General features: G+C 42.7%; 1 protein-coding gene and 1 long non-coding RNA gene across 2 annotated transcripts; both read left to right on the top strand.

Annotated features, from left to right (window-relative positions):
* Positions 1-21,349: 21,349 nt before the first annotated feature.
* Positions 21,350-39,215, top strand: LOC143818407 (uncharacterized). The gene is made up of 3 exons (XR_013224520.1): positions 21,350-21,428; positions 38,775-38,860; positions 38,937-39,215. It is a non-coding gene; the product is annotated as an uncharacterized LOC143818407 (long non-coding RNA).
* Positions 39,216-40,465: 1,250 nt separating this feature from the next.
* LOC143818406 (uncharacterized) lies at positions 40,466-41,906 on the top strand. The gene is made up of 3 exons (XM_077299724.1): positions 40,466-40,593; positions 40,692-40,836; positions 41,558-41,906. Exons 1-3 carry the CDS (start codon positions 40,508-40,510, stop codon positions 41,747-41,749), a joined length of 423 nt encoding a protein of 140 aa, XP_077155839.1. The 5' UTR covers positions 40,466-40,507; the 3' UTR covers positions 41,750-41,906.
* The last annotated feature ends 30,183 nt before the right edge of the window (positions 41,907-72,089 follow it).

Below are 72,089 nucleotides of genomic sequence, written 5' to 3'. Positions count from 1 at the left end.
AATCACAAGCCGTGACGTCATCTAAGGCCCTGAACGCGCTCATTCTTAAGAAGGAAGGCTGCCGGAAAGAAGCAGGGCGCGTCCGAGGGTGAGTATATACCTAATAGGAATATACTCACCCTCGGCTTCTTTCCGGCAGCCTTCCTTCCTAAGAATGAGCGCGTTCAGGGCCTTAGATGACGTCACGGCTTGTGATTGGTCGAGGCCGCCCATGTGACCGCTATGCGACCAATCACAAGCCGTGACGTAATTCTCAGGTCCTAAATTCCTAGAATTAGGAATTTAGGACCTGAGAATTACGTCACGGCTTGTGATTGGTCGCGTGGCGGTCACATGGGCGGCCGCGACCAATCAGAAGCCGTGACGTCATGGAAGGCCCTGAACGCGCTCATTTTAACCCCTTCACCCCCAAGGGTGGTTTGCACGTTAATGACCGGGCCAATTTTTACAATTCTGACCACTGTCCCTTTATGAGGTTATAACTCTGGAACGCTTCAACGGATCTTGGCGATTCTGACATTGTTTTCTCGTGACATATTGTCCTTCATGATAGTGTTAAAATTTCTTTGATATTACCTGCGTTTATTTGCAAAAAAAAATGGAAATTTGGCGAAAATTTTGAAAATTTTGCAATTTTCCAACTTTGAATTTTTATGCCCTTAAATCACAGAGATATGTCACACAAAATACTTAATAAGTAACATTTCCCACATGTCTACTTTACATCAGCACAATTTTGGAACCAAAATTTTTTTTTTGTTAGGGAGTTATAAGGGTTAAAAGTTGACCAGCAATTTCTCATTTTTACAACACCATTTTTTTTAGGGACCACATCTCATTTGAAGTCATTTTGAGGGGTCTATATGATAGAAAATACCCAAGTGTGACACCATTCTAAAAACTGCACCCCTCAAGGTGCTCAAAACCACATTCAAGAAGTTTATTAACCCTTCTGGTGCTTCACAGGAATTTTTGGAATGTTTAAATAAAAATGAACATTTAACTTTTTTTCACAAAAAATTTACTTCAGCTCCAATTTGTTTTATTTTACCAAGGGTAACAGGAGAAAATGGACCACAAAAGTTGTTGCACAATTTGTCCTGAGTACGCCGATACCCCATATGTGGGGGTAAACCACTGTTTGGGCGCATGACAGAGCTCGGAAGCGAACGAGCGCCATTTGACTTTTCAATGCAAAATTGACTGGAATTGAGATGGGATGCCATGTTGCGTTTGGGGAGCCCCTGATGTGCATAAACATTGAAACCCCCCACAAGTGACACCATTTTGGAAAGTAGACCCCCTAAGGAACTTATCTAGAGGTGTTGTGAGCACTTTGACCCACCAAGTGCTTCACAGAAGTTTATAATGCAGAACCGTAAAAATAAAAAATCATATTTTTTCACAAAAATTATTTTTCGCCCCCAATTTTTTATTTTTCCAAGGGTAAGAGAAGAAATTGGACCCCAAAAGTTGTTGTACAATTTGTCCTGAGTACGCTGATACCCCATATGTGGGGATAAACCACTGTTTGGGCGCATGGGAGACCTCGGAAGGGAAGGAGCGCCGTTTGACTTTTCAATGCAAAATTGACAGGAATTGAGATGGGACGTCATGTTGCGTTTGTAGAGCCCCTGATGTGCGTAAACATTGAAACCCCCCACAAGTGACACCATTTTGGAAAGTAGACCCCCTAAGGAACTTATCTAGAGGTGTGGTGAGCACTTTGACCCACCAAGTGCTTCACAGAAGTTTATAATGCAGAACCGTAAAAATAAAAAATCATATTTTTTCACAAAAATTATCTTTTCACCCCCAATTTTATATTTTCCCAAGGGTAAGAGAAGAAATTGGACCCCAATAGTTGTTGTACAATTTGTCCTGAGTACGCTGATACCCCATATGTGGGGGTAAACCACTGTTTGGGCGCATGGGAGAGCTCGGAAGGGAAGTAGCACCGTTTGACTTTTCAATGCAAAATTGACAGGAATTGAGATGGGACGCCATGTTGCGTTTGGAGAGCCACTGATGCGCCTAAACATTGAAACCCCCCACAAGTAACACCATTTTGGAAAGTAGACCCCCTAAGGAACTTATCTAGATGTGTTTTGAGCGCTTTGACCCACCAAGGGCTTCACAGAAGTTAATAATGCAGAGCCGTAAAAATAAAACAAAAATTTTTTCCCACAAAAATTATTTTTCAGCCCCCAGTTTTGTATTTTCCCGAGGGTAACAGGAGAAATTGGACCCCAAAATTTGTTGTCCAATTTGTCTTGAGTGCGCTGATACCCCATATGTGGGGGGAACCACCGTTTGTATGCATGGGAGGGCTCGGAAGTGAAGGAGCGCCATTTGGAATGCAGACTTAGATGGAATGGTCTGCAGGCGTCACATTGCGTTTGCAGAGCCCCTAATGTACCTAAACAGTAGAAACCCCCCACAAGTGACACCATGTTGGAAAGAAGACCCCATAAGGAACTTATCTAGATGTGTGGTGAGTGCTTTGACCCACCAAGGGCTTCACAGAAGTTTATAATGCAGAGCCGTAAAAATAAAACAAAACTTTTTTCCCACAAAAATTATTTTTCAACCCACAGTTTTGTATTTTCCCAGGGGTAACAGGAGAAATTGGACCCCAAAGGTTGTTGTCCTATTTGTCCTGAGTATGCTGATACCCCATATGTTGGGGTAAACCCCTGTTTGGGCACATGGGAGAGCTCGGAAGGGAAAGAGCACTGTTTTACTTTTTCAACGCAGAATTGGCTGGAATTGAGATCGGACGCCATGTCGCGTTTGGAGAGCCCCTGATGTGCCGAAACAGTGGAAACCCCCCAATTATAACTGAAACCCTAATCCAAGCACACCCCTAACCCTAATCCCAACAGTCACATCGCGTTGCTGCAGGGGGCTCAGGGAAGCCCGCAGGGAGCCCCCTCCCTGCGCGATGCTTCCCTGCACCGCCGGCACATCGCGATCATGTTTGATCGCGGTGTGCCGGGGGTTAATGTGCCGGGAGCGGTCCGTGACCACTCCTGGCACATAGTGCCGGAAGTCAGCTGCGATAGGCAGCTGACACCCGGCCGCGATCGGCCGCGCTCCCCCCGTGAGCGCCGCCGATCGCGCTGGACGTACTATCCCGTCGGCGGTCATACGGGCCCACCCCACCTCGACGGGATAGTACATCGGATGTCAGGAAGGGGTTAAGCAAAGAGAGTTTCCTCTCCTTCAGACCCTGGGAACCATAGTATCCCATTGCACTGCATTGGGTTTCGTGTTTCGGCCGACCCCAGCCCCAACTTTTTTATAGGATCGGCCGATTTCACTCGACCCGACTTTTGAGAAAGTCGGGTTTCGTGAAACCCGACCCGATCCTATAAAAATAAAAGTCACTCAACCCTAGTGGGCACTTATTGTTATAGGGGAACTCAGGTTACTGTGACTATCAGAGGGGCACACGGGGTATTATTACTTTCTAGGGGCAAAATATGGGCACTGTTTTCGAGGGCACTTGCACTATATTATAGATGGGTGCTTTAGAATTTAGAGGGCACAGAGAACCACACAGCAGGGGCAGTAATAGGGACACATACGGCAGCAGCAGCTCAGTATTGGGGTATCAGGTGCAGTAATAAGGACACATATGGCAGCAGCAGCTCAGCATTGGGGTATCAGGTGCAGTAATAGGGACACGTCCGGCAGCAGTGTCTCAGTATTGGAGTATCAGGTGCAGTAATAGGGACACATACAGCAGCAGCGGCTCAGTATTGGGGGTATCAGCAGGATGAGGAGTTTGTGCAGGTTGGGAATACATGGTGATGGGGCTGGAATGTGAGAAGTGAAATGTGTCTTTGTTGTATTCTCTACAGGTGAGTCGTTGCTGGAAGAAACTGTCATGTCGGTCTGGGCCAGATGGAAAAGACGGGAAAAATGAATGATTCCATCAGAAAGGATGTCAGCGGTAAGACATTATCTGTAACTGTGCAGTGATCTGTTATATGTTCTGTAGGGCTGGTGTCTACCACTGACCATATGGCGGTAATATCCATGTTGGTTGTTATTTATAGATTATCTTCAGTAACAGCGCGGTCATCTGCTGAGGTTCTCCTTCAGTATTAGGTGGTGTCACCGAGTTGTAATCAAGGTTACCTGGTTAGGGGCCCTCTCAGAAGCTTCACCTCCCTGGACCAAAACCCTAGCTACACCTTTGCACCACCAAGATGCAACACTGAGTGAATAAGCACTTTGCTTGTTCATCAAGTGGATGGCAGCCTGTTTTCCTCTGAAAGACCATCATAAAATGAGCAAACTTAAAGTAACTGTTATGACTGCCAAGCATATTCACATAGGTAATGTACAAGCCGGGAAGACAGATACCTGAACCTGACAGGTTCCTCTTTATACTAGGAAAAAACCATCTCTGACCTGGTCTGCTCCTGCCTGACCACGAAGGTTGGCACCCTAAGGTAACGTAATGGCACCCCCACTCGACAGCGGCTTTCTCTGATTGTCCTTAGCAGCTGCTAGGATTGCCAAAGTAGCAGTTCCCTAATGAGAACAGGAATCACACACAAAATTTCTGCAACCAACACAAGCTACAGAAAAGTGAATCAATCCAACAGTCTATCACCAGCAGGAAATACCAGTAGGGGAGATATTTAAACTGCACCCGAAAAGTGATAGGACAGTAAGCACACCTTCTTCCTAAACTGACAGAAACAAAGACAACAGAATTAAAATACCCAAGGAAATGGAGTATATGTTGTGGCCCAGAAGAAAGAAACGGCGACCACAGAACACCTCATACTCCTTGTTCTCTTCTAAGTCTACCACAGTACTGATCTGAGGACCGGGTGTCCTATCAAACTTTTTAAGAACCGAGACATGGAAGATATTGTTAATCCTCCATTTAATTGGTAGTTGGAGCTTAACCGTCACCAGATAAATGATCTCGATTATTTTATACAGTTAAGCAAATTTAGGAGCAAATTTTATGGATGGAAATTTAAGACTGAGATTTTTAGAGGATATCCAGACAATATCTAACACCTTAAAGAAAGGAGCCCTTCTATGTCTGCAGTTGGCATTTCTCTTGGTCCGATCACAGGTTATTAAAATACCTCTTTAATTATTTTTCCAAACCTTGACCAAATAAGAATATCTTCCCTTCTCTGGAACCTCAGACTGCAAACCCAAAATAATCTCCAAAAACCATATGGAAACACCACAACAAAAATAGACGAGGCACAAGTAGCAGTAAAGGTGCAGTTTCTGAGTGCAAACTCAGCCAGGGGAAGAAAATGCTCCCAATCCTCTTGATTTAGATGAAACAAAACATCTTAAATATTGTTCCAATTCCCAGTTCATTATCTTGGTCTAACCATTAGGGTACTGTCACACCGTGCAATTTTCGTCGCTACGACGGCACGATCCGTGACGTCGCAGCGTCGTATGAGTATCGCTCCAGCGTCGAAGACTGCGGTCACACTTTGCAATCACGGCGCTGGAGCGATGCCGAGGTTCGCTGGTAACCAGGGTAAACATCGGGTTACTAAGCGCAGGGCCACGCTTAGTAACCCGATGTTTACCCTGGTTACCAGCGAACGCATCGCTGGATCGCTGTCACACACAACGATCCAGCGATGACAGCGGGAGATCCAGCGACGAAAGAAAGTTTCAAACGATCTACTACGACGTACGATTCTCAGCAGGGTGTCTGATCGCTGCTGCGTGTCAGACACTGCGATATCATAACGATATCGTTAGAACGTCACGAATCGTACCGTCGTAGCGATGGAAATTTCACTGTGTGACGGTACCCTAAGTCTCAGGATGATAACCCAAGGAGAAAGAAAGCTTAATTCTTAACCTAGAGCAAAAGCTAAACCACAAACTGAACTTCTCTATTGGATTGAATGTTTTTTATGAACACCATGTAGCTAAATGATGTGAAAGAAAAGCAAAGTAGCTAAACCTTTAGCAGTAGGCAATTTTGGTTGAGAAACCATCTTGCTAAAACAGTCTACCTCCACCCACGCCACAATATTACCAGCAGAATTAGGTAAATCCATTGACAAGTGTGTACAAGGTCAAAACTTAATTTTCGTTAGGCAAAAGAAACCCTTCTGGGGCCTGACAATAGACTTTAGACATGGCACAAGATTTTCACTTATGGACATCCTCATCTACATCTTTTTGAGCACTTTTTGAGCAATAGTACAATTATATGACCTATGTGGGGGCATAACTTCATATTCAGTCTCAGAAAAAGCATCCTCAAAATCCAGAATATGGACTTATGTACATACTCATCTACATCTTTTTGAGCACTCTGCCACCAAAAGAACCTGGAGACAGCTCTCCAAGAAGCAGAGGAACCATTATATTCAGCAAACACCGAGTCATGTACCTCATTAAGAAGATCAGTGTGAAGCGAGGAAGGCACAAAAAACTTGCTGGGTGGCAAACCCTCTGATGCCCCATCCTGAGTCTCCATAATGCACTACCTGAGATTGATGCCCAAAGCAAACAGCACCACCCCTTCACTAAGAATTTTAATTGGATTTTTGTCCCTCAGTTCTGGAAAGAAATGGAGTGACAAAGCATCCACCTTAACATTCTTAGTACCAGGAAGATATGTAACAGAGAAATCAAACTGAGTGAGAAAGAGTGCCCACCTGACTTGTCTAATATTCAGGCACTTAGCAGCGTCAACATACAGTTAATTTTTGTGATCAGCAAAGACCATTACTGTATGCCTAGCACTCTACAATCAATGTCTCCATTCATTGCAAACTCTCTTACCTGTGAAAAGTTCCTGATCGTTTATATCATAGTTGGACTTCATCCTTGTAAAAAGCACAAGGATGAAAGTACTCATCATTCTTCTGTGAAAGAACAGCACTTAACTCTACAGAAGAGGTGTCTACCTCAACCACAAAAGGCAAATCAACTTTCGGTTGACTGAGGACCGAAGCTTTTGAAAAGACTAACTTGAGAGCAGCAAAAGCGTCAACAGCCTCAGAACACCAAAAGGTAAAGTCAGAAACTTTCTTAGTCATATCAGTAAGAGGTAAGACTATGACTGATAAGTTTTTAATGAACTTCTAATATATAATTGCCTAGAATACTACTTCCTGCAATTTGTGCCAACTTCCGTGGCTTTGTCCGGAGCTAATGTCCGGAGATAATGTCCGGAGCTAATGTCCGGAGCTAATGTCCGGAGATAAGTGACGTCACCAGTGTCCTACACCCAGGCAGAGCACAGGGGCCCCAGGCAGCATATGGGGCCCCAGGCAGAGCACAGTGGCCCCAGGCAGAGCACAGGGGCCCCAGGCAGCATATGGGGCCCCAGGCAGAGCACAGTGGCCCCAGGCAGAGCACAGGGGCCCCAGGCAGAACATGGGGCCCCAGGCAGAGCACAGGGGCCCAGGCAGAGCACAGGGGCCCCAGGCAGCATATGGGGCCCCAGGCAGAGCACAGGGGCCCCAGGCAGAGCACAGGGGCCCCAGGCAGCATATGGGGCCCCAGGCAGAGCACAGGGGCCCCAGGCAGAGCACAGTGGCCCCAGGCAGAGCACAGGGGCCCCAGGCAGAACATGGGGCCCCAGGCAGAGCACAGGGGCCCCAGGCAGAGCACGGGGCCCCAGGCAGCATATGGGGCCCCAGGCAGAGCACAGGGGCCCCAGGCAGCATATGGGGCCCCAGGCAGAGCACAGTGGCCACAGGCAGCATATGGGGCCCCAGGCAGAGCACAGTGGCCCCAGGCAGAGCACAGGGGCCCCAGGCAGCATATGGGGCCCCAGGCAGAGCACAGTGGTCCCAGGCAGAGCACAGGGCCCCAGGCAGCTTAAGGGGCCCCAGGCAGAGCACAGTGGCCCCAGGCAGAGCACAGTGGCCCCAGGCAGAGCACAGGGGCCCCAGGCAGAGCACAGGGGCCCCAGGCAGAGCACAGGGGCCCCAGGCAGCATATGGGGCCCCAGGCAGAGCACAGGGGCCCCAGGCAGCATATGGGGCCCCAGGCAGAGCACAGGGGCCCCAGGCAGCATATGGGGCCCCAGGCAGAGCACAGTGGCCACAGGCAGAGCACACACCAAATCGGAGGCCGAGGGGCCCCGCCAACCAAATCGGAGGCCGAGGGGCCCCGCCAACCAAAACGGAGGCCGAGGAGCCCCGCCCACCAAATCGAAGGCCGAGCGGCCCCGCCCACCAAAGCAGAGGCCGAGGGGCCCGGCCCCGCCCACCAAAGTGGAGGCCGAGGGGCCCCGACCACCACATCGGAGGCCGAGGGGCCTCGCCCACCAAAGCGGAGGCCGAGGGTCCCCGCACACCAAATCGGAGGCAGAGGGACCCCGCCCACCAAATCGGAGGCCGAGGGGCCCCGCCCACCAAAGCGGAGGCCGAGGGGCCCCGCCAACCAAATCGGAGGCCGAGGGGCCCCGCCAACCAAATCGGAGGCCGAGGGGCTCCGCCAACCAAATCGGAGGCCGAGGAGCCCCGCCCAACAAATCAAAGGCCGAGCGGCCCCGCCCACCAAAGCGGAGGCCGAGGGGCCCCGACCACCACATCGGAGGCCGAGGGTCCCCGCCCACCAAATCGGAGGCCGAGGGTCCCCGCCAACCAAATCGGAGGCCGAGGGTCCCCGTCCACCAAATCGGAGGCCGAGGGTCCCCGCCCACCAAATTGGAGGCCGAGGGGCCCCGCCCACCAAATCAGAGGCCGAGGGGCCCCGCCCACCAAATCGGAGGCCGAGGGTCCCTGCCCACCAAATCGGAGGCCGAGGGTCCCCGCCCACCAAATCGGAGGCCGAGGGTCCACACCAACCAAATCGGAGGCCGAGGGGCCCCGCCCACCAAATCGAAGGCCGAGGGGCCCCGCCCACCAAAGCAGAGGCCGAGGGTCCTCGCACACCAAATCGGAGGCAGAAGGACCCCGCCCACCAAATCGGAGGATGAGGGGCCCCGCCCACCAAAGCGGAGGCCGAGGGTCCCCGACCACCAAATCGGAGGCCGAGGGTCCCCGCCCACCAAATCGGAGGCCGAGGGTCCCCGCCCACCAAATCGGAGGCCGAGGGGCTCCGCCAACCAAATCGGAGGCCGAGGGGCCCCGCCCACCAAATCAGAGGCCGAGGGGCCCCGCCCACCAAATCAGAGGCCGAGCGTCCCCGCCCACCAAATCGGAGGATAAGGGGCCCCGCCTACCAAATCGGAGGCCGAGGGGCCCCACCAACCAAATCGGAGGCCGAGGAGCCCCGCCCACCAAATCGAAGGCCGAGCGGCCCCGCCCACCAAAGCGGAGGCAGAGGGACCCCGCCCACCAAATCGGAGGCCGTGGGGCCCCGCCAACCAAATTGGAGGCCGAGGGTCCCCGCCCACCAAATTATTCTTACATTTGAATAAATAAAGTATATATGGATTCTAGACTCCCGATTCTTTAGAATCGGGCTGCCATCTAGTATAATAATAATTAGCAAAACCTAAGAACCTCTGTAAAGATTTAAGATTAGCAGTTTGTACCCCAACTTAATGGTATCCATTTGAAAACCTTCAGCAGAAAGCAAGTGACCCAAAAACTGATTCTACTGCACCTCAAACTGACACTTGTTTAGTTTGCCAAACAAATTATTGTCACAAAGACCCTGAATCACCTGTTGAACATGCTCATGATGCTCCTCATGAAAAGCTGATTAGAAGAAAATATCATTCAAGTATATCACCACAAATCTACCCACAAAAGAAGAAAAATATAATTTATGAAGGTCTGTAATACAGCAAGAGCATTAGTCAAAATGAATGGCATCACCAAAAGCTCAAAGTGACCTTCAGAGCATTAACCCCTTCACCCCCAAGGGTGGTTTGCACGTTAATGACCGGGCCAATTTTTACAATTCTGACCACTGTCCCTTTATGAGGTTATAACTCTGGAACGCTTCAATGGATCCCAGTGATTCTGACACTGTTTTCTCGTGACATATTGTACTTCATGATAGTGGTAAAAATTCTGTGATAGTACCTGCGTTTATTTGTGAAAAAAATGGAAATTTGGCAAAAATTTTGAAAATTTCGCAATTTTCCAACTTTGAATTTTTATGCAATTAAATCACAGAGATATGTCACACAAAATACTTAATAAGTAACATTTCCCACATGTCTACTTTACATCAGCACAATTTTGGAACCAAAGTTTTTTTTTGTTATGGAGTTATAAGGGTTAAAAGTTGACCAGCAATTTCTCATTTTTACAACACCATTTTTTTTTAGGGACCACATCTCATTTGAAGTCATTTTGAGGGGTCTATATAATAGAAAATACCCAAGTGTGAAACCATTCTAAAAACTGCACCCCTCAAGGTGCTCAAAACCATATTCAAGAAGTTTATTAACCCTTCTGGTGCTTCACAGGAATTTTTGGAATGTTTAAATAAAAATGAACATTTAACTTTTTTTCACAAAAAATGTACTTCAGCTCCAATTTGTTTTATTTTACCAAGGGTAACAGGAGAAAATGGACCCCAAAAGTTGTTGTACAATTTGTCCTGAGTACGCCGATACCCCATATGTGGGGGTAAACCACTGTTTGGGCGCATGACAGAGCTCGGAAGCGAAGGAGCGCCATTTCACTTTTCAATGCAAAATTGACTGGAATTGAGATGGGACGCCATGTTGCGTTTGGGGAGCCCCTGATGTGCCTAAACATTGAAACCCCCCACAAGTGACAACATTTTGGAAAGTAGACCGCCTAAGGAACTTATCTAGAGGTGTGGTGAGCACTTTGACCCACCAAGTGCTTCACAGAAGTTTATAATGCAGAACCGTAAAAATAAAAAATCATATTTTTTCACAAAAATTATCTTTTCACCCCCCAATTTTTTATTTTCCCAAGGGTAAGAGAAGAAATTGGACCCCAAAAGTTGTTGTACAATTTGTCCTGAGTACGCTGATACCCCATATGTGGGGGTAAACCACTGTTTGGGCGCATGGGAGACCTCGGAAGGGAAGGAGCGCCGTTTGACTTTTCAATGCAAAATTGACAGGAATTGAGATGGGATGCCATGTTGCGTTTGGAGAGCCACTGATGTGCCTAAACATTGAAACCCCCCACAAGTGACACCATTTTGGAAAGTAGACCCCCTAAGGAACTGATCTAGATGTGTTTTGAGCGCTTTGACCCACCAAGGGCTTCACAGAAGTTTATAATGCAGAGCCGTAAAAATAAAACAAAAATTTTTTCCCACAAAAATTATTTTTTTAGCCCCCAGTTTTGTATTTTCCCGAGGGTAGCAGGAGAAATTGGACCCCAAAATTTGTTGTCCAAGTTGTCCTGAGTGCGATGATACACCATATGTGGGGAGAACCACTGTTTGGGCGCATGGGAGGGCTCGGAAAGGAAGGAGCGTCATTTGGAATGCAGACTTAGATGGAATGGTCTGCAGGTGTCACATTGCGTTTGCAGAGCCCCTAATGTACCTAAACAGTAGAAACCCCCCACAAGTGACACCATGTTGGAAAGAAGACCCCCTAAGGAACTTATCTAGATGTGTGGTGGGCGCTTTGACCCACCAAGGGCTTCACAGAAGTTTATAATGCAGAGCCGTAAAAATAAAACAAAAAATTTTTCCCACAAAAATTATTTTTTAGCCCCCAGTTTTGTATTTTCCCGAGGGTAGCAGGAGAAATTGGACCCCAAAAGTTGTTGTCCAATTTGTCCTGAGTGCGCTGATACCCCATATGTGGGGGGGAACCACCGTTTGGACGCATGGAAGGGCTCGGAAGGGAAGGAGCGCCATTTAGAATGCAGACTTAGATGGAATGGTCTTCAGGCGTCACATTGCGTTTGCAGAGCCCCTAATGTACCTAAACAGTAGAAGCCCCGCACAAGTGACCCCATTTTGGAAACTAGACCCCCCAAGGAACTTATCTAGATGTGTTGTAAGAACTTTGAACCCCCAAGTGTTTCACTACAGTTTATAACGCAGAGCCGTGAAAATAAAAAATCCTTTTTTTTCCCACAAAAATTATTTTTTAGCCCCCAGTTTTGTATTTTCCCAGGGGTAACAGGAGAAATTGGACCCCAAAGGTTGTTGTCCTATTTGTCCTGAGTACGCTGATACCCCATATGTTGGGGTAAACCCCTATTTGGGCACACGGGAGAGCTCGAAAGGGAAGGAGCACTGTTTTACTTTTTCAACGCAGAATTGGCTGGAATTGAGATCGGACGCCATGTCGCGTTTGGAGAGCCCCTGATGTGCCGAAACAGTGGAAAACCCCCAATTATAACTGAAACCCTAATCCAAACACACCCCTAAACCCTAATCCCAACAGTAACCCTAACCACACCTCTAACCCTGACACACCCCTAACCCTAATCCCAACCCTATTCCCAACCGTAAATGTAATCTAAACCCTAACCGTAAGTTTAGCCCCAACCCTAACCCTAACTTTAGCCCCAACCCTAACTGTAGCCTTAACCCTAGCCCCAACCCTAACCCTAACCCTAGCCCTAATGGGAAAATGGAAATAAATACTTTTTTTTTATTTTTCCCTATCTAAGGGGGTGATGAAGGGGGGTTTGATTTACTTTTATAGCGAGTTTTTTAGCGGATTTTTATGATTGGCAGCCGTCACACACTGAAAGACGCTTTTTATTGCAAAAAATATTTTTTGCGTTACCACATTTTGAGAGCTATAAATTTTCCATATTTTGGTCCACAGAGTCATGTGAGGTCTTGTTTTTTGCGGGACGAGTTGACGTTTTTATTGGTCACCTTATTGGGCACGTCACATTTTTTGATCGCTTTTTATTCCGATTTTTGTGAGGCAGAATGACCAAAAACCAGCTATTCATGAATTTCTTTTGGGGGAGGCGTTTATACCGTTCCACGTTTGGTAAAATTGATAAAGCAGTTTTATTCTTCGGGTCAGTATGATTACAGCGATACCTCATTTATATTATTTTTTTATGATTTGGCGCTTTTATACGATAAAAACTATTTTATGGAAAAAATAATTATTTTTGCATCGCTTTATTCTCAGGACTATAACTTTTTTATTTTTTTGCTGATCATGCTGTATGGCAGCTCGTTATTTGCGGGACAAGATGACGCTTTCAGCGGTACCATGGTTATTTATATCTGTCTTTTTGATCGCGTGTTATTCCACTTTTTGTTTGGCGGTATGATAATAAAGCGTTGTTTTTTGCCTCGTTTTTTTTTTTTTTCTTACGGTGTTTACTGAAGGGGTTAACTAGTGGGCCAGTTTTATAGGTTGGGTCGTTACGGACGCGGCGATACTAAATATGTGTACTTCTATTGTTTTTTTTTATTATTATTTAGATAAATAAATGTATTTATGGGAATAATATTTTTTTTTTTTTCATTATTTTGGAATATTTTTTTTTTTTTTTTTTTACACATTTGGAAAAAATTTTTTTTACTTTTTTACTTTGCCCCAGGGGGGACAATACAGATCGGTGATCTGCCAGTTTGCATAGCACTCTGACAGATCACCGATCTGAGAGAAGTGCAGGCTGCTTCACAGTGCCTGCTCTGAGCAGGCTTCTGTGAAGCCACCTCCCTCCCTGCAGGACCCGGATCCACGGCCATCTTGGATCCGGGTCTGGAGCAGGCAGGGAGGGAGGTAAGACCCTCGCAGCAACGCGATCACATCGCGTTGCTGCGGGGGGCTCAGGGAAGCCCGCAGGGAGCCCCCTCCCTGCGCGATGCTTCCCTGCACCGCCGGCACATCGCGATCATGTTTGATCGCGGTGTGCCGGGGGTTAATGTGCCGGGCTCCTGGCACATAGTGCTGGATGTCAGCTGCGATAGGCAGCTGACACCCGGCCGCGATCGGCCGCGCTCCCCCCGTGAGCGCGGCCGATCGTGCTGGACGTAATATTCCGTCCTTGGGAATTAGGGCCCACCCCACATGGACGGAATATTACGTCCAATGGCAGAAAGGGGTTAAAGGCAGTCATCCACTCATCACTGTGAAGAGTATGTAGAAGGTTATATGCCTTTTCAGATCCTGTTTACAAAATCACTTTGCCCCTGCTAGTTGATTAAACAGATCAGGTATAAAAGATAATGGGTGTGGGTTACATACAGTTATCTTATTAATCTAAAATCCAAACAAGGACACAAAGCTCCATCTTTTTTCTTGACAAAAAAAAAATCCCACAATGACTGGTGAGAAGGACGGTCTTACAGTATGTGAACCTTGGAGAGACTTTTTTGCAGGTACATTTTCAAAGCATCTCTTTCCAGAAGAGAGAGTATTAATAGATGGGATTTAGGCAATTTTGCCCTTGGGGTAAATTCGATAGCACAATCATATGACCTATGTGGGGGAATAACTTCATATTTAGTCTCAGAAAAAACATCCTCAAAATCCGGAATAAAATCTAGAACAAGAAATATCATGGAAGTCCAGGGATTCAGAGAAACAATTGGAAAAATAAAATTCCTCCAAGACTTAACCTTGCAGCTCTCCCTTATTATGTAATAATTTTGTTTTACCAACCATGCAAAACGAAAACAACTTTAGCTGGTAATGAAGGAAAGACTATGAAAGACAGATTCTGTCTGCAACACTCCCACTCTCATGCACACATTCTCATCCATGACTTTGGACTTTGTCTGAAACTCATCCTTTTAGAACAGATAACAACATACACATCCAATAGGTTCCAGAAACTAGTTAATGGGGAGTCATATTGAATATTTATACTATCCATCCTGTCACCTGAACGTCTCAATTAATGTATAGACAATACCATTCAGTGAGGATTTGCTTGGATACTATTACTGTAAACTGTACAAATTTTTTAATTTTTATACTCAAATTTTTCTAGTGACTAATATCTTACATTGTTTTCATTTGAAAATAATTTTTGAGTGTGTTTTGTGGTGAACCTAGGAATTTTAAATGTTATTAACAGTGTATGTAAATGTTTTACCCATGTGAATTAATGTGATTGGAGGCTAGCCAATCATTAAGATTGTGGTGTCTTTATGGATAGTATAAATAATGGCATGTATCACTCAGTTTGTACTAGTCTGATGAAAGAGCTGGACCTGCTCCGTAACACGTAGCTTAATAAATATAATTTTAATAAAAAAAGAAAACTCTCCCTAGATCCTTGGCAGCACTTTTGAAAGCCCATTTTTTACTCATCTTTATAAAGTGATTATTTCAATCTGGACCTTTTGAGGTACAGATGACACAGCTGCATCCATGAATGATTAATCATGTAAACATCAGGATTGTGCTTAGAGCTGAACAAGGAATCCAGGTGAGTAGTATTCACTCACCTTAACCTTATAGTATCTGCTGATTCAGTCAAGGAGGGCTTTCTATTTCTTTTCATATGACTTTTGATAACAGGAGAATTATCAATTGCTGATACTTGAATAGGATGACCAAGAGGTAATACTGTGTACCCACACTCGATTAAAAAATCACTGTCAGTGGGATCTAAGGCAGAACATCAAGTCAACAAATGCAGAGATACTTGAAATTCCAGATTTGGTAACCAACAATAGTAGTAGAAAATAACCAGTAGTATGAATGAGAGATAACTTGTTAGGATCAGTGTCCTTACATCTTAATATTTTTCTTCATATCCTCTTTACCTTTAATAAATTCATTGTTGAATTTGAAACCCTGTATCATAACATGGTCCATTCAACCGCAGTATACAAAGATACGAGCAGATGCTTCATGAATGACTCTCTGCAGTCCCCAATTTGCATGGGTTCACCTGCCTCAATAGGATGAGAGTGAGTAAACACAAAGACAGCCTCAAATGTGTCCTTATCTTTAATACATCAGTCCAGGTGCACCGCCAGAGACATGGTCTCATCCAGGAACAACAGAGCGGTACTAAAAGCCATTATATCATGTATTTTGCTGGAAGCCCTGGTAGGATTGACTATGGAAAGCTAGGTTATTCCAGAAGGTCTCCACTACATAGCATTTGGAGTGAGAGTAGTAGGCCTCCACTTTACGATGTCCCTGAACCAATCTACAGATCATTGATTCAGCAACCACAATTTTATCTGGGTCAACATAAGAGTCACAGAGCAGAGAAAAAAGCATCAACAGAGGAAAACACTGGAGAATCCTCTGCCAAAGATAATGCCTAAGCCTGATGATCTCCACGAAGCAGCTACAAAACATTACCCACACATTGACTCTCTCTGACCTGCATGAGGTAGGATGGAGACAAAAATTTAATTTACATATAGAAAAAAAATGGCAAACTTACTTTGGCCCCTCTCAAAACAGTCCATTAATCTTACCTTAGGTGCAGATAACTGATTAGGGGGGGAGTAGACCATGCGGAGTGGTGTTACATGCAAGCTGTTGTTGCTACTTGATGTTTGCCACTTCCAAAGTCAAAGTATGCAATTGCTCAGTCAGGGTGTCAATGATGACTTCTCATCACAGAAGAAATAGAGTAGGCTGGTGATAATGTTATGACTGCCAAAGAACATTATTATTATTATTATTATTATTATTATTATTATTTATTTATATAGCACCATTACTTCCATGGTGCTGTACATGAGAAGGGGTTACATCAAAATACAAATATCACTTACAGTAAATAAACTAACAATGACAGACTGGTACAGAGGGAAGAGGACCCTGCCCTTGCGGGCTTACATTCTACAGGTTTGTGAGGAAGGAGACAGTAGGTCGGGGGTTACAGTAGCTTCGATGGTGTTGAGGTGGCCATGTGGTCATTATAGGTTGTAAGCTTTCTTGAAGAGATAGGTTTTCAGGTTTCTTTTGAAGGATCCAAATGTGGTGGATAAGCGGATGTGTTGGGGCACAGAATTCCAGAGGATGGGGCATATTCGGGAGAAGTCTTTGAGGCGATTGGGTGAGGAACGAATAAAAGTGGAGGAGAGAAGGAGGTCTTGGGAGGACCGGAGATTGTGTAAGGGAAGATATTGAGAGATTAGTTTGGAAATATACGGAGGAGAAAGGTTATGGATGGCTTTGTAGGTCAGTGTTAGTAGTTTAAACTGGATACGCAGGGAAATTGGTAGCCAGTGAAGGGATTTGCAAAGAGGGGAAGCAGGAGTGTAGCGAGGAGAGAGATTTATTAGTCGGGCAGCAGAGTTATGGATAGACTGGAGAGGTGCGAGAGTGTTAGAAGGTAGGCCACAGAGGAGGATGCTGCAGTGGTCGAGGCGGGAGATGATTTGGGCATGCACATGCATTTTGGTAGAGTGAGGGTTGATGAAAGGACGAATTCTGGAAATATTTTTGAGCTGAAGGCGACAGGATGTGGCAGGAGCTTGGATGTGCAGTTTGAAGGACAGGGCATTCACAATGGAAGTGTACAAACCAAGAATACAAATGCCTAAACCTGACAGGTTCCTCTTCAGATTAGGAAAAAACCTTTTCTGACCCTGGTCTATCCATGCCCGACTTCTGAGATTGGCACCCTAAGATAATATAATCGCACCCCCACTCGACGGCGCTATACTCTGATTGTTGTATCGCTAGATCGCTAGAGAAGCAGTTCCCTAAATAGTAAAGGGATCCACACACAAAACTACTGGAACCATCACAACCTACAGCAAAGTGAATGAATCCAATAAAGTCTATCAACAGCAGAAACACTAGCAGGGAAGGTATTTAAAGCTGCATCTGAAAGGTGATAGGACAGACGTAAGTGAGTAAATGAAAAACACCTGTTAACCAAAACCAACAGAAAAAAAGATAACAGAACTTAAACACCCTATGAAAAGGTGCATCTGTTGTGGCTCAGTGTAAAGAGACACCGATCAAAGAACACAGAATCAAGGGTTTGAATGCAGAAGAATGACAGCAACCTGTCATATCAAGCAATGCTATTTTGCTGCAGATGTTCTGTCAATCTACAGGCTATGACCTGGCACTGCCTAACAGCCATCTCTGTAGTGCATCAGTGTATCTGGGCTTCCATGGGGTGGCCATATGGCTTTAGAATGCTATTAACCTCCAGAAAAACAGTTTATCTGCAGGTGAATAGCGTTTGGGGAAATGACTGTTTCCCTTTAAGAATGTTCTTTCATGATAATCAATCAGTGTAAATGTAGTTTAAGAAATTTTATTGTTAGTTGATTACCATACCTTTGGCATAAAGGACACACACAAAGCCTGTGTTAGGGTCTATGCAAACAATGCAGAATAAATAATTAAAAATTACAATTAAGTCTAAACATGCCAATTAAATACATGACATGTTCTCTTTAAGCCACCTATACTGAAGTTTCTCAATTGCAGTTCTGATTTCCAAAATTGTTAGAGTTGAGGTCTATATATTGCTAATTCTATTGGTCTAATTCAGTAGCAACCAAAAGTAATTGTCACTAAGCAAACATACATTGGAGATTAAAAGAACATCAATCTTTTGGTTGGAAGTAAATCTGTATTTACCCTGACATATAATCAAGTTTGAGTTTTGTTTCATGATTATCTTTTAATGTAAACAGGCTGCCGATCAGCAGAAAAATTTGAAAAACGCTTGTTCATCGGGTGAAATGGTCTTTTGCAGAGCGCAAAAAAAATCATAATTTTCAGTAGTGCATTATCCTGTGTAAACAAGGCTAGCACTTCTCAGAACCATGGCAGCCTGTACGCACTCAATGATCTATGGGATCGCTCAGTGTGCATCGCTTACTTAGGTCTGCTCGTGTAAATGGTCAATTAAACACCTGCAGACTAGTAAAGGTTTACCAATCGACAGTTGTTAAGCACCACCGGTCTGTCCATATAAACTGTCCCTAAGATCCTTCTTGCCAAGAACAATTAGAATTTTTGAGTTTTCTGGGAACACAGGTTTGCTTTGGATGAGTTATAAATGAATGTTCCAAGAATACACCCTTATTTTCTTTTTTTTTTTTTTAATAAAATCTCATTAGCAGGTTTCCTAAAGTCATACTGTATTATTATTCATCAGCTGCTTATTAATTAATTGTGCGCTCTTCCACAATTAGTATTGTAGTAGCAGTAGTGTAAGGACTGGCATGCTAGGGGCCAGAAACTACGTAACATTCTCATCTCTGTCACTTCTTAGAATAGTGTGACCAGCTGCAAAATCTCCAGGGAAAAATGACTCTGAGTCTACATTACAAATTATGAGGATTGTGAGATTTCTAAACAAACAGATATCAAATAAATTGTCCATATCATATTCTGGCCCCAAAACACTTTCAGAAGAATAACAAGATCAAACTAGTCTAAGGAGCTCCACAATGTATTCTCATTTAAAAAGGATAGGAAGTGGTAATGATTTCTAAATATAAAAAATGAGGTCACTGTCATCGTCTTAGAAGTAAGTTGACTATAAATTGAGGATATGAGTGTACTTAAATAGAAAATTATTCCAGTAATAGTAAAATTAATCTGAATTCTATGCAATCGTATAGCGTTAGGGAACAGAATTGTCACTATATAATGAGGATGATATAAAAGATAAAAGATAAATTATGCAATAGAGAAATTGAATGTACTAATGCAAGGAATACTTTGTCATATGAAGGACACAATATAGCACAGTGCTCAAGTATGGTACCACTTTTCCGGTAACTATTTTCTCTGCCATGTGGAGTTTTAGAAGTGACTAAAGCACTGAATTGTTAGATAGGAAATGAACAAAACTCTGTCTCCATTTTATTCAAGATCACAGTCCCTTTGATTACAATGATAGGACAAATGAAATAGTTTGAATCATAATAGGAAATATTGCATCCCTTTAATGTTTTGGAAAACAGATAAGCCATAGTGCTGACATTTGCTTTTTTTCTTTCCCCACTCTTCCTCTTACTTTTCTGTTTCTCCGAACCTTCCTGTAACACTAATGATTATGCGCTTGTAACTGGTGCGGTAAAAAATGGCAAAGGGATATTTTATAGCTGCAATGTCAAGAGGAAGAAATAAAAAAATGCTTATTAAGAAGAGCTAACAATTTCTTCTAAAGTAACCTGTTGTCAAAGTTTGTACAGTTACACACTAACACAAACGACAGTTGACTTTAGCATGCAGATTTGCTTCAGCATTTATTCTCCGCTTGTGCCGCCAGTTTCACAGATAAAGAGACTGAATGCATTTTCTTAAAACAAATAAACCAAAATCATGCTCGATGACAAGAAATGCTATTTTTTTAGGCAATCTCATATATTCAGATCTGTACAAGTCCAAGGAGAATCTTCAATTAAGTAGTTAACTTCAAACAAGTTGGCTAGCCAACGGACGTTTTCAAAAATATCTTAGGGGCTATGCACATGTCATGCTTTCTCAAGCAGATAAGCTCCGTAACCCACCTGAAAAAGTGCTGAATAAATGGTAAATCAAATGAATACATGCACTGAAAAATACAACCACTTGCTGTGCATATGTTCAATCTTGGCTTCTTCTAATTGCTTCAGGTTTCCAAAGGTACAAAGTGGTTAAAAAAAGTCTCCCAACCATTTTTCAAGTGGCATCTACTAGCATGTTGCTTACTAGTTTATTTTGCAATAGTTAAGAAAGAATCCTAAAAAGGGCACCGGCCAGTCCTGAATGGTTTTCCTTCAGAAAAACTCACCAATTTCACATGCATCTAAAATGCCATATGAACGTACCATAGGTATGCTTTAAATTGGGAGTGAGAAAGTGGGAGCAACCTGCGACCTGCTGTGCTTTTCTTGAGGCCCCAGCATTGTTTGGCACTCCAATATTTGGAATCTCTCTTAATTTATTTTCTATGGGATATTAAATGAGGAAGGGACTCCTATTCTCTGGATTACTAACAGGGTTTTATTAGCAATGTATAAAACTAAAGAAGCGATGTAACATACCGAATCCTGACTATGTACAATATACACACTGTTAGGGTACGTTCACACAGGACTTTTTTGCTGCGTATTTTTGCTGCGTTTTTTATGCTAATTTTCAGCTGCTTTTTACAGTACCAGCAAAGCCTATGAGATTTCAGAAATCTCATGCACACACATTGGGTTTTTGTTTGATCAGTATTTTCTGCTTTGCTGCGTTTTTTGGACATAAGGCATGTCACTTCTTTCAGCGTTTTTGCTGCGTTTTTGCAGCGTTTTTTCACCCATTGACTTGAATGGGTGATGGAAAAAACGCTGCAAAAACGAAGCAAAAACGCATGTAGCATTATTTGCTGCATTTTTTGTGCAGAAAAATCATGGCCAGCAGGAAGTGATCTCACAGCCAAGAGCTTAGGGGTGTGGTTAGTGAGGTGTGAAGAGCCATTGTGAGGTAGTTCCTGGTAGTGAGGTGTGAAGAGCCATTGTGAGCCATTGTGAGGTGTGAAGAGCCATTGTGGGGTGTTCTGATTGTGATCTATTGTGAGGGAGTTTCTGGTAGTGAGGTGTTAGCCATGTCTTGGTATAGGAGGATGAGCATTAATGTTTCCCAACTAATCATGGCGGTAATATTTTTTTTTAATTTGTGATATATCTATATCCGATTGTTTGAAATGGTACACTTTGCGATGCTCATGTGCTGTTATGTACATGTTCATGTGTTCTGCATGTGTATGTTTGTATCTTCCTTGTCATGAATGTTGGCTTCATTTCATCTTGCATTTGGTAATTACTTTTTCATTTATTTTTCCAAGGTGGAAGCAATGCCTGTAATTTGGGATGTAGCTTGCCCAAACTACAGTGATCGACAAAAAAAGGCCGATGCATGGCATGTAATTCGCCGTAAATTGTTCCCCCGCTGGGATGAAGGCGATGCTAAGCTCCACTGGGGTCACTCAACTTTATTATCTTGCACAAATAGACAAAAAAAACGCACCAAAACCGCACAAAAAACGCATCTATTATAAGCAGCTGAAAATTGGCATAAAAAACGCAGCAAAAATACGCAGCAAAAATACGCAGCAAAAAAGTCCTGTGTGAACTTACCCTTTAAAAAACGCACCAAGTACGCACCAAAAAACGCACCTAAATTAGCATAAAAAACACAGCAAAAATACGCAGCAAAAAAGTCCTGTGTGAACTTACCCTTAGGATTCTGCTGTTTCTTACTCATTGCAATTGCCATGTAACTGTAGAAATGCCAATTCAATATTTGCAATCACATTCCATCCCATGCATCTTCCTTTTTTCTCAATGACCTCAATTAAGAGAGGAGGCAGAGACAGGTTTCACCATGGTGTGCCCTTATAAGTATGCAGATTGCATGTTTGTAATTGTTAGGAAATGCAGCAAAAATGCAGCAAAAACACAGGTATCAGGTTTTGCTGCATCTTTAGTTAAAAAAGCAGTTACAGCAGTATGTGAAACCTATTTATTTATGGGATTATTTCCTAGTTTAAAGCCATAATGTCTTGGGGTTCTAGAACGGCAGTCAGGATTAGTACAGTTTACTTAAATTAGTGATGCCTGCAAAGTAAACATTGCTTGAGCAATTCAATAGCCCACTGACCAATGTGTAATGTAAACATTGGCTGACCAAGGTAGGAAATTGAATATCTGATCATCTCAGGGGCTGGCCAAAGTGTATAAATAAAAAATGTCCTAAAAACTCTATGCACTGACAATGTCTTAGGTAAACTACCAATTCACCTCCCCCCACTCTTACATTTGTAATTGTGTTATTTTTTCATGTACACAAATTTACTTTTTTGTTCAGAATAGTTAATATTTTTTCAGACGTAAAAATGTTTTTCCACTAAATAATTTGATCAAATTGCCCTTTTTTTTAAAAAAAAAAAAAAGATGGTTTCACATTTGTCTTGCTTTGTTGACCTGTGTTCATGCTTCTGTGGTGGATGCAAAGCTGACCTTTGACATCCTGAAAAATGCAGCAAAAGTGCAACAAAACCTGCTTTTTGTAAGTAGCTTTTTTACTGAGAAGAGAGCAGGTTTTGCCTGTAGAAAAAAATGCAGAAAAAATGCAACATGTGAACACAGTCTTAGTGTGGATATTGATTTGCAACAGTTGTATTTGCCATTCATAAACTGTAGCCATAGAATGAGCAAAGTATATTCTCAAACTGGGTCACTGTGAGCAATGGGGTACCGCAGGGTCAGTGTTGGGACCTATTCTCTTCAACATATTTATTAACAATCTAGTGGAAGGCTTGCACAGTAAAATATCAATATTTGCAGATGATACAAAACTATGTAAATCAGTCAATACAAGAGAAGATAGTATTCTGGTACAGATGTATCTGGATAAGTTGGAAATTTGGGCCGAGAGGGCAGATGTGGTTTAACAATGATAAATGCAAGGTTATACACATGGGAAGAAGGAATCAATATCACCATTACACACTGAATGGGAAACCACTGGGTAAATCTGACAATCTGAGCTAATGATAAACTTACCTGGAGTAGCCAGTGCCAGGCAGCAGCTGCCAAGGCCAACAGGATCATGGGGTGCATTAAAAGAGGTCTGGATACACATGAGAGCATTATACTGCCTCTGCACAAATCCCTGGTTAGACCGCACATGGAGAACTGTGTACAGTTTTAGGCACCGGTGCTAAGGAAGGATATAAGGGAACTAGAGCGAGTACAATGGAGGGCAGCAAAACTAGTAATGGGGATGGGGGAACTACAATACCCAGAGAGATTAGCAAAATTATGGTTATTTAGTCTAGAAAAAAGATGACTGAGGGGCAATCTAATAACCATGTATGTTGTGATTTTGCTTTTTGCTCCCTCTAGTGGTCATTAGTGATTTGACTCTGGAGCTTCTGTCTTTTCCTATATCCTCACCTGGGCCGTTAGTTCAGGGGCGTTGCTATATAAGCTCCCTGGACCTTCAGTTCAATGCCTGGCATTGTTGAAATCAGAGCTAATCTGTTGTGCTCTTGTCCTATGATCCTGGTTCCTGTATTTCTAGCTAAGTCTGCTTCCTTGCTTTTTGCTTTTGTTTTGTTTGGTATTTTTGTCCAGCTTGTTCCAATCTGTATCCTGACCTTTGCTGGAAGCTCTAGGGGGCTGGTGTTCTCCCCCCGGACCGTTAGACGGTTCGGGGGTTCTTGAATCTCCAGCGTGGATTTTTATAGGGTTTTTGTTGACCAGATAAGTTATCTTGCTATATTCTGCTATTAGTAAGCTGGCCTCTCTTTTCTGAACCTGGTTCATTTCTGTGTTTGTCATTTCCTCTTACCTCACCGTTATTATTTGTGGGGGGCTTGTATCTTGCTTTGGGGTCCCTTTCTCTGGAGGCAAGAGAGGTCTTTGTTTTCTTCTCCTAGGGGTAGTTAGATTCTCCGGCTGGCGCGAGTCATCTAGCGATCACCGTAGGCATGATCCCCGGCTACTTCTAGTGTTGGCGTTAGGAGTAGCTATTTGGTCAACCCAGTTACCACAGCCCTATGAGCTGGATTTTTGAATCTCGCAGACTTACACGTTCCTCTGAGACCCTGTCCACTGGGGTCATAACAGTATGCCAGGCCAGTATTAAATGTTTAATGCATTGCAGAAGTGGGATTATAAGAAAGAAAATTTTGAGTTTTTTTTTCCCTCTCTCATTTTTTTTTTTTTTCTTTTCCCCTTTACCTCAGAGTGGCTTAAGCTTGCTGCAGACATGAATGTCCAGACCTTGATTACAAGTGTGGACCAGCTTGCCGCTCGTGTGCAGGGTATACAAGAAATCCTAGGTCTGAACCCAAGATTCCGATTCCTGAACTGTTTTCAGGAGACCGATTTAAGTTTAGGAATTTCAGGAATAATTGTAAATTGTTTTTGTCCCTGAAACCTTGTTCGTCTGGAGACTCTGCTCAACAAGTAAAAATTGTTATTTCATTCTTACGGGGTGACCCTCAAGATTGGGCTTTTTCGTTGGCGCCCGGAGATCCGGCATTGGCTGATATTGATGCGTTTTTTCTGGCGCTCGGTTTACTTTATGAGGAACCCAATCTTGAGATTCAGGCAGAGAAAGCCTTGCTGGCTATGTCTCAGGGCCAGGACGAGGCTGAGGTGTATTGCCAAAAATTTCGGAAATGGTCCGTGCTGACACATTGGAACGAGTGTGCACTGGCCGCTAATTTTAGAAATGGCCTTTCTGAGGCCATTAAGAATGTTATGGTGGGTTTTCCCATTCCCACAGGTCTGAATGATACCATGTCCCTGGCTATTCAAATTGACCGGCGGTTGCGGGAGCGCAAAACCGCAAATTCCCTCATGTTGTTGTCTGAACAGACACCTGATGTGATGCAATGTGATAGAAAAACCGCAAATTCCCTCATGGTGTTGTCTGAACGGACACCTGATTTGATGCAATGTGATAGAATCTTGACTAGAAATGAGAGGAAAATTCATAGACGCCGGAATGGCTTGTGCTACTACTGTGGTGATTCTACACATGTTATCTCAGCATGCTCTAAACGTATATCTAAGGTTGTTAGTCCTGTCACCGTTGGTAATTTGCATCCTAAGATTATTCTGTCTGTAACTTTGATTTGCTCACTGTCATCTTATCCTGTCATGGCGTTTGTAGATTCAGGTGCTGCCTTGAGTCTTATGGATCTCTCATTTGCTAAGCGCTGTGGTTTTATTCTTGAACCATTAGAAAATCCTATCCCTTTTAGGGGTATTGATGCTACGTCATTAGCAGAAAATAAACCGCAGTATTGGACACAGGTTACCATGTGCATGACTCCTGAACACCGCGAGGTGATACGTTTTCTCGTTCTACATAAAATGCATGATTTGGTTGTTTTGGGGCTGCCATGGTTACAGACCCATAATCCAGTCCTTGACTGGAAGGCTATGTCAGTGTCTAGTTGGGGCTGTCGTGGTATTCATGAGGATTCCCTGCCTGTGTCTATTGCTTCTTCTACGCCTTCGGAAGTTCCGGAGTATTTGTCTGACTATCAGGATGTCTTTAGCGAGTCCAGGTCCAGTGCATTGCCTCCTCATAGGGAATGTGACTGTGCAATAGATTTGATTCCAGGCAGTAAATTTCCTAAGGGAAGACTTTTTAATCTGTCGATACCTGAACATACCGCTATGCGTTCATATATCAAGGAGTCTCTGGAGAAAGGACACATCCGTCCGTCTTCTTCCCCTCTTGGTGCGGGATTCTTTTTTGTGGCTAAAAAGGACGGATCTTTGAGGCCTTGTATTGACTATCGGCTTTTAAATAAGATCACTGTCAAATTTCAGTATCCTTTGCCGCTGTTGTCTGACTTGTTTGCCCGGATTAAAGGTGCCAAGTGGTTTACCAAGATAGACCTTCGTGGTGCGTACAACCTTGTGCGCATTAAGCAAGGGGATGAATGGAAAACCGCATTCAATACGCCCGAAGGTCATTTTGAGTACTTGGTGATGCCTTTTGGGCTCTCTAATGCCCCTTCAGTTTTTCAGTCCTTTATGCATGACATTTTCCGGAACTATCTGGATAAATTTTTGATCGTTTATCTGGATGATATTCTGGTTTTTTCTGATAATTGGGACTCGCATGTGGAGCAGGTCAGGATGGTCTTTAAAATTTTGCGTGAAAATTCTTTGTTTGTCAAGGGCTCAAAGTGTCTTTTTGGTGTACAGAAGGTTCCCTTTTTGGGGTTCATTTTTTCCCCTTCTGCTGTGGAGATGGACCCAGTCAAGGTCCGAGCTATTCTTGATTGGACTCAGCCCTCGTCAGTTAAGAGTCTTCAGAAGTTCTTGGGTTTCGCTAACTTCTACCGTCGTTTTATCGCTAACTTTTCTAGCATTGTGAAACCTTTGACGGATATGACCAAGAAGGGCTCCGATGTGGTTAATTGGGCTCCTGCTGCCGTGGAGGCTTTCCAGGAGTTGAAACATCGGTTTACTTTGGCGCCTGTTTTGTGCCAGCCTGATGTCTCGCTTCCCTTTCAGGTTGAGGTGGATGCTTCAGAGATTGGAGCAGGGGCCGTTTTGTCGCAGAGAGGCCCTGGTTGCTCTGTTATGAGACCTTGCGCCTTTTTCTCTAGGAAGTTTTCGCCTGCGGAGCGAAATTATGATGTGGGCAATCGGGAGTTGTTGGCCATGAAATGGGCATTTGAGGAGTGGCGTCATTGGCTCGAGGGTGCTAAGCATCGTGTGGTGGTCTTGACTGATCACAAAAATCTGATGTATCTCGAGTCTGCTAAACGCCTGAATCCTAGACAGGCCCGCTGGTCATTGTTTTTCTCCCGTTTTGACTTTGTTGTCTCGTATTTACCAGGTTCAAAAAATGTGAAGGCCGATGCTCTTTCCAGGAGCTTTGTGCCTGATGCTCCTGGAGTCGCTGAACCTGTTGGTATTCTTAAGGATGGTATTATCTTGTCAGCTATTTCTCCTGATCTGCGACGTGTGTTGCAGAGATTTCAGGCTGATAGGCCTGATTCTTGTCCACCTGACAGACTGTTTGTGCCTGATAAGTGGACCAGCAGAGTCATTTCCGAGGTTCATTCCTCGGTGTTGGCAGGTCACCCAGGAATTTTTGGCACCAGAGATCTGGTGGCCAGATCCTTTTGGTGGCCTTCCTTGTCTAGGGATGTGCGGTCATTTGTACAGTCCTGTGGGACTTGTGCTCGAGCTAAGCCTTGCTGTTCTCGTGCCAGCGGGTTGCTCTTGCCCTTGCCTGTCCCTAAGAGACCTTGGACACATATCTCCATGGATTTCATTTCTGATCTTCCGGTGTCTCAAGGCATGTCTGTTATCTGGGTGATATGTGATCGCTTCTCTAAGATGGTCCATTTGGTTCCTTTGCCTAAGCTGCCTTCCTCTTCCGATCTGGTTCCTGTGTTTTTCCAGAACGTGGTTCGTTTGCACGGCATCCCTGAGAATATTGTGTCAGACAGAGGATCCCAGTTCGTTTCCAGATTCTGGCGATCCTTTTGTAGTAGGATGGGCATTGACTTGTCGTTTTCGTCTGCTTTCCATCCTCAGACTAATGGACAGACGGAGCGAACTAATCAGACTTTGGAGGCTTATTTGAGGTGTTTTGTCTCTGCTGATCAGGACGATTGGGTGACCTTCTTGCCGTTGGCTGAGTTTGCCCTTAATAATCGGGCTAGTTCCGCCACCTTGGTTTCGCCATTTTTTGCAACTCTGGTTTCCACCCTCGTTTTTCTTCGGGTCATGTGGAACCTTCTGACTGCCCTGGGGTGGATTCTGTGGTGGATAGGTTGCAGCGGATCTGGAATCTTGTGGTGGACAACTTGAAGTTGTCACAGGAGAGGGCTCAGCGCTTTGCCAACCGCCGCCGCGGTGTGGGTCCCCGACTACGTGTTGGGGATTTGGTGTGGCTTTCTTCCCGCTTTGTTCCTATGAAGGTTTCCTCTCCCAAATTTAAACCTCGTTTAATTGGTCCTTACAAGATATTGGAAATCCTTAATCCTGTATCTTTTCGCCTGGATCTTCCTGTGTCGTTTGCTATCCACAACGTGTTTCATAGGTCCTTGTTGTGGCGGTACGTTGTGCCTGTGGTTCCTTCTGCTGAGCCTCCTGCTCCGGTGTTGGTTGAGGGCGAGTTGGAGTACGTGGTGGAGAAGATCTTGGATTCTCGTCTCTCCAGGCGGAGGCTTCAGTACCTGGTCAAGTGGAAGGGCTATGGTCAGGAAGATAATTCCTGGGTGGTCGCCTCTGATGTTCATGCGGCCGATTTAGTTCGTGCCTTTCACGCCGCTCGTCCTGATCACCCTGGTGGTCGTGGTGAGGGTTCGGTGACCCCTCACTAAGGGGGGGGTACTGTTGTGATTTTGCTTTTTGCTCCCTCTAGTGGTCATTAGTGATTTGACTCTGGAGCTTCTGTCTTTTCCTATATCCTCACCTGGGCCGTTAGTTCAGGGGCGTTGCTATATAAGCTCCCTGGACCTTCAGTTCAATGCCTGGCATCGTTGAAATCAGAGCTAATCTGTTGTGCTCTTGTCCTATGATCCTGGTTCCTGTATTTCTAGCTAAGTCTGCTTCCTTGCTTTTTGCTTTTGTTTTGTTTGGTATTTTTGTCCAGCTTGTTCCAATCTGTATCCTGACCTTTGCTGGAAGCTCTAGGGGGCTGGTGTTCTCCCCCCGGACCGTTAGACGGTTCGGGGGTTTTTGAATCTCCAGCGTGGATTTTTATAGGGTTTTTGTTGACCAGATAAGTTATCTTGCTATATTCTGCTATTAGTAAGCTGGCCTCTCTTGTTGTGAATTTGGATTCTGGGCTCCCCCGGTGGCCGCTTGTGGAATTGGACTTGTCATCCTCTTTCCTGTTTCACCTGGTTCCATCAGTAGTGGGTGTCGCTATTTAAGCTCATTTCTCTGGTGGTTTCTTGCCGGTCAACAATGTTATCTGATGCCTCTCAGTGCTTGTTCCTGCTTCTAGACTACTACTAGATAAGTTGGACTTTTGTCCATGTTTTGTTTTGCCTATTTGTTCCAGTTCACAGCTGAAGTTTTGTTACTGTGTCTGGAAAGCTCTCGTTGATCAGGGATTGCTACTCTGGCGTTATGAGTTAATGCCAGAGTTTAAGGTAATCTCTGGATGGTGTTTTGTTAGTGTTTTTCTGCTGACCATGAAAGTATACTATCTGTCTTCTGCTATCTAGTAAGCGGACCTCAAATTTGCTAAGACTATTTTCCTGCTGCGTTTGTTGTTTCATCTGAACTCACCGTCATTATATGTGGGGGGCTACTGTCTTCTTGGGAATATTTCTCTAGAGGTGAGCCAGGTCTTATATTTCCCTCTGCTAGCTATTTAGGTCTTAGGCCAGAGCTGGGCATCTAGCGATAAATAGGAAATGCTACCTGGCTATTTCTAGTTGCGCGGCAGGCTTAGTTCATGGTCAGTATAGTTCCATCTTCCGAGAGCTTGTCCCTCTATAGGCTTGCTATGATCTCTACCTGCAGAGATCATGACAGTTTGACCGGCCAATAAAGTGTTAAAGACCCAGGTTGAGAAAGGAGAGTTATAAGAAGTCTGCTGGAATTTTTTTTTTTTTTTTTTTTTTTTCCTCCAGTCTGCCTTGCTGCAGTCTTTTTTCTCTCTCTCCTCCTAATCTCTGTATGGCTCTGTGTGCACCTGACAATAATGGATCTCCAGAGTGTAACTGCGGGTTTGAATAATCTCATCACGAAAGTACAAAATTTACAAGATTTTGTGGTACATGCTCCGGTATCTGAGCCGAGAATTCCTTTGCCGGAGTTCTTCACAGGGAATAGAGCTAGCTTCCAGAATTTCCGAAATAATTGTAAGCTTTATTTGTCCCTGAAGTCTCGTTCAGCTGGAGACCCTGCTCAGCAGGTTAGGATTGTGATTTCCTTGCTCAGGGGTGACCCTCAAGATTGGGCCTTCTCATTGCCAGCAGGGGATCCTGCGTTACGCGATGTGGATGCGTTTTTTCTGGCCTTGGGCTTGCTTTATGAGGAACCTCATTTGGAACTTCAGGCAGAAAAAACTTTGATGGCACTATCTCAGGGGCAAGACGAAGCTGAAGTTTTCTGCCAAAAATTCCGTAAATGGTCTGTGCTTACTCAGTGGAATGAGTGCGCCTTGGCGGCAACTTTCAGAGAAGGTCTCTCTGATGCCGTTAAGGATGTTATGGTGGGGTTCCCTGTGCCTGCAGGTCTGAATGAGTCCATGACAATGGCTATTCAGATTGATAGGCGTCTGCGGGAGCGCAAACCGGTGCACCATCTGGCGGTGTCTATGGAAAAGACGCCAGAAAGTATGCAGTGTGATAGAATTCTGTCCAGGAGCGAGCGACAGAATTTTAGACGGAAGAATGGATTGTGTTTCTATTGTGGGGATTCTACTCATGTTATATCAGCATGCTCTAGGCGTACAAAGAAGCTTGATAAGTCTGTTTCCATTGGCACCATTCAGTCTAAGTTTATTTTGTCTGTAACCCTGATTTGCTCTTTGTCATCCATTGCCACGGACGCCTATGTTGACTCTGGCGCCGCTCTGAGTCTTATGGATTGGTCCTTTGCCAATCGTTGTGGTTTTGATTTAGAGCCTTTGGAGACTCTTATTCCTCTGAAGGGGATTGACTCCACCCCATTGGCTAATAATAAACCACAATACTGGACACAAGTAACCATGCGTATCAATCCGGATCACCAGGAGATTATTCGTTTCCTGGTGCTGTATAATTTACATGACGATTTGGTACTGGGATTGCCATGGTTGCAGTCTCACAACCCAGTCTTGGACTGGAGAGCAATGTCTGTGTTGAGCTGGGGATGTAAGGGTATTCATGGGGACTTACCTTTGGTTTCTATTTCGTCGTCCATTCCCTCTGAAGTCCCTGAGTTCCTCTCTGATTATCAAGATGTCTTTGACGAACCCAAGCTTGGGTCGTTACCTCCGCACCGTGAGTGCGATTGTGCCATAGATTTGATACCGGGTTGTAAATATCCCAAGGGTCGTTTGTTTAATCTGTCTGTGCCGGAACATGCTGCTATGCGGGAATATATAAAGGAGTCTTTGGAAAAGGGACATATTCGTCCATCTTCTTCTCCCTTGGGAGCTGGGTTTTTCTTTGTCTCAAAAAAAGACGGCTCTTTGAGACCATGTATTGATTATCGGCTTCTGAATAAGATCACTGTTAAGTATCAATACCCATTGCCATTGCTTACTGATTTGTTTGCTCGTATAGAGGGTGCTAAGTGGTTCTCTAAAATTGATCTTCGTGGGGCGTATAATTTGGTGCGGATCAGGCAGGGGGATGAGTGGAAGACCGCATTTAATACGCCCGAGGGCCACTTTGAGTATTTGGTCATGCCTTTCGGTCTTTCTAATGCCCCTTCAGTTTTCCAGTCTTTTATGCATGATATTTTCCGCGATTTTCTGGATAAATTTATGATAATATATCTGGATGATATTCTGATTTTTTCTGATGACTGGGACTCTCATGTCCAGCAGGTCAGGAGAGTTTTTCAGGTTCTGCGGTCTAATTCTTTATGTGTGAAGGGGTCTAAGTGCGTTTTTGGGGTCCAGAAAATTTCCTTTTTGGGGTATATTTTTTCTCCCTCTTCCATTGAGATGGATCCCGTCAAGGTGCAAGCTATTTGTGACTGGACTCAGCCCTCCTCTCTTAAGGGTCTTCAGAGATTTTTGGGCTTTGCCAACTTTTACCGCCGATTTATTGCTGGTTTTTCGGATGTCGTTAAACCACTGACTGATTTGACCAGACAAGGCGCTGATGTTGCTAATTGGTCCCCTCATGCTGTAGAGGCCTTTCAGGAGCTTAAGCGCCGTTTTGCCTCTGCCCCTGTGTTGCGTCAGCCTGATGTGAATCTGCCTTTTCAGGTTGAGGTTGACGCTTCGGAGATCGGAGCTGGGGCAGTGTTGTCGCAGAAAGGTTCCGACTGCTCCGTCATTAGGCCTTGTGCCTTCTTTTCTCGCAAATTTTCGCCCGCAGAGCGGAATTATGATGTTGGGAATCGGGAGCTTTTGGCCATGAAGTGGGCGTTTGAGGAGTGGCGCCATTGGCTCGAGGGGGCTAGGCATCAGGTGGTGGTATTGACTGACCACAAAAATTTGATTTATCTTGAGACTGCCAGACGCCTGAATCCTAGACAGGCGCGCTGGTCTTTATTTTTTTCTCGCTTTAATTTTGTGGTGTCATACCTACCGGGTTCTAAGAATGTTAAGGCAGATGCCCTTTCTAGGAGTTTTGACCCGGACTCTCCTGGTAATTCTGAACCCACAGGTATCCTTAGGGAGGGAGTAATTTTGTCGGCCGTTTCTCCTGATCTGCGGCGGTCCTTGCAAGAGTTTCAGGCGGATAGACCGGATCGTTGTCCGCCTGATAGACTGTTTGTTCCGGATGATTGGACCAGCAGAGTCATCTCTGAGGTACATTCTTCTGCATTGGCAGGTCATCCCGGAATTTTTGGTACCAGGGATTTGGTGGCAAGATCCTTCTGGTGGCCTTCCCTGTCACGAGATGTGCGAGTCTTTGTGCAGTCATGTGACGTTTGTGCTCGGGCCAAGTCTTGTAGTTCTCGGGCTAGCGGACTGCTGTTGCCCTTGCCTATTCCTAAGAGGCCTTGGACACACATCTCGATGGATTTTATTTCAGATCTGCCTGTTTCCCAGAAGATGTCTGTCATCTGGGTGGTCTGTGACCGTTTCTCTAAAATGGTCCATTTGGTTCCTCTGCCCAAGTTGCCTTCTTCTTCTGAGTTGGTTCCTCTGTTTTTTCAGAATGTTGTCCGATTGCACGGTATTCCTGAGAATATTGTTTCTGACAGAGGTACCCAATTTGTGTCTAGATTTTGGCGGGCATTCTGTGCTAGGATGGGCATAGATTTGTCTTTTTCATCTGCTTTTCACCCTCAGACTAATGGCCAGACCGAGCGGACTAATCAGACCCTGGAGACATATCTGAGGTGTTTTGTCTCTGCTGACCAGGATGATTGGGTTGCTTTTTTGCCATTGGCAGAGTTCGCCCTCAATAATCGGGCCAGCTCTTCCACCTTGGTGTCCCCGTTTTTCTGTAATTCGGGGTTTCACCCTCGATTTTCCTCCGGTCAGGTGGAATCCTCGGATTGTCCTGGAGTGGATGCGGTGGTGGAGAGATTGCATCACATCTGGGGGCAGGTTATGGACAATTTGAAGTTGTCCCAGGAGAAGACTCAGCGTTTTGCCAACCGTCATCGTCGTGTTGGTTCTCGGCTTTGTGTTGGAGATTTGGTGTGGTTGTCTTCTCGTTTTGTCCCTATGAGGGTCTCTTCTCCTAAGTTTAAACCTCGGTTCATCGGCCCTTATAGAATATTGGAGATTCTTAATCCTGTTTCTTTCCGTTTGGACCTCCCTGCGTCCTTTTCCATTCATAACGTTTTTCATCGGTCGTTATTGCGCAGGTATGAGTTACCTGTGGTACCTTCAGTTGAGCCTCCTGCTCCGGTGTTGGTTGAGGGTGAGTTGGAGTACGTTGTGGAGAAAATTTTGGACTCTCGTGTTTCCAGACGGAGACTCCAGTATCTGGTCAACTGGAAGGGTTACGGCCAGGAGGATAATTCTTGGGTCAATGCATCTGATGTTCATGCTTCTGATCTTGTTCGTGCCTTCCATAGGGCTCATCCTGGTCGCCCTGGTGGATCTGGTGAGGGTTCGGTGCCCCCTCCTTGAGGGGGGGGTACTGTTGTGAATTTGGATTCTGGGCTCCCCCGGTGGCCGCTTGTGGAATTGGACTTGTCATCCTCTTTCCTGTTTCACCTGGTTCCATCAGTAGTGGGTGTCGCTATTTAAGCTCATTTCTCTGGTGGTTTCTTGCCGGTCAACAATGTTATCTGATGCCTCTCAGTGCTTGTTCCTGCTTCTAGACTACTACTAGATAAGTTGGACTTTTGTCCATGTTTTGTTTTGCCTATTTGTTCCAGTTCACAGCTGAAGTTTTGTTACTGTGTCTGGAAAGCTCTCGTTGATCAGGGATTGCTACTCTGGCGTTATGAGTTAATGCCAGAGTTTAAGGTAATCTCTGGATGGTGTTTTGTTAGTGTTTTTCTGCTGACCATGAAAGTATACTATCTGTCTTCTGCTATCTAGTAAGCGGACCTCAAATTTGCTAAGACTATTTTCCTGCTGCGTTTGTTGTTTCATCTGAACTCACCGTCATTATATGTGGGGGGCTACTGTCTTCTTGGGAATATTTCTCTAGAGGTGAGCCAGGTCTTATATTTCCCTCTGCTAGCTATTTAGGTCTTAGGCCAGAGCTGGGCATCTAGCGATAAATAGGAAATGCTACCTGGCTATTTCTAGTTGCGCGGCAGGCTTAGTTCATGGTCAGTATAGTTCCATCTTCCGAGAGCTTGTCCCTCTATAGGCTTGCTATGATCTCTACCTGCAGAGATCATGACACTCTCTTTGCTGAACCTGGTTCATTTCTGTGTTTGTCATTTCCTCTTACCTCACCGTTATTATTTGTGGGGGGCTTGTATCTTGCTTTGGGGTCCCTTTCTCTGGAGGCAAGAGAGGTCTTTGTTTTCTTCTCCTAGGGGTAGTTAGATTCTCCGGCTGGCGCGAGTCATCTAGCGATCACCGTAGGCATGATCCCCGGCTACTTCTAGTGTTGGCGTTAGGAGTAGCTATTTGGTCAACCCAGTTACCACAGCCCTATGAGCTGGATTTTTGAATCTCGCAGACTTACACGTTCCTCTGAGACCCTGTCCACTGGGGTCATAACACATGTATAAGTATACAGTACAGACCAAAAGTTTGGACACACCTTGTCATTTAAAGATTTTTCTGTATTTTCACGACTATAAAAATTGTATACTCATACTGAAGGCATCAACACTATGAATTAAAACATGTGGAATTGTATACTTAACAAAAAAGTATCTCTGGGAACTCCTTCAAGATTGTTGGAAGACCATTCCCGGTGACTACCTCTTGAAGCTCATCAAGAGAATGCCAAAAGTGTGCAAAGCAGTCATCAAAGCAAAAGGTGGCTACTTTGAAGAACCTAGAAATATAAGACATATTTTGAGTTGTGTCACACTTTTTTGTTAAGTATATAATTCCACGTGGTGGTTCTATGTGTTAATTCATAGATTTGATGCCTTCAGTGTGAATGTACAATTTTCATAGTCATGAAAATACAGAAAAATCTTTAAATGAGAAGGTGTGTCCAAACTTTTGGTCTGTACTATATTAAGGGGACAATACAAATATCTCTCCGAGGATCTGTTTATGCCAAGGAAGGTGATGGTCCATTCTCTGCATCTGGAGGAGTGAAGGTTTTTCCACCAACATACAAGAGGATTTTTTACTGTTAGGGCAGTCAGAATCTGGAATTTCTTGCATGAGGAGGCGGTGAAGGCGACCTCAGTTGAAGGGTTCAAGAGTGGCCTGGATGTCTTCCTGGAGCGTAACAATATTGTATCTTACAGTTATTAGGTTCTTTAGAAGGTTGTAGATCTGGGGATTTATTTTGACAGAATATAGGCTGAACTGGATGGACAAATGTCTTTTTTCAGCCTTGCTAACTATGTAATACCGCAAAACTCATTGTCATTCTTTTGAACAAAAGATATAACATGATGCATATTTGCAAACAAGGCCTATAATAGTAACAATAAAATATTAGATAAAACAATAAAAAAATTCAAATATAGATTTAAATTTTATGTAACAATTATTTTTTTTTAACTTGTATGCATGGGGCTAAAAATATTTTTGCTTTTAGATTTCATTAATATTATTGCACTGTTTTCCTTTTACAGGCTTGTTAATTCCCAGTACATTCATTTTTTATATGATATGTAGTCATAAATCAGCTAAAAAAAGCTGTAAGAAAGGTAGACAAATGTAGATAAAAGAAAGTTATAAATTTCCCACCAGGCCAAAGCCAAAACAACCAATCAGAACAATCAGAGGAAAAGTATCATAGAAACACGTCACCACTTCTGTATTTATCACCCACTCCTGTTTTTTTCTCACAAATACTGATGTGAAATACTGACCAAAAACTGAATGTGTGAATGCTGCCTAAGGCCGGATTCACACATCCTGATATTTCTGGTCCCGGAAAAAATGGTACTGGAGATATCCGTGTCTGTGTGTCCATGTGTGTAATACTTCCCCGATGGATGGCTGCCGGGTAAGAAATGCTACATTAAGCGCTGTTCCCCAGCCGCAAGTGCTGATGATGGCTCTCATCATTCTTCCCTACTCTGCCAGTGAAAAATGGGTTGGACCACATGCCACTTTTTTAAATTCTTTATTTAAATAATTAAAAAAACAGCGTGGGGACTCCTCTATTCTTGATAACCAACCTTGCAGAAGCTGACAGCTAAGGGTTGCACCCCCCAGCTGTGAATTTTGTCTAGTTGGATCAAGAAAATAGGGGGAAACCCACGCCGGGTTTTTCATTCATTTATTTTTTTATATCGCAGGCAACTGCTAAGGAATACACTGATCATCCACTCCTGCTGTCACTGTTATTAGCGGCAGCAGGTGTCTGATGATGGAAGTAATAGTCTCAAAAGCCCCGACCTGCTGTCATTGTTCTGACTTTAAAGGGACTCTGTCAACTGAATTTGGCGGGCCCTCTGTCCGGTTCAATGGGCGGTGTTTTCTCAGCTTTTATTCACCCCTTCCTTTCCCGCTGGGCACAATATTTTCTGGAATTTTTGTCAGTTTCCTCCATAGTTCACGCAAGCGCAAACCAATCTTGCCTTGTGCACGCGCAGTATGCTTTGCCCAACTGCGGGCAAAGCCGAAAAGCATTAGTGCGCATGCGCCGGCGCACTATGTCCTGGAACACAGCTAAATACTTCTGGGACATAGTGCACCGGTGCATGCACACTAATGCTTTTCGGCTTTGCCCGCAGATGGGCAAAGCATACTGCGCGTGCGCAAGGCAAGATTGCTTTGCATTCACGTGAACTACAGAGGAAACCGATGGAAATTCCAGAAAATATTGCACCCAGCGGGAAAGGAAATGGTGAATAAAAGCTGAGAAAACACCACCCATCGGACCGGACAGAGGGCCCGCCAAATTCAGGTGACAGAGTCCCTTTAATATAACTTTCAACATTCTCCCCTGCTCGTAATGATCGCTAGCAGAGCAGGGGAGAATGATGAGAGCCGTCTTCAGCACCTGCCACCGGGGAACAGCGCTTACTGTAGCGCATCTTCCCTGGCGGCCGTCTGTGTGGTACTGATGTGGCACATGGGTGGCAAACATTTTTTCCAGGACCCGAAATATCAGGATGTGTGAAACCGGCCTAATACAGAGTCTATAGAAACATTTTCTTGAAAGACCATTGTTTTATATATGCTGGCAGGAAATTACGCATGAGCACATTTTTGTCTATGGGTCCATTCCATTTTAGGGTTAATTATTGCATTCATATGACATTAAGCCACTTGCATAAATGTAATAAAGTTGATCACAGTTTTCTACAGCCATTAAAATAAATTAAGAATATTGCTATCACATTTCATGAATGTTAGCAGGAACTTAATCACATTTAAGGAATTATTGATACAATCAAAATCTCTTTTATGAAGGAATGTGATAAGAAAGGAAGGTCTTACATCTCTGAGTTAAATATTATGCATAGCCTTAAAATTTATTTGCCCTCCAGATTCTCATATTTATGATATCTGCTAACTTCATGTAATGTGCATTTACAATTTATAACATAACCCGAGCTAGAAAAATACTCCCAAAAAACTTTAAATAAACTATAATGTTTATCTGACATTGGATTGTTTTTGTTCTACTAAATAATGCATATCAGAGGAAGTTATTTTTATAACTACATAATGTTAGTAATGGCTTTCTTGGATTCGTTTTTTTCTGGCTTTAGAGCTATGGGGGCTGAATCTGACAGCAAGGAGGTAGTAGAGGATAGCGGCGCTGTTACGTTTGAAAGAGGCGGACTGCAGCAGGTGGAACCCTATATCACTACTAGGGTATAAAAAACTAAAAAGGTAGAAATATGTACACACACAGTGTACACACACCCGTGCTACGTCCTACGTTGCATTTAAGTAATATCACTACACAGGGTCTTCTGGAGTCTTCAGCACGCGCTGTCCCGGCCGGTGACAGGTGTGCTGAAGACTCTGGAAGACCCCGTGCATACAGCCTCCGTAAAGGAAAAAAGCAGGAACCCGCCAGCTAAGTAGCTTTGCCTTGTACATTATCGTTTTGCTGACTGTCGTCTCAGCGCTGTCTGGGACTCCTGCATTCCACATCAACCTATGTGGCTGCAGCATATAGTTATCAAGCAGCGCATGATCTGAGGACTTTGTACCAGCTCATATTAGGAACAGGTATTCAGGAACCTTTTACTCTGTGATTGTGAGAGACTGTGACACAAATTAAGGAATATATATAGGGTTTTTTTTTTTCTTTCAGATCGATATCCTCAGTGCATTAGTCTACATTACAGACACCTTGAGTACGAGCGATCCAGCTCTTGAGTATAGAACAACGCCATCAATGTGTGTATATATTCATGCGCTCAGACAGACCATTTTTACATATAACTAACCAAATACCCTTACTTTTCTTTTATAGTAAACACATTTATACTATCTTTGATTTGACCTGTGCCACTATCAAAACCGCTCATCTCACTCTATCAAGCAGGTAAATTTCACATTAGTAGTGATATTACTTAAATGCAACATAGGACGTAGCGCGGGTGTGTGTACACTGTGTGTGTACATATTTCTACCTTTTGAATCTGACAGCAGGGGTCTTCTTGGTTGTTGGGTCTTTCCCCTAACAAGTTTGTTGGAGCAGCATTCTACTATGCATCTGTACTGACAAGTAGCTGATTTCACAGGGGGTTTTGCCTAGGGGATGCTGCAGGATGTACAGAGGAGGTAGACCAGCCAGAAGGTCAAGCTGAAGCCTCAAAGTGAAATGTGAGCGGGACCCGAGACCTGGCTGGGAGCACGGTGTCAGGAGAGATGATGGAGGTAGAAGAGGACTAAGGGCATCTTTGTTGCCCGAAACGCATCCAGGTGCTGGTTGCTCTCCGTCACCTTCATGCTGGTCATATTCTAGCTGTCTGTCGGAACAAATCCATGAAAACACCGTCCTTTTCCCTGGTGCCGGCCATAAAGATTTTCTTCGAGGTGGTCAAGCGGGATGTATTGGCGATGCCAACTCGGGTAAGTGGTCCTTCCAATTTAACATCAGAGGAGAGAAGAGCTCTAACTGCCCTTAAGAATAACAGTGGGTTTACCATCAAAGAGGCAGATAAAGGGGGTAACGTGGTGCTGTGGTCCACACAGTTGTATGAGAATGAAGCCAAAAGACAACTTAGCAATACCCAGTACTATCAAAAGCTTCCTTCCGACCCTACATCCGTATTCCTCTCTAAATATGACCGACTTCTCTGCTTGCCATTATCACCCCACAAGAGAAACAGTATTTGTGGGTGGCAAATCCAGTGACTGCAACTTTTTACATGTTGCCGAAGATCCACAAAAACAGTATAACACCTCCTGGTAGACCGATTGTCTCAAGTGTCGGCAGCATGTGTGAAAAGGCGGGTGAGTACCTGGATTTTTTCCTTCAACCTATTGCCTCTTCCCTACCTTCATATGTCCGGGACTCCTCACATTTTATTGAGCTTTGTGATCAGATTAAACTCCCAGAGGATTTCCTGCTAATAACATGTGATGTTGAGTCCCTATACTCCAATATTGGGCACACAGAGGGTATAGAGGCGGTGGCTTATTTCTTGGACAATAATAGTTCCACAAATAGGGGACATGATTCCTTTTTACTTGACCTTTTGACATTTGTCCTCCACCATAACTTCTTCCTTTTTGACAGGGTCTATTATCTACAGCGATCAGGCGTGGCGATGGGTGCGAAGTGTGCACCAGCCTATGCTAATACCTTTTTAGGCTGGTGGGAGGAGAAATTTGTCTATCCTTTACCCTCCTTCGCAGCCCAAGTACACGCCTGGTTTCACTTTATAGACGATGTCTTCATTCTTTGGAAAGGTACAGAGGGGGAATGTATAGAATTTTTTAAGGTTCTAAATTCTAACCCCTTTAATATTTTCCTTACCTATACTATCTCTGACAGAGAAATCACATTTTTGGATTTAAAAATCTTTCCTTACGAGAATGGCCTGGCGACAAATTTATTTCGCAAACCCACGGCGACTAATGCGCTTCTGGAATTCTCCAGTTTTCATCCTTGGCACACCAAGGTGGGTGTGCCTACTGGGCAGTTTTTGTGTGTAAGACGTAACTGTACCCGTGATTCTGATTTCTCAACTCAGGCTCGGGATTTGTCTTCCCGTTTTAGGGATAGGGGTTACCCCAGATGCATCATTTCCACAGCCTACCAAAGAGCGAGAAGACATGACCAAAAGTCCCTTTTATCATCTGGAAGACGAGGCCAGGAGACGCAGACCAGATTCATTACCGATTTCAACAACAGCTGGAAGCAGGTCAGTGATATTTTTTCAAAGCATTGGCCCATTCTGAGAGCAGACCACCAATCTATGGAAGTCACGAGTGAGAGACCGCTTATAACAGCCAGGTGGGCACCAAACTTGAGGGATATACTCACAAGGAGCCACTTTAAAAGGTCTACGGTGAGACTAAACAGAGGTATCATTTTGAGGGGCTCTTTTCCATGTGGGGGTTGCAATGTCTGCCCCCACATGGTTCCAACTCGTGACCTGTTCGTCCATCCTACATTGTCTAGTAGACATCCCTTAAAGGCATACATTAACTGTAGGTCCAGAGACGTAGTCTATGCCCTTATTTGCCCATGTAAAAGGGTGTACATGGGGCAAACCTCGTAGGAATTGCGAAAGCGGACTCAAAAGCACATTTCTACGATACATCTAGCTGCCGCAGACCTTAAGAAGGGTAGAACACTTACCCCAGTGGCCGAGCATTTCCTAAATCAACATCGGGGTGTTTCTGCTAATGTTAGGATGGTGGGCTTACAAAAATTTGCCCCCAATGAGAGAGGAGGAGACAGTCGTAAACTCCTTTTACAATTGGAGTCCAGATGGATTTTTGAGCTACAATTCGTGGCCCCCTCTGGCCTCAAGGAAGAACTCCTCTTCACGGGGTTTCTCGGCAATTGAATCCCTTATCTACATCTAGGGCCTCATTTATCTCGCACTAATGCTATTTGTTCTTGTTCTCTCCCTTTAGCCTCCTCTGACAGATACATCTGCCTATTTGGATCTGCATTTGGATACGTGTGGAGTCACATGCTCTCCTGTACATGACCTTCGGATATTATGGTTTTCCTTGATCGTCCCTAGCAACTTGGGGCTCAGCGTTTCTCGACATCTATGGGCCTATTACTTGCTAGTATGTGACTATGGGTTGTGTCCCTATTGATATTCATCTTCAAGCAGAACCTACGGAACCGAAAATGGACTTTTATTCAGTCTATGAAGAATGGATTTTTCTTTTGGATTTTGTTTCTTATGGACACCATCAGGCACAGTTCTTGGACATACAAGAAACGTACTAGATATGTACCACCACCAGTGGGCCGGGCACCTTGATGTGCTTTTTTTGCATACCTGGCATTTTGAATTTAACTATACATAAATATAAAGGGGTGAATGTATTGTTCATGTGGTTAGTCTTATAATATATACCAGGGGCCTTCTATATTGTTTCTCCTGTATACGTATTTGTATATTTTTATTATTCACATTTATATGACACATGTTTTGTATATTTATCTGTGCATGTTTGTGTTGTCGTATTAACCACACACCTTTTTTCCTGGGTCCTATAGGTTGTCCTACGTTCTTCGGCTCTCTTGGGAGTTCTTTCTGTTGTTTTTGCTTCTGCGGTAGCTGCATTGTGTGCCACTTCATATTTAGTTTCCCATCTCCTCCATCTAATTTGCTTCTCTTACCCAGCGCTTGCGCAACATGGCTCATTACCTGAGCCGTGTGTGCGCATGTGCAGCTTCTTCTCCATGGAGATCTCCTTCACTTCCGCCCAGCTCCCTCACATTTCCGGTCGGCGGTCGCATTGCGGTTCACGTGTTTCTGCTCCAACGTAACTCAGCAACAGGCAATTTAGGTAATTAGGTTTACATTATATAATGCTAGTAGTTCACCACACAAACCTACTTCCCCTGACGAAGCCGCTGCGGCGGCGATACGCGTGGGGCTGGTTTCTTACACCCCATTCTTATTCTCAGCTGACCATCCCTGGCATGTAGGATCTAGGTGACTTTCATAACCCTACTTCTCTGTAGCTTTAAGTTGCGTTCTACCTCAATGGACTAGATATGACATCATGCGGTCCTTTCTACATATCTAGCAGTATTACTCTGGCTACTTGCGGGTTCATTCACCTCTTGCCATAGAATAGTGGGATCCACTACATATTATTGTGGACTTTTTCCACTAATATTTTGCTTATTATATTGGGTCCTGACCCTGATATGGGGATTTATATGCTGGTCTAGCTGAGTTTATCAGTATATTGTTATTATACATACTGAGTTAAATTGGGGTGTTGTGTGCTTATACAGTATGTGCATTTTTAAATGTTTTTATATTGTTTGTTGTGGTGTTCAAATAAATGGTTTTCATATTTTTGCATACAATTAGGTTGTGCGAGCCTATTTTAGTCCAATCTTTCTTCTTTTTTGTCTTGGTCATGTTCTAGCAGCATTTTAAATGTTTAAATAAAATTTTGCATTTTTATCCTGGAGCTGGATCTACACCGTTTCTGTGTACATATTTCTACCTTTTGAATCTGACAGTAGGGGTCTTCTTGGTTGTTGGGTCTTTCCCCTAACAAGTTTGTTGGAGCAGCATTCTACTATGCATCTGTACTGACAAGTTGCTGATTTCACAGGGCTGAAGTCTCAAAGTGAAATGTGAGCGGGACCCGAGACCTGGCTGGGAGCGCGGTGTCAGGAGAGATGATGGAGGTAGAGCCAACAATCAACCAGGAGGGCAGTACAGAGAGGGAGAGAACAGAACGCTGTCTGAGATGAGCCAGAGGGTAAAACGCCAAACAGGAACATGAAATCCGGGGGACAAGACATGAGCATGGTCAGAGATGAGCCAGGGGTCAGAAGCCAGATGGGAGCATAGTCAGGGACGAGCCGAGGGGTCAGGAAACCAGAGAGGACTGAACAGTACCAAAATGGAAGACGGAAGCACAAGTTAGGGAACAAACCAGTCATACACAATAACGATCACACATACAGAGGAACAACGATTATAGCAGAGTAAACTGGGTCAGCTGCTCAAGCCTAGTGAACGGAAGTATCACCAACACCGAACCCAGGAAGTACCATCACTAAATAGCTACCCCTGAATCAGAAAGAGGCTAATTAAATTAACCCTAGACTGACCAGGATTGAAAAGGAACAACATCGTCCTGGATCATGACAACATTCCAATGCTCTACCCAGCATTAGAGTGGTTGTTCAGGGCTGTAATATTAATGGCCTATCTTTAAGATTGGTGGTCAAGATCAGATTACTAGGAGCCGGGCATCTGACACCTTAAAGATTAGCTATTTCCTGTTCCTGTATTGGCCTGAAAAAATTCAATATATGGAGCCAGATCACCACATGCACTGTTTATTGACCATTCTGGGATACTGCAGCTAAGCTGCAATTTGCTGAGCAAAAGTAACAGAGAAACCTGCTATACAATTTAGAAAGTTGTGGTGGGCTGGCTTTGCACATTTATTTCCAATCATCTACTAACAGTATACTGTTTGTGGTCCAGGAGTTGGACCCCCATCAATCTAATATTATCCTAAGGGCAATCCCTTTAAAACTATGTTACTAGTTTTCATGCACTGCATTCCCTCCTGGGATGCTTGTTAACTGCATTAATTCTAAGCCAATGCTTTGGTGCTACATTCTCCATAAACGGGTTTCCTGTGCACACATTAAATATACAGGAGCTAGGGAGCAGATAAAGTGCAATAGGATTTTAACCGTTTTTAAATTACATTTTTATAAAGGTTATGCTAACCTGATACGGTTGGGTTTACAGATAAGTTTCCAAGGCATATAAGATGCTCAAATCTACAAGTCACCCAACCAGAATTGAATTTCTGCCCTGCTGCTGAAATGCTGAATAGCGCTAGGATACACAAAACTGTGTTAATTGTGTTTTTATTTATTGATTTATAATCAAGTATCTTTAATGGAGTGGTTTTCAAATATTAGCTCCGAAGAAGCATATGATATTTCAAAGTTCACCTTTTACCGTTAAACTAAAAAATATTTTGTTTTGTAAAGAAACATAACATCTCACCAATATACAGAGGGATTTATATAGAACAGAGGCTATTTTGACTTGACATGTTTGAAGAACAAAAAATTATTAATACTGTTAAAAATAATTATTGAAATTTTCTTTAAAATTTCTTAAGTAAAAAATATATTTGTATTAATTGGATTTGAACTTTTGTTTTTTTAAGTTTTGATGTCAACAAGTGAAATTGTTGAGAGAGCAATGTGAAATGAATGTGACAAAAAAGTGATTATAAAGACAATGGTAAACTGATATTGCCTGTTGTAATTTTTCAGTTATTTAAAGAGGTGCTTTATTATATCCACTGATCATTGTTGATGTAGGCAACCAGACCTGTGATGATTACCTGATTATTAAGGAGGCTTCAATTTGAGACTGGATTGTCTAATGTGCAGCTAAATTGTCCTGTTTGCAAGGTCCAAATATGTGCTCGTATCAGCCTATGCTGAATCAATTAGACTATGTTTACACTAGGTTTTTTTAGTCAAGACATTTTTTTAGGGGAAACTTTCTGAATTCCTCCTCAAAACTGTTACAAAAATTCTTGGAAAACTCTTCTAATACATTTCTGTGCCAAATCCATTTTTGCTATTTATATGAGGAGTTGATTTAGCTTTTTTTCTGAAAATGTTTTTTGAAAAACTCCTGGGTGAAAAAAGAAAGTGCATGCAACTTCAAAGGCTATGAGCACAAGAAGCTTATTTGAGGAGTTTTGAAAGCAAAAACTGAGCAAAATTTGTAAGTTGCTGAGTTTTGAATTTTTAGGAGAATTTGGAGATGTTTCAGTAAGTTTTTACTAGAAAAAAAGCTGATTCTAAAGACAACATCTCCAAACTAGTCATTGTACAATCAGAAGGCTTCCAAGGACACATCGGTAAAAAAAAACCTTGAAAATTGATTTAAAACCGCTTCAGGAAACATTTCAGGAAAATAAAAACTAATTTCAAAACTCCCCAAAACAAGAGTTTCTGCATGAAAAGGCGTATGGTTTTTTGAACTTCTCAAAATACTTAGTGTAAACATTACTTTATGTGGCAGAGAAAGTTGCCATATTTTTACCACTAATCATTCTATGAAAACATCTTCTTATACACGGTTTAAATTAAATAGTATTTAATAGAGGTTTAGTAGAGATGGTATGTGCAAAAAGTTAAAACATCTCTGTAAGGCTAGGTTCACATTGCGTTAGGGCAATCCATTAAGCGCATAGCGCTAGCGAATTGCGCTAACGCAATGCTTCTCTAGGGTCCGCGTTCGGCGTCCCCGCTAGCACAGATCCCCGATCTGCACTAGCGAGGAACGGACCTCGGGCGCGCCGCGGACGCTGCAAGCAGCATCCGAGGTCCGTCACTCAAATGACGCGACATCGCTAGCGCCCGCCCAATGTGGGCGTGCGCTAGCGATGCGCTCACCATTACAGGCTATGGCGGCGTTAACGGACTACGTTAACACCGCGTTATGCCGCGGTGTAACGTAGTCCGTTAAACGCGGTCACATAACGCAATGTGACCCTAGCCTTAGCTCTAAAGTATGCTCAGAAGATTTTGTATTATCCTTCTGTTTTTGCAAGACCTCACTACAGAAGATTTAAGGCTTTGATACAAACTCATGTTTCAAAATAATTTATCAGTAAGAGGTGTCAATGTGAAGTCTAAGGGTATGTGCACATTTTCAGGCAGATTCTGGGTGGAAAAATCACAGCAACAGTGCCCCATAAAATGAACATAATACACAGTAATATCAAAATGACATTATTGTGCATATGTTCTGCCTTATATCACTTCTTTAAAGAGCAGTAGGGTTTGGAAACACTAAAGCAGAAAAAAGAAGTTATATTCTCATTCTTCAGGCAGCTTCCACTAGTAAGCTCACCGCTTTCTATACTTAGCAGCATAGAGTGAAAGCCTGCATGGAGGTGGCTCATGTGCAGATTGAGATCTTGTCTAGCTAATGAGCCGAGATCCAAATCATAGCATGCGCTGACAACAGCGACCATTTTCCTGAAGCTCAACTCCGCAAGACAATGTACGCTGCGGGGATTTCGCACCACTTACATTTTCCCGAAGCCCACTGCTGGGAAATCAATGTCTCCTGCTTCACACTGCAGGGTCACCACCCCCTTACAGCCAAGGGCCCGCAGCATCGCACTACTGCTTCCTGTGGCCCCGGTCTACTGCGTCCCCCACCTCAGTAAGCTACATTTTGACTATAGGATGCACCACATTTTCCTCTCAAAGAAAAAAGTACTTCTTAAAGTCAGAAAATATGGTACCTTCTTACATTAAAAAATAGGAAATAGAAATAAATACTTGCTTTACCCCAAACTCAATTAAATCCATCTTTTTGAAAAACAACAGATAAAGAAGTTAATTTTAAAATTAATTTTAGATGATACAAAACCCCAGATTCTTCACAAAATTTGTTAACTCCTACTTCTCTAGATAAGGAGCTGGAGATGTAATCAAGTCCTACACAACTCTTCACATATTTGGTTCCATTACCTAAAAATCAAACCATTCTGAAAAAAAATAAAGTAGGAGATAGAAAAGATCTTTAAAATTAAAATAGCTTTCACCCTAAGTATAATCTTACATAACCTACAAATACCAATTCATAAATAAACTACAAATAATCTCTCATGTTATCAATGCCACCAAAATCATTATTGTAAGACATTGTAAAGTTACAGATGACCTTTTTATATTAGAATGACCTAAAGAGCTGAATCTTATAAATACATTAGAAAAGATTTGATTGGCTCTCCTCTGCAAATCCCTCCACTAGCTCCCAATTCCCCAATGAATCGAGTTCAAACTGCTAACACTGTCCAACAAAGCCATCCACAACCTGTCGCCTTCCTATATCTCTGAACTAATCTCTCAATATCTTCCCTCACATAATCTTTAATCCTCCCAAGACCTCCTACTCTCCTCCACACTTATTCGTTCCTCATCCAACTGCCTCCAAGATTTCTCACGAATATCCCACATCCTCTGGAATTCCACACCTCTACACGTCCAATTATCCACCACCCTCGGATCCTTCAGATGGAACCTGAAAACCCATCTCTTCAGGAAAGCTTACAGCCACTGCCACTTCACCACCACCCGAGCTGCCGCCTCACCACCAACAGAGCTTCTGCACCCCGACCTTCGGTAAGTTCACAAGGACAGGGTCCTCTCCCTTCTGTACCAGTCTGTCATCATAAATTTGTTTACTGTAATCGATATCTATAACTTTGTATGTAACCCCTACTCATGTACAGCACTATGGAATTAATGGTGCTATATAAATAAATGATAATAATAAAAATTGGCTTGTGACAGAAATACCAAAGCCCCCGAACACTGGGGCAAGTTAAACATATTTAAAACTAATGTTCATTTGAATCAACATTATAACTCATCACTAGTGTTGAGCGATACCGTCCGATACTTGAAAGTATCGGTATCGGAAAGTATCGGCCGATACCGGCAAAGTATCGGATCCAATCCGATACCGATACCCGATACCAATACAAGTCAATGGGACTCAAGTATCGGACGGTATTCCTGATGGTTCCCAGGGTCTGAAGGAGAGGAAACTCTCCTTCAGGCCCTGGGAACCATATAAATGTGTAAAAGAAAGAATTAAAATAAAAAATATCGCTATACTTTACCTCTCCGACGCAGCCGGGACCTCAGCGCAGGAACCGGCAGCGTTGTTTGTTTAAAATTCCCGCTTTTACATGGTTACGCGAACTCCCGGCTTGTGATTGGTCAGGGCGCCCATGTTGCCGGGCCGCGGACCAATCACAGCAAGCCGTGACGAAAATACGTCACGGCTTGCTGTGATTGGTCCGCGTCCCGGCAACATGGCCGCCATTAACCAATCACAAGCCGTGACGTCACGGGAGGCTGGACTTGCGCGCTTTTGAAAAAGCGCGCGTGTCCAGCCTCCAGTGACGTCCCGGCTTATGATTGGTCACGGCGCCATGTTGCCGGGACGCGGACCAATCATAGCAAGCCGTGACGAAAATACGTCACGGCTTGCTGTGATTGGTCCGCGGCCCGGCAACATGGCCGCCATTAACCAATCACAAGCCGTGACGTCACGGGAGGCAGGACAAGCGCGCATTTTAAAATTGCGCGCGTGTCCAGCCTCCCGGCTTGTGATTGGTTGATCGCGGCGCAACCAATCATAAGCCGGGACGTCACTGGAGGCTGGACACGCGCGCTTTTTCAAAAGCGCGCAAGTCCAGCCTCCCGTGACGTCACGGCTTGTGATTGGTTAATGGCGGCCATGTTGCCGGGACGCGGACCAATCACAGCAAGCCGTGACGTATTTTCGTCACGGCTTGCTGTGATTGGTCCGCGGCCCGGCAACATGGGCGCCCTGACCAATCACAAGCCGGGAGTTCGCGTAACCATGTAAAAGCGGGAATTTTAAACAAACAACGCTGCCGGTTCCTGCGCTGAGGTCCCGGCTGCGTCGGACAGGTGAGTATAGCGATATTTTTTATTTTAATTCTCTCTTTTACACATTTTAACAATGTTAAAATGTGTAAAAGAGAGAATTAAAATAAAATGTTGTTCCGATACCCGATACCCGATACCACAAGAGTATCGGAATCCCGGTATCGGAATTCCGATACAGCAAGTATCGGCCGATACCCGATACTTGCAGCATCGGAATGCTCAACACTACTCATCACCCAAATTAACTGAACCTCAATTCTCATAAAACAAGGAAAATAATAAATAACATTCACACCTACATAAATCAATATGTATCTCTATTAAATAAACCCTCAAACTACAAATACCTCAACTTCTATAGCAGGACTTTTAACCTTCCTCCTCTGTAATCCCCATACAACCACTATCTACTCCCTGTCAATTAGAAAGCTAAAAAGATGACGAAGAAAAATGTTCATTTTTGTGTCCATTTTCTTAGCATTTTTGCATCAAAAATACAACCATTTTCTTCACTCCTTAATGGAGGGAAAAATTACACTATGAGGGGTGGGGTGAGGACACACAGAAAACTACAAAAAAGGTGGCAAAATTAACTTCAAGTTTAGAAATCTCCAGAGAAAGGAGTTTTCTAAGGCTAGTTCTGCTTGAAAATAAACACTTTTGACAGTCAAAAAAGACAGTGTGAACAAACACTTTCTTGTAATGTTCTAATTGTTAACTTTTTACAAGACTACAACCTGAATATTGTTGAATGTTATATTGACATTTATTACAGGTCAAAGAGGTCAAAGTTGTAGTAATGCAGACTGATGACCCTGCCACAATCTGATTTAATTTTCTGCAGAAAAATGTTCAGAATTTTTTTTTTGCTTAGCTAGGTGTTATTGTAGTATTTCAGAGTTAGACTGGGGTCCGACCTAGCGTATCAATATACAGTCCATTTTTTATGGCTGAAATATGCAGAAATGTTCCTGAACAGTGATCTGCATTCAATGCCAGGATCCAATTTTTTCTCCCAAAATTATCCGTGTGTCATCCGTATGGCATCCGTATGGAAAAATTTTCTCGCTGGCTTACAAAATGGACATAGAATGGAACCATGGGATCAAATCTTCGTGAAAACATATATGCAGTCTATATATATATACCGTATATACTCAAGTATAAGCCGAGATTTTCAGCACAAAAAAATGGGCTGAAAGTGCCCCTCTCGGCTTATAATCGAGTCATGGTCGGTGGGTGAGGGGGAGTGACGACTGTCAAATACTCACCTGCTCCTGGCACTCCTGACGTGGTCCCTGCATATCCCATGGTCTTCGGGTGCGGCAGCTTCTTCCCCTGTTTAGCGGTCACGTGGTACCGGTCATTAAAGTAATGAGTATGGACTCCACTCCCATAGGGGTGTAGCCACATATTCATTACGGTAATGAGCGGTACCATGTGACCGCTCACTACAGGAAGAAGCTGCCACGCCCGGAGACCGTGGGACATGCAGGGACTGCGTCAGGAGCGCCATGAGCAGGTGAGTATTTCATATTCACCTTCCCTCGTTCCACCGATGCTCCATCTTCCACGTCATCTGCATTGACTCTTCAGGTCAGAGGGCGCGATGAAGTATTAGTCATTTAATTTTTTTTAGTGCAGCAGCAGCATTACTTGTGGCACAATGTTACATAGAGCATCTATTGGGCCATAATGAACTGCATGGAGCATCATATGGGACATCTATAGGGCCATAAAGAAATGCATGGAGCATTATATGGGGCATCTATGGGTGTTGTGAACTCTGTTCTGGAACTCCCTCCTGTGGTCAGGAATGGTATTTCTGTGAGTTCTGTCTGTGGGTTCCCTCTGGTGGCTGAAAGTGGAGCTGCTGGTCTGGAGGTGGCTTCCTCAGCTGCATCGTTTAAGACTGGGCTTGTTCCTCTATTTAACTCTGCTCAGATCGTTACCTGATGCCAGTTGTCAATGTATCTGTACTGGTTCAGATCTCACTTGGATCTCCTGATGACCTGTCTACTTCAGCAGAAGCTAAGTCCCTGTTAAGCTCATTTGTTGTTCATTTGTGTGCTGAATATATTTCTGAGTACCTGCTAAGTTTTGTCCAGCTGGCTATCATGATATTGTCTCGCTAGCTGGAAGCTCTGGCTTGCAGAGTGGCACCTACCGCGCCGTGAGTCGGCGCGGGAGGTTTCTTGCTCACTCTGCGTGGCTTTTTGTAGTTTTTTGTGCTGACCGCAAAGATCCCTTTATCTATCTTCTGTCTATTTAGTAAGTCGGGCCTCCTTTGCTGAAACCTGTCTCATTCCTATGTTTGTGCCTTCCTCTTAACTCACAGTCAATATATGTGGGGGGCTGCTCTTTTCCTTTGGGGAATTTCTCTGAGGCAAGGTGAGGCTATATTTCTCTTTAGGGGAAGTTACCTCTCAGGCTGTGAAGAGTCGTCTAGGCAGAGTCAGGTACGATCCACGGCTAATTCTAGTGTGTGTGATAATAGATTAGGGCTGCGGTCAGCAGAGCTCCCACTTCCCAGAGCTCGCTCTATTTTGCAGTTTTGACTATCAGGTCATTCCCGGTGCTCCTAACCACCAGGTCCAGCCATAACAGTACAACTGGCCCCAAAGTGTTAATGCATCTCAATAGAGGGATAAGAGAAGTTCTGAGACCATTTTTTTTTCTCTGCAGTGTGTTTAGTCTTTTTTTCCCCTAAACCTCTGGGTGGTTCAGGACTCAGGTGTAGATATGGACATTCAAGGTCTGTCCTCTTGTGTGGATAATCACACTGCAAGGGTACAAGGCATTCAAGATTATATAGTTCGGAATCCTATGTTAGAGCCTAGAATCCCAATTCCTGATTTGTTTTCTGGGGATAGATCAAAGTTTCTGAATTTCAAGAATAATTGTAAACTGTTTCTTGCCCTGAAACCTCGCTCCTCTGGTGACCCTAGTCAGCAAGTAAAAATCATTATTTCTTTGTTGCGTGGTGACCCTCAAGACTGGGCATTCTCCCTTGCGCCAGGAGATCCTGCATTGCTTAATGTAGATGCGTTTTTTCTGGTGCTTGGATTGCTCTATGACGAACCAAATTCTGTGGATCAGGCAGAGAAAATCTTGCTGGCTCTATGTCAGGGTCAGTATGATGCTGAAATGTATTGTCAGAAGTTTAGAAAGTGGTCTGTGCTTACTCAATGGAATGAGTGTGCTCTGGCAGCGATTTTCAGAAAGGGTCTTTCTGAGGGCCTTAAGGATGTTATGGTGGGGTTCCCCACGCCTGCTGGTCTGAATGAATCAGTGTCCTTGGCTATTCAGATCAATCGGCCTTTGCGGGAGCGGAAAGTTGTGCACCATATGGCGGTGTCCTCTGAGCAGAGGCCTGAGCCTATGCAATGTGATAGGACTTTGACCAGAACTGAACGGCAAGAGCACAGACGTCAGAATGGGCTGTGTTTTTACTGTGGTGACTCCACTCATGCTATATCTGATTGTCCTAAGCGCACTAAGCGGTCCGCTAGGTCTGTCACCATTGGTACTATACAGCCTAAATTTCTTTTGTCCGTTACTTTGATTTGCTCTTTGTCATCCTACTCTGTTATGGCGTTTGTGGATTCAGGCGCAGCCCTGAATTTGATGGACTTAGAGTATGCCAGGCGCTGTGGTTTTTTCTTGGAGCCCTTGCAGCATCCTATTCCATTAAGGGGAATTGATGCTACGCCTTTGGCCAAGAATAAGCCTCAGTACTGGACCCAGTTGACCATGTGCATGGCTCCTGCACATCGGGAAGATATTCGCTTTTTGGTGTTGCATAATTTGCATGATGTGGTCGTGTTGGGTTTGCCATGGCTACAGGTCCATAATCCAGTATTGGACTGGAAATCTATGTCTGTGTCCAGTTGGGGTTGTCAAGGGGCCCATGGTGATGTTCCAGCGTTGTCAATTTCTTCTTCCACTCCTTCTGAAGTACCTGAGTTTTTGTCGGATTACCAGGATGTATTTGATGAGCCCAAGCCCAGTGCCCTGCCTCCTCATAGGGATTGTGATTGAGCTATTAATTTGATTCCTGGTAGTAAGTTTCCTAAAGGCCGACTTTTCAATTTATCTGTGCCAGAACACGCCGCTATGCGGAGCTATATAAAGGAGTCCTTGGAGAAAGGGCATATTCGCCCGTCGTCGTCACCGTTGGGAGCAGGGTTCTTTTTTGTGGCCAAGAAGGATGGTTCTCTGAGACCTTGTATAGATTACCGCCTTCTTAATAAAATCACGGTCAAATTTCAGTACCCTCTGCCTCTATTGTCTGATTTGTTTGCTCGGATTAAGGGGGCTAGTTGGTTTACCAAGATAGATCTTCGAGGAGCGTATAATCTTGTGCGTATTAAGCAGGGCGATGAATGGAAAACCGCATTTAATATGCCCGAGGGCCATTTTGAGTATCTGGTGATGCCATTAGGGCTTTCTAATGCGCCATCTGTATTCCAGTCCTTTATGCATGACATCTTCCGAAAGTATCTGGATAGATTCATGATTGTATATTTGGATGATGTTTTGGTCTTTTCAGATGATTGGGAGTCTCATGTGAAACAGGTCAGAATGGTATTCCAGGTCCTTCGTGCTAATTCCTTGTTTGTGAAGGGGTCTAAATGTCTCCTCGGAGTTCAGAAGGTTTCCTTTTTGGGCTCCATTTTTTCCCCTTCTGCTATTGAGATGGATCCAGTTAAAGTCCAGGCCATTTATGATTGGACTCAGCCTACATCTGTAAAGAGCCTTCAGAAATTTCTGGGCTTTGCGAATTTTTACCGTCGCTTTATCGCTAATTTTTCTAGTGTTGTCAAACCACTGACTGATTTGACCAAGAAAGGTGCGGATGTGGTGAATTGGTCCTCTGCGGCCATTGCGGCGTTTCAGGAGCTGAAACGTCGTTTTTCTTCGGCTCCTGTGTTGTGTCAGCCAGATGTTTCGCTCCCTTTTCAGGTCGAGGTTGATGCTTCTGAGATTGGAGCAGGGGCTGTTTTGTCTCAGAGAAGTTCTGATGGCTCTGTGATGAAGCCATGTGCTTTCTTTTCTAGAAAGTTTTTGCCTGCTGAGTGTAATTATGATGTTGGCAATCGGGAGTTGTTGGCCATGAAGTGGGCATTCGAGGAGTGGTGACATTGGCTTGAGGGCGCCAAGCATCGCGAGGTGGTCTTGACGGATCACAAGAATTTGACTTATCTCTTGTCTGCCAAGCGGTTGAACCCTAGACAGTCTCGATGGTCACTGTTTTTCTCCCGTTTAGATTTCGTGGTTTCATACCTTCCGGGTTCTAAGAATGTGAAGGCTGATGCCCTTTCAAGGAGTTTTGTGCCTGATTCTCCGGGAGTTTCTGAGCCGGCTGGTATTCTCAAAGAGGGGGTGATTTTGTCTGCCATCTCCCCTGATTTGCAGCGGGTTCTGCAGGAGTTTCAGGCAGATAGACCTGACCGCTGTCCTGGAGAGAGACTGTTTGTCCCTGATAGATGGACTAGTAGGGTTATCTCGGAGGTTCATTGTTCGGTGTTGGCTGGTCATCCTGGAATTTTTGGTACCAGAGATTTGGTGGCTAGGTCCTTTTGGTGGCCTTCCTTGTCCCGGGATGTGCGTGCTTTTGTGCAGTCCTGTGGGACTTGTGCTCGGGCGAAGCCCTGCTGTTCTTGTGCCAGTGGGTTACTTTTGCCCTTGCCGGTCCCGAAGAGGCCCTGGACGCATATTTCCATGGATTTTATGTCAGATCTCCCTGTCTCTCAAAGGATGTCGGTCATCTGGGTGGTTTGTGATTGCTTCTCTAAGATGGTCCATTTGGTACCCTTGCCTAAGTTGCCTTCATCCTCTGATTTGGTTCCGTTGTTTTTCCAGCATGTGGTTCGTTTGCATGGCATTCCGGAGAACATTGTGTCGGACAGAGGTTCCCAGTTTGTTTCGAAGTTTTGGCGGTCCTTTTGTGCTAAGATGGGCATTGATTTGTCTTTTTCTTCTGCTTTCCATCCTCAGACAAATGGCCAAACTGAGCGAACCAATCAGACTTTGGAGACCTATCTGAGATGCTTTGTTTCTGCTGATCAGGATGATTGGGTGACCTTCTTGCCATTGGCTGAGTTCGCCCTTAATAATCGGGCCAGTTCGGCTACTTTGGTTTCACCTTTTTATTGTAATTCTGGTTTTCATCCTCGTTTTTCTTCAGGGCAGGTTGAGCCTTCGGACTGTCCTGGTGTGGATTCTGTGGTGGACAGGTTGCAGCAAATTTGGACTCATGTAGTGGACAATTTGGCATTGTCACAGGAGAAGGCTCAACGTTTCGCTAACCGCCGTCGCCGTGTTGGTCCTCGACTTCGTGTTGGGGATCTGGTTTGGCTGTCATCTCGTTATGTTCCTATGAAGGTTTCTTCTCCTAAGTTTAAGCCTCGTTTTATTGGGCCTTATAAGATTTCTGAAATCCTCAATCCTGTGTCATTTCGTTTGGACCTTCCAGCTTCTTTTGCCATCCATAATGTGTTCCATAGGTCGTTGTTGCAGAGATATGTGGCGCCTATGGTTCCTTCCGTTTACCCTCCTGCTCCGGTGTTGGTCGAGGGAGAATTGGAGTATGTGGTGGAGAAGATTTTAGATTCTCGTATCTCGAGATGGAAACTTCAGTATCTGGTCAAATGGAAGGGCTATGGTCAGGAAGATAATTCCTGGGTTCTTGCCTCCGATGTCCATGCTGCCGATTTGGTTTGTGCCTTTCATTTGGCTCATCCTAATCGGCCGGGGGGGTTCTGGTGAGGGTTCGGTGACCCCTCCTCTAGGGGGGGGTACTGTTGTGAACTCTGTTTTGGAACTCCCTCCTGTGGTCAGGAATGGTATTTCTGTGAGTTCTGTCCGTGGGTTCCCTCTGGTGGCTGAAAGTGGAGCTGCTGGTCTGGAGGTGGCTTCCTCAGCTGCATCGTTTAAGACTGGGCTGGTTCCTCTATTTAACTCTGCTCAGATCGTTACCTGATGCCAGTTGTCAATGTATCTGTACTGGTTCAGATCTCACTTGGATCTCCTGATGACCTGTCTACTTCAGCAGAAGCTAAGTCCCTGTTAAGCTCATTTGTTGTTCATTTGTGTGCTGAATATATTTCTGAGTACCTGCTAAGTTTTGTCCAGCTGGCTATCATGATATTGTCTCGCTAGCTGGAAGCTCTGGCTTGCAGAGTGGCACCTACCGTGCCGTGAGTCGGCGCGGGAGGTTTCTTGCTCACTCTGCGTGGCTTTTTGTAGTTTTTTGTGCTGACCGCAAAGATCCCTTTATCTATCTTCTGTCTATTAAGTAAGTCGGGCCTCCTTTGCTGAAACCTGTCTCATTCCTATGTTTGTGCCTTCCTCTTAACTCACAGTCAATATATGTGGGGGGTTGCTCTTTTCCTTTGGGGAATTTCTCTGAGGCAAGGTGAGGCTATATTTCTCTTTAGGGGAAGTTACCTCTCAGGCTGTGAAGAGTCGTCTAGGCAGAGTCAGGTACGATCCACGGTTAATTCTAGTGTGTGTGATAATAGATTAGGGCTGCGGTCAGCAGAGCTCCCACTTCCCAGAGCTCGCTCTATTTTGCAGTTTTGACTATCAGGTCATTCCCGGTGCTCCTAACCACCAGGTCCAGCCATAACATATGGGGCCATAAAAAACTGCATGGAGTATTACATGGGGCATCTATGGGGCCATAATGAACTGCATGGAGTGTTATATGGGGCATCTATGGGGCCATAATGAACTGCATGGAGCATTACATGAGGCATCCATGGGGCCATAAAGAATTGCATGGAGCATTATATAGGGCATCTACATGGCTATAATGAACTGCAGGAAGCATTATATGGGGCATCTATGGGGCCATAAAAAATTGCATGGAGCATTATATGGGGCATATATGGGGCCATAATGAACTGCATGGAGCATTATATGGGGCATCTATGGGGCCATAAAAAATTGCATGGAGCATTATATAGGGCATCTATGGGGCTATAATGAACTGCATTGGGCATTATATGGGGCATCTACAGGGCCATAAAGAATTGCATGGAGCATTATATGGGGCATCTATGGGGCCATAATGAACTGCATGGAGCATTATATGGGGCATGTATGGGGCCATAATGAACTGCATGGAGCATTATATGGGGCATCTATGGGGCCATAAAGAACTGCATGGAGCATTATATGGGTCATCTATGGGGCCATAAAGAATTGCATGGAGCATTATATGGAGCATCTATGGGGCCATAATGAACTGCATGGAGCATTTTATAGAGCATCTATGGCGCCATAAAGAACTGCATGGAGCATTAAATGGGGCATCTATGGGGCCATAAAGAACTGCATGGAGCATTATATGGGGCATCTATGGGGCCATAATGAATTGCATGGAGCATTACATGCAGCATCTATGGTGCCATAAAGAATTGCATGGAGCATAATATGGGGCATCTATGGGGCCATAAAGAACTGCATGGAGCATTATATGGGGCAAGTATGGGGCCATAAAGAACTGCTTGGAGCAATATATGGGGCATCTATGGGGCCATAATGAACTGCATGGAGCATTATATGGGGCATCTATGGGGCCATAAAGAACTGCATGGAACATTATATGGGGCATCTATGGGGCCATAATGAACTGCATGGAGCATTATATTGGGCATCTATGGGGCCATAAAGAACTGCATGGAGCATTATGTGGAGCATCTATGGGGCCATAATGAACTGCATGGAGCATTTTATAGAGCATCTATGGCGCCATAAAGAACTGCATGGAGCATTAAATGGGGCATCTATGGGGCCATAAAGAACTGCATGGAGCATTATATGGGGCATCTATTGGGCCATAATGAATTGCATGGAGCATTATATGTAGCATCTATGGTGCCATAAAGAATTGCATGGAGCATAATATGGGGCATCAATGGGGCCATAAAGAACTGCATGGATCATTATATGGAGCATCTATGGGGCCATAAAGAACTGCATGGAGCATTATATGGGGCATATTTTAATATGGAGCATCTTATGGGGCCATAATGAACTGCATGGAGCATTATATGAGGCTCCTGATTCAATATGGATATTCAAAAACACTTAACCTACTGATGTCTCAATTTGATCTTTATTGGTATTGATGTTTATTATTGACATTAACCGGTAGCTGCTGCACTTTCCACCCTATGCTTATACTCAAGTCAATAAGTTTTCCCAGTTTTTTGTCGCAAAATTAGGGGGATCGGCTTATACTCGGGTCGGCTTATACTGGAGTATATATGGTATATACGTATATATATACATACACTACAGACCAAAAGTTTGGACACACCTTCTCATTTAAAGATTTTTCTATTTTTCTGCATTTTCATGACAATGAAAATTGTATTCACACTGAAGGCATCATAACTATGAATTAACACATGTGGAATTATATACTTAACAAAAAAGTGTGAAACAACTGAAATTATGTCTTATATTCTAGGTTCTTCAAAGGAGCCACCTTTTGCTTTGATGACTGCTTTGCACACTCTTGGCATTCTCTTGATGAGCTTCAAGAGATAGTCACCAGGAATGGTCTTCCAACAATCTTGAAGGAGTTCCCAGAGATGCTTAGCACTTGTTCGCCCTTTTGCCTTGACTCTGCGGTCCAGCTCTCCCCAAACCATCTCGATTGGGTTCAGGCCTGGTGACTGTGGTGGCCAGGTCATCTGGCATAGCACCCCATCACTCTCCTTCTTGGTCAAATAGCCCTTACACAGCCTGGAGGTGTGTTTGGGGTCATTGTCTTGTTGAAAAATAAATGATGAACCAACTAAACGCAAACCAATAGCATGCCGCTGCAAGATGCTGTTGTAGCCATGCTGGTTCAGTATGCCTTCAATTTTTAATAACTCCCCAACAGTGTCACCAGCAAAGCACCACCACACCATCACACCTCCTCCATGCTTCACACTGGGAACCAGGCATTTAGAGTCCATCCGTTCACCTTTTCTGCGTTGCACAAAGACACGGTGGTTGGAACCAAAGATCTCAAATATGGACTCATCAGACCAAAGCACAGATTTCCACTTGTCTAATATCCATTCTTTGTGTTCTTTAGCCCAAACAAGTCTCTTCTGCTTGTTGCCTGTCCTTAGCAGTGGTTTCCTAGCAGCTATTTTACCATGAAGGCCTACTGCACAAAGTCTCCTCTTAACAGTTGTTGTAGAGATGTGTCTGCTGCTAGAATTCTGTGTGGCATTGACCTGGTCTCTAATCTGAGCTGCTGTTAACCTGCGATTTCTGAGGCTGGTAACTCGGATAAACTTATCCTCAGAAGTACAGGTGACTCCTGGTCTTCCTTTCCTGGGGCGGTCCTCATGTGAGCCAGTTTCTTTGTAGCTCTTGATGGTTTTTTCAACTGCACTTGGGGACACTTTTAAAGTTTTCCCAATTTTTCGGACTGACTGACCTTCATTTCCTAAAGTAATAATGGCCACTCGTTTTTCTTTACTTAGCTGTTTTTTTCTTGCCATAATACAAATTCTAGCAGTCTATTCAGTAGGACTATCAGCTGTGTGTCCACCAGACTTCTGCACAACACGACTGATGGTCCCAACACCATTTATAAGGCAAGAAATCCCATTTATTAAACCTGACAGGGCACACCTGTGAAGTAAAAACAATTCCCGGTGACTACCTCTTGAAGCTCATCAAGAGAATGCCAAGAGTGTGCAAAGCAGTCATCAAAGCAAAAGGTGGCTACTTTGAAGAATCTAGAGTATGACATATTTTCAGTTGTTTCACACTTTTTATACGTATATAATTCCACATGTGTTAATTCAAAGTTTTGATGCCTTCAATGTGAATGTACAATTTTCATAGTCATGAAAATACAGAAAAATCTTTAAATGAGGTGTCCAAACTTTTGGTCTGCACTCTATGTCAGTGAGACACATATACATACTGTGTGTATATATATATATATATATATATATATATATATATATATATATATATATATATATTTCATACAGAGCTAGATAGCAGAAAAGCCGGTAGTTCAATTGCCAGCTTTTGCTACCTCCTTATCAAACCCGACAGGATATGAGACATGGTTTACATACAGTAAACCATTTCACATCCATTATATTTTTACATATTCCTCACTACTAATGTAAGAAGTGTCTGTGTGCAAAATTTGGGAGCTCTAGGTTTTAAAATAAAGGGCTGAATCACAGAAAAAACTGGCGTGGGCTCCAGCGCAATTTTCTCCACCAGAGTAGGAAAGCCAGTGACCGAGGGCAGATATTAATAGCCTAGAGAGGGACCATGGTTATTGGCCCCCTCTGGCTAAAAACATCTGCTCCCCAGCCACCCCAGGATAGGCACATCTGTAAGATGCGCCTATTCTGGCACTAAGCCTCTCTCTTCCCACTCCCGAGTAGGGGTGGGATATGGGGTAATAAGGGGTTAATGTCAACTAGCTAATGTAAGGTGACATTAAGCCAGGTTAATAATGGAGAGATGTCAATAAGACACCCATCCATTATTAATACAATAGTAATAAAGGGTTAAGAAAACACACATTATGAATAAAGTATTTTAATGAAATAAATACACATGGGTTTTAATATCGTTATTGCATACTCAATCCAACTGACGACTCTTGTCTTTTGAAAAAAAGGAAAATAAAAAAGCAACAATATTCCATACCTGTTTGCCGTACAGTCATGTCCCACGCTGTGAATCCTTCTGAAGGGGTTAAATACATTTACAACCAGGAACCTGCTAATGCAGCTGCCTCTAGCGAGAAAATATTCAGAAAAATTCCCATGCTAGAGTTCATATGAGTTTATGCCACCAGGGGGGCAGGGGGGGCAATAAACATGGTCCCTCTCTAGGCTATTAATATTTGCCCTCAGTTACTGGCTTTCCCACTCTGGCGGAGAAAATTGCCCATGCCAGTTTTTTCCATGATTTAAACCTTTATTTTAACACCTAGAGCTCCCAAATTTTGCACACACAAACTATTAACATTATTAATGAGGAATATGTAAAAAATATAATGGATATAAAATGGTTACTGTATGTAAACTATGTCTCATATCCTGTTGGGTTTGGTAAGGAGATAGCAAAAACCGACAATTAAATTACCGGCTTTTATGCTATCTAGCTCTGTATTAAATAAATATATATATATATATATATATATATATATATGTATGTGTCAATGACATATATATACAGTATATATACCTATTCTATGTGTAGACATTTATTTTACCAATTCTATTCTAACCTGTCAGTGTGATTTTACTGTACACCGCACTGAATAGTTATTGTACACACAGAAATACTTGCAATATTTGAAGGTTATTCTGCATCAATTTTCACATTGTGCTGTCTCGCCTGTGATTATGATTCTGGCTCCAAATAAAGTGAGAAACTATTTTCTTTAATTTAACAATGTCTTAATGCACTATAAAGTCAAAGAAAGCATTTGAAGGGCACAAGTAAATTAAGGATATGAGATCATTTTAATTAAGCTAATTGTGCCCTAAATGTAACAAGGGGAAATCTTTCAAGCTGTTTAAGTCAAACACTTTTTAGTCAATAACAGGAAGATGGTTATTTTGTAATAAATTAGCTAAAAGTAAGAAAAGTAAGAATTAGAGATGGGCAAATGTATTGAAGTCAACATAAATTCTTCTTGAATTTGTCAAACATCTGTATTCTCCAGAAAGCCGTTTTTTTTTATTATCTCCATGCAAATTCTGCAAAATGGCTGCCAGCCAGTCACCATTTTGCTGAACTACAGAGGCCTGAAAAGTGTTTAAAAGGAGAAAAAAAATAATACCTCACCTCTCACCCTTCCAGGGCATAGTAAGAGACATTCCGTTCACAGTGAATACATTATATACAAATAGAATTTCCAGGTAAAATTCATGCGATTTGGTGAACATGAATCTCGTCATCTAGCCATTTCTAGGAAGACTAATTGTTAGACTTCTTTTGACTTACTTATTTGCCTGTCACTTACTTGAGTATGTCAAACACATTCAGTTGATTTGTAAATGATAATGTTTATTTAATAATGATTTTTTTACGTACTATTATTTTTTTCTGTTTTCCCATTTTCTTGTAAATGCAGCGTAAGCTACATTGTTCAACAACAAAATTGCAAATTGAACAAAAGTAGCTAATTTGTATAGATTTGATGCTGCTAAAAATGGAAATGACAGATAAAATTGAGAATTATGAAATGCTTGAAGCAGAGATATTGCAGCACTAAATCTGTGGTTAAAGCGGCTATATTCAGCCTAATCAGTTTGTCAGCAAAACACCATCAACCTTCGGAGTAAAGGTGCATACCAAGAAAACAATTATGTTTGCACTGTTTATAAAGAGAAAAAAGGTTGTACTCACCCTCCAATTAACAGTGTCCTTGGAAAGTCATGGAAATGCGTGCATGATACCCGTTGAAGTGCAGGGTGCGAGAAAGGCCGTTGTTTCCTGAAGTCCCCCACTATCCTCTCACCGAGCCCACTGTTCCATAACTAAATAAAGGACACTTTTAATCGGAGGGTGAGTGCAACCTTTTTTTATTTATGGACACTGCAAAATTGAGAATTAGCTCTAGTTTTTATTTTCCAAGTGTAGATCATGGATAATTGTAATTCAGTAAATGTATGGAAGTGAATACATTTAGGCTATATTAGGTTGGCAATATCCAGCCTGGTACAAAAAATGTACAAAATTAACCATTGGTTCTTTCAAAGAAAAATTTTACTCCTTTCTTAACACATCAAACTAGGACTAATGAAAAACTTTGTAAAGAGCATGCAATAAGAAAGTGATGTTTTCAAGTATTTGACATCAAAATTTCCTTGATTAAATCATGCAAGTTGAAAGAGGGTTTCTTTGTTGGCCCACAGATTAGGGATCTTTACAAGACCATTCTGCTAGTTGATGTACTTCAGGCTGTCGAAAAGGTAGTGTGGAATAGTTTTAACTCCTTCACCACCTTCAGATTTTCCATTTTTGTTCTTTCGTTTTCTTCTCATTCTTTCCAGAGCCACAACTTTTTTTTTATCATTATAGCTGTATGAGGATTTGCTTTTTGTGCAATAAGCACTTTTGAACAACATAATTGATTTTACCATATAATGTACTGGAATATGGGTTAAAAAAAAGTGTGCAGAAAAAGCCAAAAAAGTGCAATTCTACAATTTTTTTTCTTTTTATTTACCATGTTCCTTAAATGCTATAACTAACCCGGCAATGTTTCCCTAGGTCAGTACAAGGACGCAGATACCAAACATGTATAAGTTCTTTTTGATTTAAGTCATAAAAAAAATCTGAAATTTGCAAGAAAAAAAAGTCATCTCGCTGGGTAATGGTTTGTTTTTGTGTTTTTTGCGACCTGAGCTGATATTTTTATTGATACCATTTTGGCGTAGATATAATGTATTGACCTCCTGTTATTGCATTTTAATGCAATGCTGCAGCTGCTAGAAAAGTAATTCTGGAGTCTTGTTTTCTTTTTCGTTATGCAGTTTATCGATCTGATTAATTTACTTTGTATTTTGATAGATCATGCATTTGTGAACCCAGCAATACCAAATATGTGTATTTTTTAAATTATTTTTAATTGTTTTATTTTCAAATGGGCGGTTATTTGAACTTTTGCATTTTTTTATTTTTTTATATTTTTAAAACTTTTTTTTTTTACTTTTTTCACTTCTGTGTGTAGCTTGAAACAAGATCTGTCATCTCAGCAATGGGAAAGTCTGTCTTCAACTAATGCAGATTTTACATCAGAATTAAGAATTTTGAGACTGACGGATCAATTCTGTCAGAGAAAGAAGCAGATTTCTCTGATAAGCTATAACAAAGTTGCTTATTTTTATGTGTACTATTGATTTATAGAATAAAAAGAAAATGACAGTTACGCTTTAAACAGCAGCACTCCTTATCCACGGGCAGCATGTATCAGGTGCTAGCTGTTTGACTTCAACTGTATATATTTAACACTGTAGAGTTTCACAGAAAAAGAGAGTATAATAGTTTAGAAAGGACTGAGCCGCAAATAAGACCAATTGGACAGTCGGGTCCTCAGTGGCTTTTCCCCATCCGCTGCCCTGGGGGTCAGTTTTCTCCATATGTGTGAATATAAGTAAAACCTATCACTCAAGGGGAGCAGCCAGACTGGAGTCACCGGTCACTCACCTGTCTGACATGTCTCCCAAGCTGCTCATTCCCCATCAGCGTTTCAATGTCTCCAAAGCACTGTAGCGATTCACAGTTAGAAATACTGTAAATGGCTTAAAAATCATGCAGCCAGCATTCGATACATGCTGCACGTAGATCAGGCAGCATGTATCAGCTGACAGGTTCTCTTTAATCCAGAATCTCTAGCTTCATAAAGAATTTCCCCAAACAATGGATGTTTGAACATAATGACAATACTTCTAGGGATCACTTCCTAGGGAGTTGTAAGATATGCACATTTTAAGCATAGAAAGTAGATATCCCATTCAAATACATTATGAATAGTGATGAGCGAGTGTACTCGTTGGTCGGGTTTTCCCAAGCACCCTCCGGTGGTCTCTGAGTATTTGTGACTGCTCGGAGATTTAGTTTTCATCCCGGCAGCTGCATGATTTACAGCTGCTAGCCAGCCTGAGTAGATATGGGGGTTGCTTGGTTGCTAGGGAACACACACATGTTATCAAGCTGTCTAGCAGCTGTAAATCATACAGCTGAGGCAACGTAAACTAAATCTCCGAGCACTAACAAATACTCGGAGATCACCCGAGCGTGCTCTGGAGACCCCGAGCAATGAGTATACTCGCTCATCACTAATTATGAAGAAAGACACAGATTTATTGAATTAAAAAAATATCTAAAAAATATATTTCTCAGATAGCATAAAATAAAATGTAGCAGCTGTTCCTTCAATTAGTCTTCTCAATTATTCTTATTATTATACCTCTCACTGCTCAGTTTTTTTTTCTAATACAGTATGAGCCTTAACAGTAACAGCAGATGACAGATTTGTTAATGAAAAAAATGCCTTACTGCCTACAGAGCAATCAACGTTTGACCAAGATGCTGCTCAAATAGATACAATTCTGTATCTAGGTTGTTTCCATAGTGCAAAATAATATCACATACAAAGTATCATTCATCCAGGTGTTAGGAGTATATGTTCAATTTATGAAAAGTGTTTCTTACTATTGCATTATATAGTATAATAACCCTCAGCATTTATCTTTGGAAACAGATCTTTAGATTTAGAAATCTTCATGAAACAATAACTGCTTTTAAGGATGGCATTTTCTCAGTCACATACATTAAATATCACGTCAGGTTCAGATAGTATATAATTCAGCAATCTTGTGTCACGAGATGTATAATTCATCTATAATTAGCATAGCTATCACATTCACAAGTTAGGTTCAATGTGTTTATTATTTTATTTCTCTAACATATTCAAAAGGGAAAGTTCTCATATGAAAAAAAAATGAATTTCAAATATACTTCCTCAGATCATCATCAACTAAATTAAAAGGTCACTTGTAGGATGAAGAGCATCTGCTACTCGTTGACTATATAGAAATAGCATATTAAGCAGATCTGCACACAGATGGTTTAGCATAAAGTACTAGTCAGAATCTTCATATTTCCTAGCTCAAACATACACAAATGTGTGTAGGGTTCAGTCAGACAGCCATATAACATGGACGGCGATCTCATCACAGTGCTTGGACTGCCCGGTGTCTCCCTTGACCTGAGCATGACAGCATGTATTTCTATGCAGCTGTGACACTCAGATAAGGATAGCCACCGGCCAGTCCATGCAATGCGATGCAATCATCGTCCGTGTTATACAGCTGTCGGACTGCACCATATACAGATACACACATACATACTTCTTCTGGATCAACATCACCTTATAGACTCACTTAGTCCATTTCTATCACCTATCATCTTGATCAAGCGCTGTCAATTTAGCTGTTGCCATGGTGAAGGTGTTACGCAGAGCATGCACAATTTGCTTGGTAGCTTAATCAGGATTACTTACAGTGCGTAAAATCACAGAATCTGGGTTATGGGCGAATATATAGAGCCCATTAGGAGACCAATCAGTGTTACCACCTCCATTTTGAACTTAGCCTTTTATCTCTGTGCCAGAAGTTGCATTCCTCCATCATCCTCCTCCTTCCTCCTTTGTTTTGTGTCCGGACTAAGCCATCTGCTCGAGGTATTGGGCGTCTGAATGTTGGATGCTCAGCATTTGTAGATTACTTTCTCTAATTGCTATTGGCTAATGGAGAAGACAGAAGTGTTTTTCACCATTCTCTCAGGTATGTTCTCATTGACAAAGTGCTTAATGAGTGCTGTTTATAAAACAAAAGCAGTTGTCTCACAGAGTCTAAGCACATGCCTAAACGCATGATCTCTATTGCAAAAACAGGAGACAGTTATTAAAGTTCATTTGCTACTATTTTTTAAATATATCTACAATATATTAGTCAGGCATGCAAATAAATAGAAAAAAATGAAAGTGATAAACCCAAAAGCTATAAAAATCAGGTTGATATGCCAATAAACATGGAGTTATAACTGATAAACGAGCACGTAATAAAGATGACTAAGTGGTGTATGGTCTTGTTGGCACATTTTATACAGGTGTTATTGATAGACTTGTACTGAGAACTCCAGTGCTGCAAGGCATTAGTCTTTGCCATTGATGCACCAGGCATACTGAACTAGGATAACAATATCATTATGTATATTCATGTACAACGTTGCATATATTTGCAATAATTGGAAATGTGTAATAGAGTAAAGGTACAGTATGTGTATGGAAGAAGTCAGCAGCTCAACCAAACTCTATGTAACATTTGATGAGAGAGATGTATTTCGATATTCATTTACTTGTTCAATGGCTAAATAATTTAATATGACAGTGAAAAGAGGACAAGAACGTTGTGCACCATTCACTACATGGGACTATATTACACCATAATATGCAACCACCCTATCAGTCATGTACTTGCCTGGCAATAAGTGTCCATCAATTCTAAGTTATATTGCTATACTGCCCCCAACACACTATGATGCTTTACAATGCACCCACAGTCATTATGTTTCTTCCACAAAGCATCTTGAGAATGCAAATACTGTTGAGCTAAGATGCTTGGGTGAGGGCAGTGTCACTTGGCATTGGGCCTCTACAGTGCTCATGTAGTTTGCCACTTGTTTGCCATTTGTCATAAAATTCAATAAGAAACATAAGCCATGCAAGAATAACTTTCTGTGGTGGTCTCAAAATACTTTAGTCCAATCCTGACCTTTGATGCTGATTAGGGCGATAGTTCATTAAGTCCTAGCTGTAGGAGGTAGCCAAATGCCTCTATAGCATATCACAATGCTGGTGAAAAATTAAGATTAGCTGGACATAGACAAAAAGGTATCTCATAAAGAAGAAGTCACATTAAGGGATGGCTGATGGGTGGATGGAAACAATCTGAGTAAGCAACCTGATATACTGTTAAAAGTAATAACAGTTAAAAAAATGAATATACAGCTCTGGCAAAAATTAAGAGACCACTGCAAAATGTACAGTTTGTCTATTTTTTTTCTCTTTATAGGTATATTTTTGAGTAAAATGTAAATTGTTATTTTAGTCTATAAACTTCTGACAACATGTCTCCGAATTTCCAAGCAATACATTTTTTATTTTTTTTCTAAAAAAGAGACATGGTCAAAATTAAAAAACAAACAGTGTTTTCAGACCTCAAATAATGCAAAGGAAACAAGTTCATAATCATTTAGAAACAACAATACTAATGTTTTAACTCAGAAAGAGTTCACAGCTTTAGTACTGACACAGGTTTAGTACTTTTCTTTGTTATCACTTTTATTTCATGTGATTCTATATATCTTATGTTTTTTTTCCATTTTGCATATTTTTTTTATAAACATTGCCTACCTTTTCTGATAATATACACAATTTACATTTCCGTTCCTCATCATAACAACATTCAGGTAACCAGGCTACATTAAGCTCATTAGACCATGCACAGAGCACGGTCTAAGGGATTTGTGTTAGTGCAGCACTGCTCCTGCATTGCAATGGTTTATAACAATGATCAGGCTGCTGAAAGTCAAAGTCCCATAGTGGAATAAGGTAAAAAAAAGTTAAAAGAGGAAAAAACAATTGAACAAATATTTAAGAAAAAAATCAGAAAATACAGTAATTATATGTACAGTATATACATGTGCTACTCACAAAAGTAAAATATAATTAAAAAGTTAAATTATTTCAGTTCTTCAATACAAAAAGTGAAACTCATATATAGAGCCATTACAAACAGAGTGATCTATTTCAAGTGTTTATTTCTGTAATGTTGATGATTATGGCTTTCAGCCAATGAAAACCCCAAAGTCATTATGTCAGTAAAATAAAATACTTAACAAAAAACACTTGCAAAGGCTTCCTAAGTATTTAAAGAGGTACCTTAGTCTGTTTCATTAGGCTCCACAATCATGGGGAAGACTGATGACTTGACAGATATCCAGAAGCCAGTCATTGACACACTCCACAAGGAGGGTAAGCCACAAAATGTAATTGCTAAAGAAATTGGCTGTTCACAGAGTGCTGTATCCAAGAATATTAATGTTAAGTTGAATGTAAGGAAAAAGTGTGGTAGAAAAAGGTGCACAAGCAATGGAGATAACCACAGCCTTGAAAGGATTGTTAAGAAAAGGTCATTCAAAAATTTGAGGGAGATTCACAAGGAGTGGACTGGTGCTGAAGTCATTGCTTCAAAAGCCACCACACACAGACATATCCAGGACATGGGCTACAAGTGTCGCATTCCTTGAGTCAAGCCACTCATAGCCAATAGACAACGCCAGAATCGATTTACCTGGGTAAGGGAAAAAAAGAACTGGACTGTTGCTCAGTGGTCCAAGGTGTTGTTATCAGATGAAAATAAATGTTGCATTTCATTTAGAAAGCAAGGTCCTAGAGTTTGGAGGAAGAGTGGGGAGGCACACAATCCAAGCTGCTTAAGGTCTAGTGTGAAGTTTCCACAATCAGTGATGGTTTGGGGAGTCATGTCTCCATGTCAACTGTTGGTGTAAGTCCACTGTGTTTTATCAAGACCAAAGACAGCACAGCCATCTACCAGGAAATTTTAGAGCACTTCATGCTTCTCTCTGCCGACAAGCTATTTGGAGATGGAAATTAATTTTACAGTAGGACCTGCCAACACTGCCAAAAGTACCAATGCCAGGTTTAAAAACAACAGTTTCAATGTGCTTGATTGGCCAGAAAACTCCCCTAACCTTAACCCCATAGAGAATCTATAGGGAGTTGTCAAGAGGAAGATGGGAGACAGTGGAATGCTGCTGGAGTCAATGCTTCAAATGCCACCACACACAGACGTATCTAGGACATGGGCTACAAGTGTCGCATTCCTTGAGTCAAGCCACTCATGACCAATAGACAATGCCAGAATCATTTTATCTGGGCAAAGGAAAAAAGAACTGGACTGTTGCTCAGTGGTCCAAGGTGTTGTTATCAGATGAAAATAAATGTTGCATTTTATTTGGAAAGCAAGGTCCCAGAGTTTGGAGGAAGAGTGGAGAGGCACACAATCCAAGCTGCTTAAGGTCTAGTGTGAAGTTTCCACAATCAGTGATGTTTGGGGAGTCATGTCATCATGTCATCTGCTGGTGTAAGTCCACTGTGTTTTATCAAGACCAAAGACAGCACAGCCATCTACCAGGAAATTTTAGAGCACTTCATGCTATCCTGTGCCGACAAGCTTTTTAGAGATGGAAAAACCCAACAATGCAGACGAGCTGAAGGCTGCTATCAAAGCAATATATATTGTATAGATACATTTCTATTTTCATGTAAAGAAAATAAATTTAAAAAGTACATGTTTGGTATCACTGCATCTGGGATGATCTGCTTCGTAAAATTGTCCCACTAGTTAACCCCTTCTGTGAACACCATAAAAAAACAAGGAAACAAAAAGGGGCAAAAAATGGTTTACCATCATATCACTGAATAAAAAATTGAATAAAACAAGATAAAAAAGACAAATGTAAATACAAAAGGTATCACTTAAAACAACATGTTGTCCTGCAAAAAACAATCCGCCATACAGCTCCATCAGTGAAAAAAAAGTTATCTCTCAGAATAAAGCAATGGAAAAATAATTATCTTTTCTTCAGAATATTTTTTATGGTGTGAAAGCCAAAACATAAAAAAGATAATGACCCAAACAATAAAGCTGCCTTATCAATTTTACCACATGAGGAATGGCATACAAAAGTTACTGAATTTATGGTTTTTGTTAATTCTGCATCACAAAAATCTGAGTAGAAAGCGATCAAAAATCATTATGTGACCTAAAATGTTACCAATAAAAACAACTTGACTCGCAGAAAACAAACCCTCCCCTGACTCTGTTGGACAAAATATGGAAAATTATAGCTCTCAAAATATGTCAATGCTTTTTGCAATAAAAAGCAATTTTAGTATGTGACAGCAGCAGAGCATAACAAAATCTATATAAGTCTGGTATCGCTGTAATCACAACAACATGAAGAATAAAGCAATCTAATAACTAGCACAACACGAGGAATGGTGTAAAAAATAAATAAAACCAATTCTTCACTTGCTAATGATTTTTTCATTTTGACTCCCAATGATCACAGTAAGGCTTGGACTCACATTTATCCTGTGCTCTGCACTGAGCATTTACACCGTAACTTACGAATCTCACTGTATGACTGATCAGTACTGTGCAGCCACATATAGAGTATTTCTACATTCAGCAGATATTGAGGGACAAATTTTGGTGCCATTTTTACCCATTTCTCCTTGTGAAAATGTAAAATCTGGGTCTAAAAAAATTTTCTGTAGTAATTTTTTTTCTTCTTTTGTATGATCACTGCACCTTTATATCGATTCATCAAAAAGGTATAGTCTGTAAAATGGGGTCACTTATGAGGAGTTCTGCTGTTCTGGCACCTCAGGGACTCTCCCAGTGGGTCAAGGAACCTGCAATCCATAACTGCAACTGAAAAGTATTTCCCATTTATATGTAGAGTTTACTCAGGAGAAATTATTACAACAAACTGAGGAGCATTATTTCCTATAAGGTCTTAGAAAAATTTAAAACTTGAGTTAAACCAGAATTTTAGAGGTAAAAAATGTAGCTAACACTGGTCTGCAAAAAAAAAATAAAAAATTCTGGCATGGACTTTAAGAACAGTTTTAGACTAATTTGAGGGTGCTGAATTCAAATCTCATCTTATAATTTCTCTGTCACATCACGTTTTTGCGCTATAGGTATATAGCCCATTTTCATGAATTCCATGATAAATATAAGTAGTGTATGAAAAGTGCCGGTTTATACGGTTCACTAAGGTAAATTTAGTTTTCATTTAGTCTCCCAATAAATGTGAGAATATCTTTGTTTTCTTTGAACATGCATCCATTTGTTATGATAAGAAAGTAAACAGTTTTCAACGTACACAACAGTCTTGTGCAGGTACTGTTTTATTTATTGAAATTTTCAATGAATTTTGATATTTATTGTTTTTATCCTGCTGTTTTTCTGTTTTTTGCTTGTGAATCAATACCTAAGGTGTGGGGGACAGAAATTCAATGAACAACTCAGGTAGCTAACAACTTTTATCTTGTATTTTTATGCAGGACGTTTTGCTGATCTAACAATGGCCTCTACATCTCGCAGAAGACAGAGCTCAAATGATCCAATTATTTTTTGTTACATCTGTGGAAACTTTACTGTGAAGACTCAGAGGCACAACATTACTGACTTTGTTAAGAGGGTGTATTTTGCATACTTCAAAGTAAAACTTGGAGACCAAGACAAGCATTGGGCTCCTCACAAAGTGTGCAAAACCTGTATTGGGAGCTTGAGATCATGGTCT

This window comes from Ranitomeya variabilis, chromosome 3 (assembly GCF_051348905.1).
Source record: "Ranitomeya variabilis isolate aRanVar5 chromosome 3, aRanVar5.hap1, whole genome shotgun sequence".
Classification (NCBI taxonomy): Eukaryota; Metazoa; Chordata; class Amphibia; order Anura; family Dendrobatidae; genus Ranitomeya; species Ranitomeya variabilis.
Note: the sequence above shows the minus strand (reverse complement) of the source record. Positions and strands in the feature narration are given on the sequence as shown.

What these genes read in the sequence shown, in the direction of transcription:
- LOC143818406 (XM_077299724.1), top strand. Translation starts at nt 40,508, where the DNA reads ATGGCCTGGCGACAAATTTATTTCGCAAACCCACGGCGACTAATGCGC. An exon ending in TTCATCCTTGGCACACCAAG is followed by an intron (nt 40,594 to 40,691) that starts GTGGGTGTGCCT and finishes TTCCCGTTTTAG; the next exon opens with GGATAGGGGTTACCCCAGAT. An exon ending in TCAACAACAGCTGGAAGCAG is followed by an intron (nt 40,837 to 41,557) that starts GTCAGTGATATT and finishes CTCTCCCTTTAG; the next exon opens with CCTCCTCTGACAGATACATC.